The 69,068-nt window shown below is 52.0% G+C and overlaps 3 protein-coding genes and 1 long non-coding RNA gene across 14 annotated transcripts in view; 2 read left to right on the forward strand and 2 right to left on the reverse strand.

Annotated features, from left to right (window-relative positions):
* Positions 1-19,784: 19,784 nt before the first annotated feature.
* Positions 19,785-28,736, reverse strand: COPZ2 (COPI coat complex subunit zeta 2). 2 transcript variants are annotated; one of them, XM_084863123.1, is made up of 9 exons: positions 28,577-28,736; positions 27,779-27,853; positions 25,961-26,042; positions 25,330-25,421; positions 24,860-24,915; positions 24,086-24,163; positions 22,574-22,625; positions 21,981-22,019; positions 19,785-20,116 (listed from the first exon to the last, which is right to left on the reverse strand). In XM_084863123.1, the coding sequence occupies exons 1-9, from the start codon at positions 28,685-28,687 to the stop codon at positions 20,069-20,071; spliced, it is 633 nt and encodes a 210-aa protein (XP_084719249.1). In that variant the 5' UTR covers positions 28,688-28,736; the 3' UTR covers positions 19,785-20,068. The 2 variants fall into 2 exon arrangements, with proteins under 2 accessions (XP_084719249.1, XP_084719250.1); XM_084863124.1 differs by having other exon boundaries at positions 27,779-27,847; positions 28,577-28,731.
* An 11-nt stretch (positions 28,737-28,747) lies between these two features.
* LOC311611212 lies at positions 28,748-41,335 on the forward strand. The gene is made up of 2 exons (XR_014793089.1): positions 28,748-29,001; positions 39,291-41,335. It is a non-coding gene; the product is annotated as an uncharacterized lncRNA (long non-coding RNA).
* Positions 41,336-46,267: 4,932 nt separating this feature from the next.
* Positions 46,268-58,990, forward strand: NFE2L1 (NFE2 like bZIP transcription factor 1). 9 transcript variants are annotated; one of them, XM_084863462.1, is made up of 6 exons: positions 46,268-46,394; positions 47,943-48,961; positions 53,814-54,029; positions 54,409-54,498; positions 54,714-54,872; positions 56,065-58,990. In XM_084863462.1, the coding sequence occupies exons 2-6, from the start codon at positions 48,452-48,454 to the stop codon at positions 57,346-57,348; spliced, it is 2,259 nt and encodes a 752-aa protein (XP_084719588.1). In that variant the 5' UTR covers positions 46,268-46,394; positions 47,943-48,451; the 3' UTR covers positions 57,349-58,990. The 9 variants fall into 9 exon arrangements, with proteins under 9 accessions (XP_084719588.1, XP_084719590.1, XP_084719592.1 ...); XM_084863464.1 differs by having other exon boundaries at positions 53,847-54,029; XM_084863463.1 differs by lacking the exon at positions 46,268-46,394 and adding an exon at positions 46,704-46,839.
* A 5,910-nt stretch (positions 58,991-64,900) lies between these two features.
* The window catches only part of CBX1 (chromobox 1), a 17,625-nt gene continuing 13,457 nt past the window's right edge, over positions 64,901-69,068 (reverse strand). Inside the window, exons 4-6 of one of the 2 annotated variants that reach the window (XM_084863650.1) lie at positions 69,010-69,068; positions 68,826-68,911; positions 64,901-66,432 (exon numbers count right to left, since the gene is read on the reverse strand). The exon at positions 69,010-69,068 is cut by the window's right edge and continues 36 nt beyond it. In XM_084863650.1, the coding sequence (XP_084719776.1) occupies positions 68,833-68,911; positions 69,010-69,068 (138 nt within the window). In that variant the 3' untranslated portion in view covers positions 64,901-66,432; positions 68,826-68,832. The remainder of the gene's footprint in view (positions 66,433-68,825; positions 68,912-69,009) is intronic. The other variant, XM_084863649.1, reaches the window with a different exon arrangement.

Raw genomic sequence — 69,068 nt, forward strand, 5'->3', positions numbered from 1 at the left:
TCATAGGTCAACGTTCAACCACTGAGCCACGCCGGCCGGGCTAGGCTTACTGATTTAGAAATTCCCAACAGAGGAAGGTCCTGCTGGCCGGGGGACCATCCCATTCGCTCCCGGGCTGCCCGCGGCGGAGGCAGCGCAGCCATCGGTGCCGGCCGTCACTTAGCCTTTGTCTTCTGTTTCCAAGAGGTTCCCTTCCTCCCCCCCAGCGAACACTGAGAGCCGGGACGCCCTCCCTGCCCCTGGCCTGCCTCTCGGCTGCACCCCAGCCCCTCGCCTCCGCAGGCCTGGCCCGGCCTGCGTGCTCCGAGGTTATTTTCTCCCACAGAATTCCTTCAGCACCCCAGGGCCAGGCCCCGCGTTAGGTGCTGGGGAAGCAGCAGAGGGTGAAATGGACACTTGGCCTCTGAGCGTACAGCCCGGGAGGGAGTCAGAATTGAACTGCAACATTGTTGGGATGGGGAGATGTTGGAACAGGGGTTCAGGGGTGAGGACTAGAGTCCTGAAGGAATGAGGGGGAGGCTGGGACGGTCCAGAGAGGGGGGAGGAGGGGGGGGGCGAGTAGTCCTGGCAGCAAGAGTAACGTGTGTGGCCGAAACCGGTTTGGCTCAGTGGATAGAGCATCGACCTGCCAACTGGAGGTGTCCTAGGTTCGATTCCAGTCAAGGGCATGCACCTTGATTGCGGGCACATCCCCTGTGGGGGGTGTGCAGGAGGTGGCTGATGGATGTTCCTCTCTTATCGATGTTTCTAGCTCTCTATCCCTCTCCCTTTCTCTCTGTGAAAAAAATCAATAAAATATATTTTAAAAAAGAAGGCCGTGTGTGTGGGGATGACGGTGAGACAGCAGAGGCAGCCACGGTGAAGCCGTGCAAACCCACACAGCCAGGCATTGTGCCTCCGGCCCGGCCTGTCACCCCCGGCCAGCCCCTCCGCTCCCCCTGCCTCCGGGCCCGGGGAGCGGAGCCGGACAAAGAGCGTTTTGTCTGACCAGCTGAGCCCTGCGGAGAGTGACCCGGGCCTCTGCGCGCAGCGGGCGCGGAGCTGGCTTTTGTCACCGTCCGCCCTGCGCCTCACATCCCCCCGCAAGGCCTGTCTCGCGTTTCATTCCTGCCGAGTCCCCTTTCGGCCTCCCTTTTAAAAGCCTGCCGAGCTGCTCTCTCTTTACTTATCTCCCTCTGAAGTGGGAGGGACTCGGGGAAATCTGCGGTCCCCGGGGCCTTCCCCAGTGAAACGCGGGTCAAACCGAGACTCGGAGCTGAAAGCCGATGAGTCTAAATGCCCGCATGTTAGAGCCGCACCGCCTGCCCATCAAGGCCACCGATCCCGTCCTGTCCTATTTGCCTCTGGAGCCGGGGGAGGGCGGGGGGAGGCGGGAAGGCGAGGAGGGGCAGCGTCAGCACAGACGGTGATGCGCCCGCAGAATGGACTCTGCCCAGCGGCTCCTGGAGGGAGGGCCGCGGGGAGGGAGGGGGCAGATGCCGGGAGGCTCACGGGAGCCGTGCCAGCAGATGGGTCTGCCCGAGCCCCTGGCGAAGCCCACTAACCCTTCCCAAGCCGATCGGCGTGAGGGGCCGGAGCCCCCTGTTCCTCCCTGGTCCCCCGAGTGGAGCCGTGGGGGCCACGGAGGAAGTCACCGGTCCTAGCCAGTTTGGGGGGTGGGAGCAGGGAGGTGAGGGAGGGGCAGGCACCGGGCGGGTTTGCCCGCTCGGCCCAGGGGAGCTGAGCCAGCACGGGCGGCGAAGGAGGGCTGCTTTGGCATTCTCCTGCCGTTACCCAGCCTCCCGCCTGCCAGCCTGCTGGTGTGCGGGATGGGGTGGGGGCGGGGGAGGGCAGCCCCCTCCCCAAGGAGCCCGGAGCGGGGCCGGGAGGAGGGGGAGGCCACCGTGGCCTTTGAGGCTGGAGCACCAGCGCCTTCCTCAGCTGCCAGGGAAGAATTTAATTACCAATTAAAGCCCCTCCATCTGTTTCGGGCCTGCCAGCGAGCACTGCCTACCCTTTAATTACATCTCTGACAACAATTTAACTCAATTAGCTGGTAAACACAGAGAATGCGGGCCACCCGGGCCACCCTCTTGTCCCTGCCATCTGTCTGTCTGTCTCGGGCCGTCCCCGCTCGCTCCCAGTCTGTCTGTCCTGGCCCCTGCCTCCCCAGCCTGCTCTAACCCCACCCCTCCCCCATCTCCCTACCCCCCACCCCCCTCCGCTTTCGCTTCTCCTTCTATTTCTCCAGCATCTCTTGTCTGTCTCACACCCATCTTTGTCATTCCACCTTCCGTCTGTCCGTCCCTTTCCCCCTGCCTGCCTGGTTCCATCGGGTGCAGGCCGGTCTCCCGTGGGCCCTTCGCTTCCCTCCCTCCTCCCCGTCTTCTCCGTGTAACTCAGTCCACCGCTTTCGGCGGCGTCTCTCTGCGCCTCCTTCCCGGCTGGTCTCCCTAACCTTCCCCCTCTCTCCTTGTGTTTTGTCCACTTGGCAGAGGACAGCCCGAGGAGTAAGAGTTGCCATAGGTTGAGGGCCTGCCTTGCCCATCGCTGGCTAAGAGCTTTCCGGACATTGTTTTGTTGGATCCTCACAAACACTGTGAAGGAGGTAGAATCTGTCCTATTGTGTGATGACAGGGCATCAGCGACTCACCGAGAGGCTTTACAACTTGCCCAGGGTCACACAACCTGCCCAGGGTCACGCAGCGTGAGATGCGTAGGACTAAGATTCCAGCTCGGGCCGCTCGGGCTGCTCACTCCAGCGCTGAGTGAGGCCGTGGCCCTGTGAGGGGCGAGGCTCTGAGTGTCCGGGGAGAGGCGAACGGTGCCCAGGGAGCACGGGCTGCCCATTAGGGATGACTCCTGAGAACCTAACTCACTGTTTCTGCTGGAGAGAACCTTCCAGATTCTAGTCTGCCTCAGTATCGACCTCATTTCTCAGTTCCTTGGGAAAGTAAAACATGTCTAGGACCCCAAGGAGGATGAGGAGAGGGGGGGGGGCGGGGGAGAGAGAGAGAAACAAGTAGGCTATAATTATCCTAGCAACCTTCTCCTGGAATGGGGGGCAGGTGGTGGGGAGGTAGTGGTGGACAGGGGCGGCCTGATCCGTCTTGTGGACAGTCGGGGACATGATGGAGACCCCAGGTCAGCCAGGCAGTCACATGGCTGCGGCTCAGGCAGCCCCCCGCCCGATAAGACTCATCTGCTTTCTTCCCCCGTCCTTCCGAGGCTGACTAATCCTTCTTCCTGGGATTAAAGCAGAAAAGAACTTGGGGGGAGAGACTATAGCCGAGCAGAGAGGCCTAGTTCTTATCTCTGTTTTTCCCTTCTCTTGGTGTTGAGCTTGGCAGTCCGTGCTCAGAGGTGAGTTGCACTTGGGGTTTGGAACATATTATGCCGAGGACACACACACACATCTCTGCACACGCTGCCGCCTCAGCAGCACCGAGGCTCCTCCAGCGCGGGAACTGTGCCCCGAACGCCAATGCTGGCGGGTCCGAGTCCGCCTAGCGAGGGAGACGGGTACATACCGGACTGTCCCGCGTTACAGATCTCTCCCGGAGAGTCCCATCCTGCAGGCCGAGGCCGGAAGCTCTCAGGAGAGGCCACCCCGGGGCGGATGGGAGGCTGGGAAAGGGGCAGAACCAGAGAAGCAGGGAGAGCTCACAGTGAGGAGGCTCTGCGTCCGGCTTCCCGCCCTGAGAGCATCCTCTTTGGAGTCATTCCAGGGACAGGGGACTAACTCGCTGCCCCGCTCGGTAACCCCTTTCCGTTTCCAGGCTGGGCGAATGTTTAGAGGATTCTTCCTCATGTGACGTCTCCTTGTTTTTGGTGTTTTTTTAAAAAAATATATTTTATTGATTTTTTACAGAGAGGAAGGGAGAGAGATAGAGAGTTAGAAATGTCCATGAGAGAGAAACATTGACCAGCTGCCTCTTGCACACCCCCTACTGGGGATGTGCCCGCAACCAACGTACATGCCCTTGACCGGAATCGAACCTGGGACCTTTCAGTCCGCAGACCGACGCTCTACCGCTGAGCCAAACCGGTTTCTGCTCCTTGTGATTCCCGTCCTGCGGGCCTGTTTCACCGTGCGGAGCAATGCAGGATGCGAGAACCTTCCTCCCCAGGCCCCATGCCAATCCACGGTCTGTAGGAGGCAGCCAGCGGGAACCCTTGCAGATGTAAGCTTCCTGATTTCCTCAGCTGTTCCTCCATGCTCTTATTTCAGAAGTTCTCTCTCCTCCTCCTCTGTGTCCCTGTCATTAGCAATGCTTTTCCTTACAAATACCGCCCCAGGCTTACATGGAATGCTCTCTGTTAAATCCAGCGGCACAGGACAGAGCTCAAATATCACCTCCCTTGTTCTGGAGACTGTATTTTAAAAAATATATATTTTATTGATTGTTTTACAGAGAGAAAGGGAGAGGGACAGAAAGTTAGAAACATCAGTGAGAGAGAGAAACATTGATCAGCTGCCTCCTGCACACCCCCCACTGGGGATGTGCCCGCAACTAAGGTACATGCCCTTGACCGGAATCGAACCCAGGACCCATCAGTCTGCAGGCCGATGCTCTATCCACTGGGCCAAACCGGTTTTGGAGAGACTGTATTTTTATTAACGCAGCTCAGAATCTGCAATTTTTATTTTTTATCTTTTTAATTAAATTATTATCTGGGTACATATCTTACCATTCCCTCCCCCCTCCCAGAATCTGCAGTTTTTAAATGGCAGCCACAGATCACAGTGGTTTCCATAATATCATATGGAGACTGCAATCAACTCAACTGACTGTTTTGGGAATATCCCACCCGTAGGCCATGCCTTCCTCCTCCCTGCTGAATTAACACTTTGGGTGATAAGTATAAAGCATAGTGTCTATATGTCTTACACATTATTATAACATTTTAACCGTTTTAACTATTATTTACTAAAATCAAATAACTGCATGGAGCACATCGTGTTTCACTGTATGTGATTTGTGTCAAGGTTCCCATCCTGGTACCCAGAACATTAACCAGCTCTGTGTCATCCCCAGATGTGATGAGCTAGTCTTCCACATCTTCATCCGATCCCCAAGAAGGAATTGAAGAGCATCGTGCCTCCTGAGTGGGCCATGTTGAAAGAATCCATGTCTAAATGAGCCTCTCTCCTTCCGATGGAGGCGCTAGCTGGTTCGTCTTTTTGATAAATTTCAAACTTAGAGAAGAATAGAAAAAGCAGTCCCAAGAACCCCCTTTACCCAGATTCGCCCTCTGTTTACAGTGACCTCCATGTGCTTCATCCTTCTCTATCCACATGTTTACATGGGCATGTTTCCCCCTGAAATTTAATGCCATGAGATTAAGCTAGAGACATCTCTTTACCTCTAACTACTTCGGTTTGTATTTCCTAAGAACAAAGGCGTTCTCTTGCACAAACAACCTCAACATAATTACCAAAATCCAGAAATTTAACATTGCTGCAAGACTGCTATGTATAATAATTCCCATCAGCTTCCCCTCCCCCCATTAATGCCCTTTCTCGCTACCCTCACCTCCACCTCCCACCGCCCCCAGCCTAGGAGCCAGCCCAGGATCGTGCACGGCATTCCGGCATTCTGTTGTCCATGGTTTCAGTTCAACATTTTGTTAAAAGCAGTTTGGGCACTTTTCTGAAAAATGCCAACGTAAGAAACGAGCCAAACCATCGCGCCGTCCCAGGAGGAAGAGCTGGTAGCTCTGAGCACAGCAAAGCAACATGCTGCAGACTCCGAAGGTACTTCCCACGAAGACTTCACAAATATGTGAAGCAATGGAAGCGTTTGGAAGAAGTGCAGCCCGCCTCCAGCTAAAATGACTTTGGAGGGACGCTCCTCAGAGAAAGGAATGACTGACTCCGAGGGCGTTTGCTTATAAAGGTGCCTCATTAGCCGAAACCGGTTTGGCTCAGTGAATAGAGCGTTGGCCTGCGGACTGAAGGGTCCCGGGTTGGATTCCGGTTAAGGGCACGTACTCTGGTTTCGGGCACATCCCCAGTGGGTGTGTGCAGGAGGCAGCTGGTCGATGTATCTCTCTCATCGATGTTTCTAGCTCTCTATCTCTCTCCCTTCCTCTCTGTAAAAAATCAATAAAACTATATTTAAAAAAGAAAAAAAAAGAAAAAGAAACATTGGCTTGAAATTGTAGAAAAAAGGTTAAAAATATTAAAAAATAAAAATAAAAACAATAAAGGTGCCTCATTACTTGGTAGTAAACTGCACACCATCCTAGCGTTTCAGCTCCCAGAGAATGGGGCCTGTGTTGCTTTCTTAGATCATCTGTTGAAGGCGGGGGCTACTGGCATTAACCCCAGGTTCAGCCCCAAGAAAGGGCTATTTCTGCCTTCCCTGGGATGAACCCTTGACCTCTAAGATCCGCCATGGAGGATGTAGATGGGCAAACAGATGTGCTGGGTCATCAGTTCCCAACAGCTCAGAACACGTGTCAAATAACTGTATGGAGGACGGATAATGTTGACTTCCAGCCACACTCACTCCATAAAGGACACCCAGGAGTGGACGCACGTCAACAAGCATGTGGCAGCAGACTAGACAATCACCTGCTAAACCGAGGCAACTTGGGCTCCAACCAGAACTCAAGTTCACGGTGACCAGTGTTTCTGTAGATTTCCACCCCTGCACCCCGGCTCAAAGCCTTAGCGCTTAATGCCGAATTGTTCTTTTTTCATTTATTTTTTATTTTTTACAGAAAGGAAGGGAGAGGGATAGAGAGTTAGAAACATGGGTAAGAGAGAAACATCGATCAGCTGCCTCCTGTACACCCCCAACTGGGGATGTGCCTGCAACCAAGGTACCTGCCCTTGACCGGAATCAAACCTGGGACCTTTCAGTCCGCAGGCCGACACTCTATCCACTGAGCCAAACTGGTTTCGGCTTAATTGTTCTTTTTCTCCCTCTCTTCCGAACACCCAGTCCGTCGGCACATGCATTCCCGCTGCTCACATTTACTCTTTCCTCTTCCTTCCGGCCCAGGTCCTGCTTTAGGTGCGTCTGTATGCAATGCTCTCCTCAAGCTTCCGTTTCCTCATTAGATCCCAGCCAAATCCCTTCACCCACCAGGAAGCCATCTTCTTAGTCTTTGCTCTTGACATTCACTCCCCTCTCCTCTCCACTCCATCCCTCACTTCCTCAGAGACCTTCCCTCCCTGCCTCCATCGCTCCACGTCCTGCAGCCCCCCAGGCCCCCTCTGAGCTGAGGGCTTGTATGTGGCATGCATACCCCTTACTGGGCACTGGGCACATGTCTCTCTAGGTGATTTGTGACTTCTGCGCATCTACTCTTTCTCCTAAGAAAGACTGTAAGCCCTTCATGGTTTTGTCTCTTCCTGCCTTGCAGGGAATGTAACACCGTGTATACAGCTGGAGCACAATGACTGTTCAGTGCCAGTCATCAGGGAACTGGTTTGGAAAGGGTCTAGGGCTGGTAAATAATTATAGCAGCCAGCATGTATTGCGGCACAGGTAATAACGGTCACACACAGTGTTACACATTTCTTTTAAAATATATCTTATTGATATTTTACAGAGGGAAGAGAGAGGGATAGAGAGTTAGAAACATCAATGAGAGAGAAACATCGATCAGCTGCCTCTTGCACATTCCCTACTAGGGGTGTGCCTGCAACCAAGGTACCTGCTCTTGACCGGAATCGAAGCTGGGGCCCTTCAGTCTGCAGGCCGACGCTCTATCCACTGAGCCAAACTGGTTAGGGCAGACTTGCACATTTTATGTGGATTATCTCACATATCCTCTCCACGGCACAGGAATCCAGGGTCAAGTACGTTCCCTGTGTGACTGATGGGGAGACGGAGGCTCAGAGACGCTCACCTGCCCCTGGTCACCCAGCTAGGAAGTAGAAAATCCAGGATTGAGTCCAGGACTGAACCAAGGTCATCCGATGGCCGGTCCCTGCTCCTCACCACCACAGAGAAGAAAATCCCAGCCCCACGTCTACAAGTAATAACTGCGATGCTGACGATAAATAAAAACCTCCCCAAGAGAGTGAGGCTCTGATTTTCCCGAGCTGCTCTCTCACTGTTTGATAACTTCATTTTTGCAAAACTCCTCAGAAGAATGCATTCGCTCCCTTCCTGTCCCAGAAGACAAAATGAGCTGCAGGGCCGTGTTAGGATTTGGCTGGACTGGAGAGGGCTCCACTCTTCCTTCTCTAGGGTGTCCTGTCCTGGGGTGTCAACCAGGACACCTCTAACCTCAGACCCTCTCCTGGGCTTCTGAGTCCCAGGTACCCCAGAAATGTGTGCTGTCAGCCCTCACCCCATATTCCTGAAAGGCTGGGCGGAGCAGGGTTTGGGGGGGTGGGCAGAAAAGGAGTAGGGTTGCCCTAACCGGTTTGGCTCAATAGATGGAGCATTCGCCTGCGGACTAAAAGCTCCCAGATTCGATTCTGGCCAAGGGCATGTACCTTGGTTGCAGGCACATCCCCAGGAGGGAATGTGCAAGAGGCAGCTGATGGATGTTTCTAACTTTCTATCCCTCTCCCTTCCTCTCTATAAAAAAATCTATAAAATATGTTGAAAAGAAAACCATAGAAAAGGGAAGGAGTAGGGTTGTGTTTTCCCAGCGCTCGGGTCAAGTCTGGGGCCTCAGTGGGACTCCGTTCGCCCAGGACTCAGGACAGGAGGAGACGAAGCGGGAAGCACGAGGTTTGTTGCCACTGTGTCCGCGGCCCACGCGGAGCCAGGCAGCCCCCGTCCCGGCGCGGCCGTCACCAACGGGAGAAAACAATGGGAGGAGAGACAAAGAGCCAGGAGGAGGACGGAGCCAAACGGAGAGATGGGAAAGACGGAGTGGGAGGGGTGAGAGCGGCATCAGGATAAGAGTGGAGGGAAGGGAAAAAGGAGACTTGGAAGCCGCAATCTCTGACCACCTCCCCCCTCCATCCTCACTCCGCGGGGGGAGCTGCTCGGCGCCCGGGGACCCGGGAAGGGCCCTCCGCCCGCACCATCGCCCGGCCCGGCGGCTGCAAACCCGGGAGACGTGCAAACAGTGTGTGCATTCCCCCTCGGTTTCCCCAGGAGCTGCCGGTTTCCTGGGGCCATGCCTTCCCTCGCAGCCCCGAGGGGACCCTCCCCACAGGCTCCCCCCCCCCCCCCCGCCCTCCGGAGGGCTCCGTCTCCCCGATGCGCTCCGCTATCTGTCGGAGCCATCCATCAAGCCTGGCAGGCGGAGGGGGGCATGAAAAAGAGCCTATTTGGCCATTAGCATCCACTCCCGCTTTGTTGTCTCTCTCCTCCCTCCCCTCCCCCGCCCCCCCCCCCCCCTTTGCGGGAGACAAAACCAGACTGACAAGCCGGAGACTCAAACATTAATCAAACTGCGCTCCGGAACAACCTTTCCCTCGCATTAATAAATACATTTGCGGCCCCTCATTGGACAGTTGGCCTAATTTGTTTCTTTTTTGCGGGGTGCGGGGCGCGGGGGGGCGGGGGGAGCGGCCCGGCCCGCGCCCCGGGCTCCCAGCGGCCCCGCGCGGAGCAGATGTTCCGCCGCCGCCGCCGCCACGCCGCGCGCCCGGGAGGCCGCGGTTGCCATGGCGACGGCCGGGCCGCCTGCTGTCGCGGAGCCGCTGTCTCGCCCGCTCAGCGACCACCTCCATCTCCGCCGCCGCCGCGGCTGCCATACGGCCCGGGTTCTAATCAGACCCCCTCCCCTCCCCTCTCCCCCTCCCCGCGGCCCCAGGGAGCCCCCCGGCTCCCACATCCCGGGGCCCAGTGAGAACCGCCCTGCGTCTGGGATGGGGCTGAGCCAGGAGGGGAGAGGCGCCCTGTGCTCAGGAATGGCTGGCCCCGTGTGTGCACCCGAGGCCACCTCTGGTGGTACAGGACCCCGGGGATCCCGCCCCCCGGGCTGTCCCCTGGGGATACCCCTCCGCTCCCGGCTCCGTTGCGTTGAGTCAGGTCGTCTGAGGTCCCTGCGAGGGGAGGCAGGCAACCCTAGCGCCCCCTCCACCGGGGCAGAAGCTCCCATTCTGCACGGATGGAGCTGGGGAGGGTGTGTGGAGCCATCGGGGTCTCCTTCCAGGCTGTGCCCCTGACGCTGAGCCCAGGGGTTCCCAGTCTCAGGGAGGAAAGAAGGCCCGGGTCCGTACTGCAGGGATGCGGGCCTGATGGGAGTCAGGTCCCTGTTCCCCTGACACCGCCCTCCCCATCACACACGCAGGAGGCTTTCCTGCGCCCAGGCCGAGGGGTCTGTCCATCGGCGGCCTCAGATGCACTATGGCAGGCAGCCCGGCGGGCCACGCACCGTGTCCCTCTCCAGGCTTGGTGTGGGCACGGCTGGCAGTGAGATCTTTCTCTTGGGGGCAGGAGGGTTCTTCCCTGGGACACTGAGCCACATTGCAGGATCCCAAAACATAGCCCTCTTCCCAGCCATCCCTGGCCCCAGGAGAAACAGGGGGGTGGGGAACGGGGGAGACTGAGGCCACAGGCAAAAAGAGGGGGCTGGGGTGAGGCCGGCATGGAAGCCGTGCAGAATGAGAGGAGCATGGAGATGTGGATTCCGCATTCCGGGCAAAATCCCAAACCAGGAAGTCGAAGGCAGTTGGGGCAAAAAAGCAATTTTGTTCACAGTGATGAGAAGTGGGAAAGTTCTCAGCAGCCAGAGAGCTTGCTCAGAGGCTCCCACAGCATCCACCTCGCCAGCTCCCTCCCCACGTGTGCCTGCAGGGCCCTGAGCAGCAGCAGCAGCAGCGGAAGAGAATAAATGCTGCTCAGGGTCTCCCTCCACAGTCTGCTAAGAACCTCCATGTCAGAGCCGCCCGGGCCTTTCGGGGGTCTAACCGGACCCCTCATTTTCCCGATGAGGAAGCAGACCCGGCGAGGGACCCGAGCTGGCCCGAGAGCCCAGAACGGGGGAGCCAGGCGTTGCTTTCTGCTGTGGCGGCCGCGGCTGCCCTTCCCTCTCCCCTCCCGGAGGCCACAGCTGGTGGGAAACTGGTCTCCAAGAGGCACAGGCAGAATCCCAACCATCCCAGGCCCCTCCCAGCCGCCGGCACCCTGGCTCCTGACACGGCTCCACCGGAGTGACAGCTCCCCGGCCCCGGCCAGCCCCGCGCCCTGTGGGGGTGGAGGGTGGGGAGAGAGTCTTTGTGAGGCCTCCTTCAGTCGATTGTCGGCAGCTCCGTCTTTGTCTGTCTGTCACTCAGAGGTGAACCGCTGTGGGGAGAGGTCAGGCGGGTTGGTGGCCAGGAAGAAAGGCCTGTCCCTGTCAGTGAGGGGTGGGGAAGGAGGGGGCAGGGAGGTGAGGGGGGCAGGGGGGGGAGGGGGAGGGGCAGAAGCAGCTCCTCAGCTCCCCTAAGGAGCTCCGGGGTTTGCTCGTGTGAGGACCAGGGCAGCAACTGCCCACAACGACCCTTCTCTTCCTGCCAAGGGAGACTTGGGTCCCCATTGGAGAGCTGTCTCAGACCCCCTGGGAGAGGGGTTCCACTGTGCCCCGGGCCACACAACGCCTGTGCTTGCCTGACTCCCTGCCCTGCCTGCCTCCTCTTCCTCAGGCTCCCAGGGCCCCCACTGCGGTCCCACACAGAGCCGCCCCCTGAAAGCCCCTGCTTCCAGGGTGCAGCGTCCCCAGATGGTGCGGTTTCCAGCCCCCCCGTGCTCCCCCTGCACATGAATCTGCCTCCCCAGCCTCAGCTGTTTTCGGGCTTCTCCCTCGCTCTGCCCCCCTTGCACACGGGCTGTCTCCCCGGTTCTGCTGTTTCCAGCCCCCCCCCCCCCCCCCCCCCCCCCCCCGTGCTCCCCCGTACACACATCGGCCTCCCTGGGCCCGGCGGTTTCCAGAACCCCCTGCCCTCTCACTAGGCGGCTCGTCTCCCCAGATTCAGCGGTTTCCAGGCTCCCCTCCTGCGCCCTGCACACGGACGCCTCTCCCAGGTTCTGCTGTTTCCAGGCCCCTCTATTTCCCTTGTACACGGATCAGCCTCCGGCTTATGCTGATCCCAGCTGCCTAAGGGATTTCTGCGGGTTTAGGGAGAGTGGCAGGAAGGAGGGGGTCGGGCAGGAAAGGAGGAGAAAGAATGTGACCGGGAAGCTTCTCCCGTGACCCGGAGCCGCTTGCACACGGCAACCTCTGGGCCTCTGGCTCTGCCAATAGGGCCCTTGAGCCTGCAGACACGCCAAGCCCCTGCTCCCTGCTGCTGCCCAGGGTCTGAGCTTTAAGCTGAGCACCCTCCGGGAAGCCCGGTGGTGAAGTGTGTGGGCACCCGCTGGGCGGCGATGAGCCTTCCCAAGCCCGGCCTCCCCGCCTCTCTCCCTGCTGTTCCCGACGTACGGTCCCAGCCCTCTCTGTCTCGTTCCCACCTGCTGCACCTTCGCGCCTCTCAGTTCATCCAGATACAACACCAAGGAGCCCTGGCTGGTTTGGCTCAGTGGATAGAGCATCGGCCTGCAGACTGAAGGGTCCCAGGTTCGATTCTGGCCAGGGGCACATGCCGAGTTCCCGGGTTGCACGCTCCATCCCTGGCAGGGGGCGTGCAGGAGGCAGCTGATCCATGATTCTCTCTCATCACTGATGTTTCCGTCTCTCTCCCTCTCCCTTCCTCTCTGAAATATATATGTACTTTTAAAAAGAGCTTAAAGGAGCCAAAACTGGTTTGGCTCAGTGGATAGAGCGTTGGCCTGCGGACTGAAAGGTCCTGGGTTCGATTCCGGTCAAGGGCATGTACCCTGGTTGCGGGCACATCCTCAGTAGGGGGTGTGCAGGAGGCAGCTGATCGATGATTCTCTCTCATCGATGTTTCTAACTCTCTATCCCTCTCTCTTCCTCTCTGTAAAAAATCAATAACATATATTTTAAAAAAGAGAGAGAGAGAGAGAGAGAGAGAGAGAGAGAGAGAGAGCTTAAAGGAGACTTCAAATGCACCACCTCTCCCCAGGACTAAGTGGGTACAGAACTGGAGGCCTCACACACATCTTTTTCTCCGTTTTCAGGATGAAGCGGTCTTACTCTCAGGTCCTGGCAATTAACTGCGCCCGGACTAGCATCCGGGCCTGCGTCTCCAGCCTCCGCAAACAGTCCTGGCATCTTTGTTGCAGAAAAGAAGGCTCCCCGCATCCGAACCCTCCTTGGGGGAGGGGGCTGGGAGAGGGGTGCCGTGTTCTGCATCGCTTTCCAGGATTCTTACCTCCTCTGATTCACTTTCATATTGCCCCCAAAGTTTCTGCTAGAATCTGGGTGTGTCTGGTTCTCATCTCCTTCCTCCACTCATTCACTCGCCCGCCCGCCGGCCTAATCCCAGCCGTTTTGTCAGTCACGATGCGCTGTCTTTCCGGCTCCAGTGAACATACCGGGTTCACCGCGAACCAACAGGAAGGCAGGCCCCTGGGGCCCAGGACGGTGTCCTAACAAAGGGGGAGCTTTTTTTTTTCTCCTTTTTTTCCCAAAGTGAAGCCCGCTCCTGGGTTCAGACTCCTGGCCTCCGCTCACTGCTTCCGGTTCCCCACCCGTCAGGTGGGGCAGGTCATACCTGCCTCCCTCACAGCGGCAGGGCGTGCACATACAATTACCTTGTAGAGGACAGAGAATTCGTTTAAAAAAATATATATTTTATTGATTTTTTTACAGAGAGGAAGAGAGAGGGATAGAGAGTTAGAAACATCGATGAGAGAGAATCATCCATCAGCTGCTGCTTGCACACCTCCCACCGGGGCTGTGCCTGCAACCAAGGTACATGCCCTTGACCGGAATCGAACCCGGGACCTTTCAGTCCGCAGGCGGACGCTCTATCCACTGAGTCAAACCAGTTTCGGCCAGAGAATTCTTTTTAAAGAACTTGACAAATGTCAGTTATTTGCATAATCCTGTTAAAAGAAACCTATGCAAGAAGCGATTCTGTATTTTGTATATAAATGCTCTTCCCTTTGTTTGAAAATACATGCAGCCAAATAGGGCCCCTTAAAATAATGTTCTTGTTTTTTTTTTTTATTTAATTATTTTAAGAACACCATTGGAGGCCCTGGCCCGGCGAGGGGAGAGTGTTGTCCCATGGGTCAAGGCTGTGGGTGTGATCCCTAGTCAGGGCACATACAAGGATCAACCAGTGAATAAGTGGAACAACAAAATGATGGGCTTTCTTCTCCCTCCCTTTCTCTCTAGAATCAATCAATCAATCAATCAATCAAGGACACTTTTGGAATTGGTGTACCTAGAAACTATAGCACATACACAGTCGTTAATACTCATAATATGTAGACTTAACATGGATGAATTTTAAGGTATGACAATTATCCTATATAATAAAAGCCTAATATGCTAAGTGTCTGGTTGTCTGATCTACTGTTCAACCAATCAAAGCATAATATGCTAATGATATGTTAAGGCCACTCAAAGACTTCCTATGATGTGCACTGACCACCAGGGGGCAGAGGCTCCGACCTGTAAGTTAGCTTGCTGCTGGGATCCGGCCAATAGAGACTGAGCAAGATGGGCCCAACATGCCCTGCAGCCCTCCTGAGGTCCCTCCCTGGCTGGCCAACCCCCATGTCCCTCCCTGGCCCCTATCTGCACCAGTGGGGTCCCTAGGCTGGCCTGTGCCCTCTTGCACTCCAGACCCCTCGGGGGATATCAAAGAGCTGGTTTTCAGCCAGATCCTGCAGGCCAGGCAGAGGGAACCCACTGGTGCACGAATTTGTGTGCACCAGGCCCCTAGTACCTCCATAAATCTGATTGAAAGCATGCAAAGAAAAATGTGATTTGGGGTTCAAGTCAAGAATCCTGTTGTTTTTTTCTTTTAATTGCCCAGAAATGCACTCCTTGTGATAGGAATTCTATTTATAAATGTTAGATTCTGAAGCTGTGCAGGAAGCATAAGGCACTGGGGCACAGAGAGCTGAACGGGGTCAGGAAACCCTCATTCTTGTCTCAGTTGTCACTTGTGAGCTGTGCAACCCAGGGTTAGTCATTCTTTTGAACTTCAAAGTCTCTGGCTTGTTGTCCCAGAACCAACCAACTTCCTCTTTCTGCCTCAGATTCTAAACCTTGTTCCGTGCCCAAGCCCCTAGGACCCCTTCTCCATTCCAGCTGTCCTGGGGAGTGGGGTCCTATCTTGAGTGTGTCTGGCTTTCTGACTCCATTTCATCAGGGCCCTGCGTTCTCAGCACCATTGTCCTGGGTTCCTGGAGTCTCTCATCTCCTCCTTCCCACCAAGGCGCTCACACCTCTCACCCCCAAGGTTCTGCTCTGTAGTCTAGGGGATGGACTCCGATGCTCAGCACTGGTTCCAATGGACTCCGATGCTCTAGATCTGGTTCCTGCAGGCCTGGTAGCAACTGGGCAAGGAAGGATGGAAGTGGGGCTTGTCTTACAGCGCCATCTTCTGGAAAGACCTGGAAAAGCGGATTCTTGTTGCCCTGCAGAGAACGCTGAGATGTGTTTTGGTCTCAGATTTTTTGGGTTTTGATTTGTTTTGATATCTAATGAAAGCAATTGCACCTGGGCCCTGGCTGGGTAGCTCGGTTGGTTAAAGTGTCATCCCGATATATCAAGGTTGCAGGTTCAACCCCAGGCCAGGAATCAAATCAACCAATGAATGCATAAATAAGTGCAACAACAAATCCATGTTTCTTTCTCTCAAATTGATAAAACACACACACACACACACACACACACACACACACACTCACACAAACAAACAAAACACACACACACAAAAAAAACCCCCACAAAAACCCAATTGTCTTCTGTGGATCATACATTGACCCTCAATTCTTACTCCCCCTCTTTAGTCCACCTTTCCTGTCACTGACAGAGTTCCTTGATCAAAACACAGAGTTGCTATCACGTAACTGCTTGGAAATCTTCAATGGCCCCATTGCCTTCAGAAAGCAAGCCAAGCTCCTTGGCTCTGTGGTTGGAGCGAAAAGCTATTGGCAGTGGAGTCAGACCCGCACGGGTTTAAACCTCACCTCCGTGCCCTGAGGCAAATCACCCAAACTCCTGTGCCCTCAGTTATAAAAACAGGGCGGCCAGCACCTTTGTTAGGTTGTTCTGAGACAACAGTGTTTCTAAGGTGTATGAAGTAGTAAACAGCAAATGGCAGTTATGCTTCCACGTGTCATCCCACACTCCCCTCGATCCGCATACCACCTGCCGAGGGAGAAACCTCAGCACCCCCCAGCGTTCCCACAGAGACACCCACCCGTCCTCCAGCTACGGCTGCCGACCTGCAGCTCCCAGACAGGCTCTCTGCCTCCTTCCTTTGCTTATGTTATCGCTCCCTGTTCGGTGTCTCTTACTCTGACTTCTCTCTGTCAAATACTATGCAATACACCATGTCCTGGGTCACTGTTTGTGATTTCTGCATTCAGGACTTTGTTGTAAGCTTCTTGGGTCAGAAACTGTTTTCCCATTCAGCTTAGGAGTCCCCACTAAGCCCCAGCCAGGTGCCTGGTTCAGAACAGCCAGTTAGTAAAGTCTGTTAGAAGAATTTATTCCAAAAGAAACTTTATTTTACTACTACTTCTATTTTTTAAAAATATATATTATTGATTTTTTACAGAGAGGAAGAGAGAGGGATAGAGAGTTAGAAACATCAATGAGAGAGAATCATCGAGCAGCTGCCTCTTGCACTCCCCCTACTGGGGATGTGCCCGCAACCAAGGACATGCCCTTGACGGGGATCAAACCCAGGACCTTTCAGTGGGCAGGCCGATGCTCTATCCACTGAGCCAAACCGGTTTCAGTTCCTTCCAACCTTTCACCCCCTCCCCACTGCCACGTCTGGACCCAATCACTCGTTAGTCAGTCTCCCTCCCTCCCTGTTTCCCCCTCCCCATCACCCCCCCCTCCTTTCCTGGTTTATGACACTCAAATATTTGAATAAATGAATGAATGAAATAATGAACAAACGAACGAACAAAAGGAACGCACGAATATATTGATAAGTGAATGAGACCCAGCTTGGAGGGGAAGGGAGGTCTGTAGGGTTGTGCCCAGATTGCTTAGGGTAAATTATTCTACTTTGCCTACATCAGGTTCAGGAGTGAAAGGGTTTCTCCTGGGAATTCAAAGGTAAGATTTTTTTTCTCCTCTCTGAAGCGTTTCAAATGGAGATTGAGGGCACGGAAAGTTTGCACTGTGGGCGGGTCTCCTGCTCAGCCTCCCCTCCTCTCCTCCCCCCCCTCCCGCCCAGACCTCCCAGCCCCGCCTTCACCGGAGCCTGCTGCCAGGTAAAGAGCCGTGGCCCTCTCCGCAGGGGGCCATCCATTCCCCGTCTGGATGCCAGCCAATGGGGCCAGCCCTGCTTCCTGCCAGCCAATGACTGGGAGGCAGGGGGCGGGGAGGGCGTGGCCGGCTCCCGGCGGTATAAAGGGAGGTACCACCTCTGTCCCGGGCCCAGGGAAGGTGGGGCCTGCGTCCCCCCTGCACCGGGGCCCCCTCCCCAGCAGCGCCTCGGCGGGCGCCCTCTGGCTGGACCCAGGCTCGGGGGGTGAGGGGTCTCTGAAGCACCCCGATACCAGTTCAGCAGGAGGAGAGGGGTTCCCAGCAGCCCCTTCCCCCACATACACCCCGGAGCCTCTGGGGCGCCCAGGAGATGCAGGGGGCGAGGGATGCAGGACGGCGGGGCGGGGCCCCGGGTGCGAGCGGCCGGGAAGCCAGGCCCCGGCGGCCGCTCTGGCCGGGAACCGCCGGCTGCGCTTCCCGGAACCCGCTCCGGGCAGACGGCGCCGCGCCCCCCGGGGCCCCGGAGCCGCTCGGCGCCCGCGGCCGCGCTAATGAGGCCGCCCGGGCGGAGCCGGTGCCCGGTCACTCCGGGCGGACGGCCAGGCCCGCCGCCCTTCGGCTCCCGGGGCTGGGGCGCCGGGAGGGGGCCGGGCACGTCCCCTCCCCGCCGGTCCGCCCCCTCTTCCCCGCTGCGGGCCTGGGGCGAGGGCACCATTCCGATCGCCTCCCTGCACCGCTGCGTCCCCTCGGCTCCTGCCCCGGAACCCAGGACAGTCCCCGGGCGGGCGAGGAGGCCGGGGGCCCCGGGCAGGGGTGCGAGGACGCCACCTCTCTCTCCAGCAGCTCCCTTCCCTCCCGAGCGCGCTCTGCGGAGACGGCTGCAAACCCTTTCGCCTGCCCGGGCCTCAGTGTGCCCCTCCGCGAAATGGGGCGAGCGCCGCGCAGGCCGCAGGCTTCCGCGAGCCCGTGCGTGGGGCCCGCCGGACCCGCCGGGCCCCGTTCCCGCACAACGGGGACTGCAGGGCCCGGGAGGGCGCGACCCGGGGGCCGGGAAGCGAGTCTGCCCTTCCCGTCCCGGCGGTCTCCCGGAGGCGGCGGACGGAGCCGGGCGCCGGATGAGGCCGCAATTATTTGCCAGAGTATTTCTGGAAAATGTCTCATTTCCCGTCGCTACGCTGGCCCCTGAACTCCGCAGCCTCTAATTGCAGACTCTCTGTTCCCTTCCAGAGCGGCCTTCCTGCAGTATTTACCGGAATGGGTGCTACGCAGCGCTTACAACGTATATGTTTGTATAACTCCGTCTCGATCGCTCTTCTCTAATTACAGAAATAGCCGTACCCATTATGAAAGTCCCATCTTGAGAGGTTTATAATGAAGGGCGTGAAGCCCGCAGAGGCAGCTTCAATTAGCGCCCAGGGTTCGCCGCTTTTTTTTTTTTTTTTTTTTTTCTGTGGCCGCTGCTGGCGGAGGTCCCTGTGCCCGCCGGGCGGGGCCCTCGCAGGGCGGGCCCGGCGTGGGGGTTGTTTGTGCAAAGCTCAGTCCCGGGGCCGGAGCCCCACGAGACCCCGCAGGAGCCGGGTGGGTCCGGCCCCGGGGGTCGGGGTGAGCATGGGGAGCGAGGCCCAGAGGGAGCGCGTTTCCCGCGTTCACCTCCAGGTGGCGCTGCAGGACCGCGGATGCGCGCCCGGGGCGGGGCTCCCCTCGGCCAGGGCGCCCGCGAGGGGCAGGGCCGGGGCGGGGCGTGGGCCGGCGGCTGCCGTGAGCACGGGATCCGGGGAAACAAGTTTTCCGGGGACTGAACGCTAGGCACTCTCGGGGGCTCAGGTCCATAGACGCAGGAGGTATAGGCGTCGCAGAAAGAAAGGGAGAAACGAAGAGGCCTGGGATGGGGAGAGAAAAGAGGAGTCACGCCGCCCAGAAAGCGGTTCTTATCCTTCTCGTTTGCCCCTGGGGTCCCTCCCGCCCTTCTCTCCACCAATTAATTCTTCATCCCCCACCCCTGGGAATGCACTGGGTGCTCTGGACACAAATGCACGGGGGCTTGGGGGCGGGATGCTGCCTGATGCCTCCTCGCCCCCAGCATCCGGGCCCAGCCGTGGCAAGCTTGCAGGGCTCTCGTGCCCAGGGCACATGCCAGTGTAAGAATTCCACGGTGCCAGGCATGCCAAGAAAAACAGGCGTGCTGTTCCTCCATTTGTCCCCAGGAAGCCCCACCCCTTCCCTTCTGGAGGCTGGTCACAGGGACGTGACTCACAGAATCCCCAGCGGACACACCAGGAGTGCGTGTACCATCTTGGGTCTCCTTTCCCCAAATATGTGCCGTTTCTCCTCTTACTCTTTCACCTGCCGAGTCACACCGTCATACTGCCACCTACGGGCCTCGTGGTATTCCTGCCACACCCCCTCGCTGTGTCCAAGTGTCCCCCTCCCCTCGACCTCCCTCTCCCCCATCACACAACCCCAGGGGTATGCCTGGTCACGGGCATCCTAAAGACCAGGAGGCAAAGAAAGGGCAGGAACCCTTCCCGGAACACACACACACACACACACACACACACACACACACACGGCCAAGAGAGGAGACCACAGGCAGGAGACGAAAGCAGGTTTATTAGGGCTCTGGGTTCGGGGCTGCCCGAGGTCTGAGTTCAACTCGGCTGGTTCTCGAGGCCCCAGGAGCAGGCCAGGGCCATGAGAAGCGGTGTCTCGGGGCTAAAGCCATTTTTTTAAAAAATTTTTATTTCAGAGTCTCTGCCCAGAGACCTCAGGAGATGGTTCTGGGAGGGCCTGGGCATACAGAGAGGGCTCTGAGCTTTTGCCAGGATTGGGCGGATTATCTGGGGGCAGGGAGCCTCGCACGCACGCACGGCCTTCATTTCAGTAACGACCATTTAATCTGTTCCTTGGCGGACTGGAGGACCTGGGGGGGGGGGGGGGGGAGGAAGGTTGAGAGAAAGAATTCAGGGGGGATGTCGATGCCTTGATACCGCGGTGAGGGGGAGGGCTACCGCCCACCTCCCCTGTGTCCCTGCAACTCCTGGCCGCTAGGTGGCAGCAGCTCATCTCCACCGGCTTGAGCCGGGGCCGGGCCCGCCAGAGGGAAGAGCAGTCCGGCTGCAGCCGGCTCCCAGCCCAGGCCCAGGCCTGCCCAGCCCTCTGGTTTCTGCCTCTGCAGCGGTGGGTGTGGCGGCAGGCCCTGCCTCTCCCATACCATGTCGTGCTAGCTCCTGCCCACAGTGCCACGTCCAGGCAGACTCCGGGCCCAGGCCTGGCACTTCCTGAGCTCAGACACCTCGGCAGAACCCGAGGTCTGCCCTTGGCTGCAGGCAGTGTGTCCTCCCCACCCCACTCCGCCCACCGCTGATGTGGCACAGCTGGCACACAGCGGCTGGCCAGACACAGCCACAGGACACCTGCCCTCACTGTGCACGCCCACCTGCAGCTGAGGAAACAACCGGAGCCCAGGGCTTACGCAAAGCCGTATCGACGCCAACACACATCCCTCCGGCCACCAGCCCTCACTCCCTTCTGAAGGTTCACCCCACAGCCTGTGTCCCCTCTTCCTGCCCCGTGTCCCTTCCTCTCTCAGGGACAGCGTGGCCCTGGGGGGGGGGGGGTTCTCCTGCTTCTCCCGCCAGAACCCAGCTTTCTCCTCCCCTCACTCCCTGCGGCTTCCTTGTTGTTTACTCAGGAATGCCATGGAAAGTGCCATGTCTTCATTCTTCCTCCCTTTGGGCAAGGTGGAGCGGTGCAGAGTTCTCTGTGCACTCGCTCATCTCGTTCTCACCACACCTCTGTGAGGAGTGGCCTGTCCTCTCTGGGAGGCCCAGAGAGGCTGAGACACTGGCCCCGGGCCGCCCAGGCTCTCGGTGGGAAAGTGGAACACACACGCCTGGGTTCATACATGCTCTGCTCACGCCCCCTAACCTCTCTGGACCGGAACCGGCCACAGGGCTGTCTGTCTTCCTCCCGGGGGAGCCGCCAGGAGGGAGAGGCAGGGTGAGCACCAGGGCAGTGCAGGCAAGTGGGTAGCACACCTAGGGCTCCACACGGATGTTACACACCCGTCCGGGCCCAGCCACCACAGCGGGCGGGAGTTAGTGCCGGGGCAGGAGGCTCCACAGAGTGAGGATTAGTCTGTGCAGAGAGACCTGCGGGGGGGCAGACAGACGGAGGTCAAGCAGTCAGCTGGTTGGCAGGAGGTTGGCACAGCTGGGAAACCCTCAGGCCCCGGGTGCAGGGACCTCCCCCTGTGCCCCACATGCACCCCCGGTTAGGACCATGCAGGGGGCTGGGGGGATGGAGTTTTCCACAGCCAGGTCGCTTAGGGGCTAGGTGGCAAGTGAGGGGGGAGAAAGTTAAATCTTATCAGGGGCTCACGGATCCCTAAACAATGACAGCTCGGACCTTAGCATGGAGGGGTGAGGGTCTGGAGGAAAACTCCCGTTTGCTGTCCTTTCTGGGCGAGGGGGGCCTCAGGGCCCGAGCCCTGGGATTGCTTTGGGGAAACCTGACCCAGCTGCCTCCAGGGTGGGCACTCACCCCAGGGTTTCCGTCTGAAGATGCCAAGCCAGGAGAGCAGGCGGGCTGCCAGCAGGGTGTGATCAGTGATCAATGCCCCACTGGGCACCGCCTCAGAGACTCCAGAAGCCTCCATGCCTCTCCAGCCATGGCTGTCACAGTCTGATCCCTCCCACATCGACTTTTCAGCCTCACAGCCCCGCTGGGCCCCCCAGGAGGCACTCCCCCCCCCCCCCCCGGGCCCAGGCCGATGTGGGGCCTACCTGGGCCACGCTCTGCTCCGTCAGGCCGCCGTCCTCTGCCTGCGGGGAAGCAGGGGCAGAGGGTCAGGCCGGGGCGGGAGCGTTGGGTTTGAGAGGGAGGGTTAGGGTGGGGTGAGGGATGCAGTGTATGGGAATCGGGCACTGCACCCGGATCGCCCCTTAGGGGAAGCCCTGCACCTTGTCCCATGGATGCCAGGCCCCCCAGGCCCTGCCTGTGGTGCATGGGGGGAACGGGAATGAAGGGGAGAAAGATGGGAGGAAAGGTTGAATTCGGGCAGGAAAGACAAACTAGGCAGGGCCATGCTCTGGAGGACCAGTTCCCAATCTCAAGGCCAAGGCAGCCACCAGTGTCTCTTGGAGAGTTTCCTTCCCACCAGGGAGGAGGGGAGGTACTTGGTGATTCTACAGGGGGAGATGCAGTCGATCTCTTTTACCAAACACATCATCCCAGTCCTTGCTTCTGCTAGAGGAGCCTGGGTCCCCGCCCGCCCCCTCCCTGCCCGGGCCCTGGCGGCCCCAGCACAGGGAAGACAGGAGACGGGAGGAGGGGAGCGGCAGCCCAGAGGAGGTGAGGGCCTGCGGGGGACTCTCACCCTAAAGTTCACTTTCTGGATCACTTGCTGGGGGTCGCTCTCCAGAATCACGCTGCACAACGATGAGAGAGAGAGAAACCAGGAGGGAAATCAGTGACAGGAATCTCCCCTCTGCAGCCTCTCGCTGCTCAGCCTCATCCCTCAGTCACCAGATCCTGCAGAATTCCCCTCCGGGGTACCTTCCACTGGTATTTCTCAAACCAGAACTCTCCCTGGCCACGGAGATCCCTAACTCTGGTTCTTTATACTTCAAACCTGCTGGTCAGACACGTGGCCGTCACTGGGCAAACGCTGGGCAACAGAGTGGGTTCAGGCCAGAAAAAACTGGGTGTCACAAGCAGGGGCTGGGACACTCAGAGCTCTGGAAAGTTCACTTCCCCTTCTGGGTCAGGGTTGGGTTCAGGGAAGTTCAGAGAAGAGAGGGAGGTGCCTTGGGGTCTCTACCTTGTTTCACTCTTATTCCATGTCATCTACAAAAGCTACGGGAACTCCATGGGTCTTCCCTAAGCCTTGCCCCCCATTTTGTAATTGTGTGTGTGTGTATGCTTTCCTTAAAGAGGTAATACCAAACTGTACATACTTCTGGTTGCACAAAACCCGGTCTTACTCCATCTCTCTTGGGTCTCAGCAATTAGCACAAGGCTCGTCTCCCAGAGCTCCCTGCCCCCCGGGGCATGTGGTTCAGTGCCATGGAAAGAGCCCAATCTTGAGCCATGCCCATGGTTCTAGATCTTGGCCCTGCTGTGTGACCTTGGGCAAGTCACTAGAATCTCTGAGTCTCTGTTCCCTCATCTCTAAAAAGGACGTAATGATAGAGGTGTGTGGATGTCTTTAAGATCATCAGTTTCTCTTATCCTTTGCTCCTGAGGCAGAATTTCTTTTTCTCCCCAGTTATTACCCATCCCCCAGTGGAAATTCACTAGCCAACCCTTCTCCTGAGGACACTCAGCTTCCCAGAATGGCACGCCAATAGCAGGTGACATTCATTGGAGGAGAACCATGAGCTTGGCCAGCATCACCTTATTTAATCCCCGTGCCCTATGAGGTAGCTCCTTCATCATCCTCATTTGAAAGCTACGGAGAGGGAGGCTCGGGAGAATGAGTACCTGGCCCAGGTCACACGCCTGGGCAGGTCGGAATGGAGCGTTAATGCGGGAGGTGTGGAGGCAGCAGAGCTCTGCCCGAATGAAGTCCTTCGAGGGAGGGGCAAGTGTCCGCTGCCTGCCTTTCCTGGGCCCTGGACAGCAAACCCTTCCACCCAAACCCTGCCTATCGAACAGCCAGCCACAGCTGGGCACCAGGTTCCTTTCTTGTTTGCTTGACTCTGACTGACACTGACCTCAACCTCTGTCCTCATGAGTGGGTGGGGGGATGAGGTCACCGGGAATACGCTGGGGAAAGGAGGGAGAAGGTGGCCAGAGGTGGCCAGCAGTGTATTGGGTACAATCTAGAGCTGATGATCTTTAAAGGCCCCCCCCCCCCTGTGAGTGTCCCTGACCACCCCCTCCTCACCCGCCATCCACAATCTCATCCAGCACCAGGAAGGCTCCATCCATGTTCTCCAGCAGCCAGCGCTTCTCCATGTTCTTCCTGAGGGAGACACCGCTCCTGAGCCTCCCCATGGCCAGGAGGAACCAGGTCCCTGCCCAGGTGAGACAGACCCCCGCCCCCCGCCCCGCCAACCATACCCCACCACACCCCCAACAAGCACTGGGAAGGACAATGTCAGGGCCATGAGGGCATCGCCTGGGCAAGGGATTCCTGAGCAGAGGACAGGCCTGCTGCCTTAAACCCTCCTTGCCCAACCTCCTACACGTGGGGCATTGATGCTGTGCCCACCATGGCACCCCTACTGCATTTCGGAACTATGATAGTTTAGATGCTAGAACTCTACCATACTCAACTATGTTGACTAGGGAATGCATTTATTTTTGGATTTTCTAAGGTCATGCCCACTGGAATAGAGACTGGATAACGGAATTGGGGTTCAGCGAAAACCACCTGAGCCTCAAGTCAGAAAACCTGAGTTTGAGTCCCTGTTGTGATAGAAACCATTTGTAGCCTCTGGCAAATCATTTTGCTTTTCTATGACCTCATTTTCTGGCCATACCTTCATGCTGCCCTGCTCCGGGTGAAACCACGTGGTTAGGGAAAGGGCAGAGGTCTTGGAGGGGGATGCTCCGGCTCCGGTCTTACTCAGGACAAAAGCATGGAGGAGGGGCCCTGTCCTTGTGGTGTGTCAAGGCCTGGGGGATGGGGCCTTGAAGGGCCGAAGATCTCACTCACCTTAACACGTGGTTCAGGGACTCATACAGGCACGTGAGAACAGACATGAGCATCAGCTGAGGTGGGGCAGATACGGGAGGAGGAAAATGAGAGAGCTTCAGGTTGGAAAGGCCGAAAGAAGACCTCGGAGTCTACCTGCACGGGAAACTGTCCCTTTCCAGAGACGACAGGGCTGGAGGCTGCCTGCAGCTTGACCTTGGACATGGGTTGGGAAGCACTAGAGTGGGACGCAGAGTGCATCCTTCTCCAGTGGTGTTCAAAAAAAAAGAAAGCAAAGGTCCTGCAGAGAACACTCCTGGTCCCTAAGGAACCTAAGGGGCATGACGGGGATAGCTGGTCCCAGAAAGAACCATTCCGGCTGCTCACCGACCCCCAGAGTTTAGAAGGAGGGGTACCCAGCTCCTACCCCAGACTCCACGCCATTCCCCCCCAGACAGACCCTCCTTGCCACCCCAACCTCCCGAATTCACCTCGTTCTCCTGGGACGAGCCCACCACGTACAGGAAGAGGTCGATGCTGCTCTTGTAGACGATGGTCATGCCCCCGAAAAACGCAATCTCACCTGGAGGTAGAGGACACTTCCGTTCTGGTCACCTCTGCCTGGCCCCTCCTCCCCAGCTGCAGCTCTGCCCTGCTCCCCCTGGCTCATTCCTCCCTTTCTAGGGAAGCCTCGGAAAGACCAGCACTAGGAGCACTACCATCAGGCTACTCTGTGTCCTTCCCTCCACCCCCCGTTTCTAGGGATTGCCTCATTCCGAGGCGTCAACAAACGCAGGTCAAGGTCGACCTTGCACTCCCGCTCCCACCACGTGCAATGCCTCGGACCCATCCCCGGCTGGTAGGGGGCCCACAACTCAGCTGGCCTCCTCCCCTGAGAGTAAGGTCTAGGTGTGCAGGGGGTAGGAGGTTTGAGAGGGATGGGTGCGGGGGGCGGGGTGAAGGTTCCCCAGACGTAGAGATGAACAGCTGGAAGGAGAGGTAAGAACCTCTGAAGGAAAGGAAATGGCCCTGGGCGTGCAGGCCCGACGGGGACAGATGGGTCCGGATGGAGAGGACAGTGCGTGTCTGAGAGTTCCGGGCGAGGAAGAGGAGGGTACTTACTGTCAGTCCGGTTGGTCTTATTGAAGACATTTTTCTCGAAGGCCATCTGCTCCTTCATGGAGGGGAATGTGTCATCATAATACTACGAGGAAGGGAAGGAGAAAGGGCGATGGCCATTCCACAGAGCCTGGCTCCTCCGGGGATGGGCGGCAGGGAACGGTGGGTGCTGGCTAGGTGCCCATCTCTTCCTTACCTCCCTCCAGGCCTGCCTGCTCACTGTTTTCCTATAGACGCAAATTCTACGCAAAGAACAATAACATGTAGAGGAGTTTGGAGGCCTTATTTATTTTTTATTTTTTGTCCTCTCCTAATACTTGGGAGTCTTTTGTATGGTGAGCAGATGTGCGGTGTGCTGAGGATTGGGGTGATCACTAAATCATGCTCTTTCTACACAGACCTGAGCCTGCAGGAAAGAGGGTAGATCCCGGGGTCCTTCTTCACCACCATAACAACCACAACTGCTTTATGATCCCCATTGCACTGACGGGGAAACTGAGGCGTGAAGAAGTCAGGTGCCGAAACCGGTTTGGCTCAATGGATAGAGCGTCGGCTTGGGGACTGAAAGGTCCCGGGTTCCATTCTGGTCAAGGGCATGTACCTTGGTTGCGGGCACATCCCCAGTAGGGGGTGTGCAAGAGGCAGCTGGTCGATGATTCTCTCATCGATGTTTCTAACTCTCTATCCCTCTCTCTTCCTCTCTGTGAAAAATCAATAAAATATATTTAAAAAAAAAAAAAAAGAAGAAGAAGTAGTCAGGTAACTTCTCACAGTTGTGGGAGCAGATCTGGGACTCAACGCCAAGGATGGCTTGACTTCAGGCAGGTATGAAGACGAAATAGCTGAGGGAAAGTCCCCGGGAACATTGCACAATTCAGTCAATGCTGTGGTGCCTATGTCCCTCCCATGGTTAGTTGTGTTGAGGTAGACATGTATTTGTGGACGAGAGGCCCAGTGCATGAAATTTGTTTACTTGGGGGGCGGGGAGTGTCCCTCAGCCCAGCCTGCACCCTCTTGCAGTCTGGGACCCCTTGCTCCTTACTGCCTGCTCAGCTCGCTACTCTTTAGTCCTGCCGCGGAGCACACTGACCACCAGGGGTCAGCTCCTGCACTGAGCATCTGCCCCCTGGTGGTCAGAGGGCATCATAGCGACCAGTCCAACTGGTCATTCTGGTCCATTCTGGCTTTTAATATATAGATTTTCGTAAGCCACATTCACTGGGATAGATACTGGATAACTGACTGGTTTGTGCAGGGAAAGCCACACTCCTGAGTTCCAAGTCAGAATACGTGAGGTCAGACCGCTGCCCTGCTATGAACCCTTGTGACCGCGGGCAACTCATATAGCTTCTCTAGACCAGATCGCGTTTTCTTCATTTGTGAAAGAGCTGGATTTTGTGGTCTCTGATCCTGTCTGGGTCTAAATTCTTAGACTCCTCCGACTAAATCCTCAGTGTTCACTAAGCTGTAGAACAGTGGAGGCTGCTTGTTTAGAATTTGGGGACTAGGACCCCTGGGTCCCAGGCTCCACACTCCACTGACCCCTGAGTCCATGCCCGGGTCCAGCTGGCCGATGGAAAGGATGGCCAGACGACACTTCAGGGGACGTGATTGGGAACAGGGGCCAGCAGTCTGGCAGGGCAGCAGGATGGTCAGAGGGACCTTTGCAGCGTCTAGCAGGGTCTGAGCTGCGCTGCTCTGAGTCACAGAACCCGCAGCGGGGTCTCTCCTGAGGCAGGAGAGTCCGCTGGGGGGTGGGGACTCCTGTTCTCAGGACAGAAGCATAGTCACCAGGGGCCCTCGGGTGAGGGTGGGAGTTACCTTGGCCAGCAGGCGGTGTCCGTCATTATCTAGGATGAAAACAGCCTTGACGGTGTAGAGGGAAGGTTCCTGCAACTGACACGGGGTGGGGGTGAGGGGTTAGACCCCCCCCCCTTTGGCCCCTGACTCAAGGCAGGTGCCCTGTCATTGGTTTTAGGGGCCCCAGCAGTCTTCTAGGCTCAGGCTCCAGTGACCCCCCAACCTAAAAGGCCCATAGCTGGTTCTGGCCCAATCCTGTCCCCCAGGGCCCACTCGGGGCTGCTCCTCCCCAGGCTGATGCCCCCTGGCGGGCGCTCTGCACCCTGTGCGCAAGGTCCGCCCGGGCCCAAGTTCTGTCATGCACTGACTGCTGCAGAGCCCGAGTCGGAGTGTATCACAGAACCTGGGCCGGGGGGACGGCGGTGCCTCCTCCTTCCGGCTGGCCCTCTCCCTGCGCGCCCCCAGCCTCCCCGGCCGGGCGGGCTCCGGAGCGCACACGGCGGGGGCGCACGAGTCCGGGGGCCCCCATCCCTGCGGAACCTCAGAGCACCCCCACCCCGAGCCGTCCCGTCGCTGCTCCAAACTCATCCAGAACTTCGGGCCCACGCGGACTCCGGACGGGCCTCCGCGGGAGCCCGCGCCCGCGCCCGCAGCAACTTTTCCTCCCGCCCGGCCCCCTCCCGGGCCGCCCAGCGGGGCCACCGCGTTCCCGGCGCCGGGCGTGCAAGTTGGGAGTTAGATCCCCCTCCCCCCCATCCCCTCCTGGGCCCCGATTCCTGCCCCCGGACCCCGGCGCCCGCCCGCCCGCCTGCTCCCTACCCGCGGCTCCGCGGGCTCCCCGGCCCGGGCGGCCGGGGCCGGGGCCCCGATCCCGGCGGCCGCGGCCCCCTCCCCCGGGTGCGGACGTGGCCAGGCCTCGGGCCGCTGCATTCCGCTCGCCGCCCGCCGCGCTGACAGCGCCGCCCGCCGCCCGCCCCGCCCCGCGCCGCCCGGAGCCGCCCGCCCCCTCCCCGCGCGGCGCCGGCCTTTCCTCTCCTCTCCCCGCGGCCCTGCCCTCCCTCCTGCGCCCACACCCAGCGCTCCTGCCCCATCGCTCCCTCCTTCCTCCCTAAAGTCCGAGCCCCCGCCGGTGCCCCGGACCCCCCGCCCCCGCCGTCCCCTCCCTCTGGCTGCGGGCTGGGTTGGCAGGCTAACGGGGCCTGCAGAGAACACAGGCAAAGTCCAGCTTTGTCTCTGAACTGCGGGTAAGTACGTGCGACCAATGCAACCGGGCCCCGGGACAAGTTCCAGCCGTGCGAGCCGCGAGGGCAGCTCTGGAGAGGCCCTCTGCGCAGGGCAGGTCTGCCCACGGCCACTTCCTCCCGGGCCATGGCCAGGACCCTCCGAGGCCTCCCAGGCACAGACAGACACACACACACAGACAGACAAACTTGAAGCCAGACCGATGCCTAGCAGCACGGCTGCTCCATGGCACAGGCTTGGCCTTCCCTCCGGGATACCCAAGGCCAGTGGGAGAGTCACCCGCAGAGCCAACAGCACTGACCCACTTACCCATCACGCCCTCATGCGTATATTTCACCCGTAAACACTTTCACAGACATGACCCGACCCAACCCACACCTGTGAGGTAGGTATTATCACTCCTATGTTAAGGAAGGGAGACTCAGACCTTTTCAAGATTTTTAAAAATATATATATAATAGTTTTATTGAGCCCAGCCCGGGACGGACTCAGTGGTTGAACTTTGACCTATGACCAGGAGGTCACGGTTTGATTCTGGTCAGGGCACATGCCCAGGTTGTAGGCTCGATTCCCAGTGTGGTGTGTGCAGGAGGCAGCCGATCAATGATTCTCTCTCATCATTGATGTTTCTCTTTTCCTCTTTTAAATCAATTTAAAAACACACACACACACATTAAAAAAATATTTTTTTTTATTGATTTCAGAAAGGAAGGGAGGGGGAGAGATTGAAACATCAATGATGAGAGAGAATCCTCGACTGGCTGCCTCCTGCATGCCTCCCACTGCGGATCAAGCCTGCAACCAGGGCACGTGCCTCCCTCCCCCCTTTTTTTAGGACTAGAAGCATTATTTATTTATTTATTATTTTAAAAAATTTAATAAATCTTTATTGTTCAGATTATTACAATTGTTCCTCTTTTTTCCCCCCATAGCTCCACCCCACGGGTTTCCACCCCACTCTCTGCCCTTACCCCCCTCCCCATTGTCCTCATCTATAGGTGTACGATTTTTTGATTTTTTGATTTTTAAATATATATATTTTATTGATTTTTTTTTACAGAGCAGAAGGGAGAGGGATAGAAAGTTAGAAACATCAATGAGAGAGAAACATCGATCAGCTGCCTTCTGAACACCCCCTAATGGGGATGTGCCCTCAACCAAGGTACATGCCCTTGACTGGAATCAAACCTGGGACCCTTCAGCCCACAGGTCAATGCTCCATCCACTGAGCCAAACCAGTCAGGGCTAGGTGTATGATTTTTGTCCAGTCTCTTCCTGCACCCCCACAACCCTTTCCCCCTTAGAATTGTCAGTTCACTCCCTTTCTATGCCCCTGATTCTATTATATTCACCAGTTTATTCTGTTCATCAGATTTTTTTATTCACTTGATTTTTAGATTCACTTGTTGACAGATATGTATTTGTTGTTCATAATTTTTATTTTTACCTTTTTCCTCTTCCTCTTCTTAAAGAATATCTTTCAGCATTTCATATAATACTGGTTTGGTGGTGATGAACTCCTTTAGCTTTTTTTTTTTAAATCTGTGAAGCTCTTTATCTGCCCTTCAATTCTGAATGATAGCTTTGCTGGGTAGAGTAATCTTGGTTGTAGTTCCTTGCTATTCATCACTTTGAATATTTCTTGCCACTCCCGTATGGCCTGCATAGTTTCTGTTGAGAAATCAGCTGACAGTCGAATGGGTGCTCCCTCATAGGTAACTGTTTTTCACTTGCTGCTTTTGATATTCTCTCTTTGTATTTTGCTCTTGGCATTTTAATTATGATGTGTCTTGATGTTGTCCTCTTTAGATTCCTTTTGTTTGGAGTTCTCTGTGCTTCCTGGACTTGTAAGTCTATTTTTTTCACCAGGTGGGGGATGTTTTCGGTCATTATTTCTTCAAATAGGTTTTCACTATCTTTCTCTCTCTCTCTTCTTCTGGCACCCCCATAATTCTGATGTTGGTATGCTTGAAGTTATCCCAGAGGCTCTTTACACTATCTTCATATTTTTGGATTCTTTTTCTTTTTGCTTTTCCGGTTGAGTGTTTTTTGCTTCTTTGTATTTCAAATCTTTACTTGATTCTTGTGATCCTCTAGTATGCTGTTAGATCTCTGTATAATATTTTTTATTTCAGTCAGTGTATGCTTAATTTCTAGTTGGTCCTTTTTCATATCCTCGAGGGTCTTGCTAAATTTATTGGCCTTTTTCTAGAAAATTCTTGAAAAATCTTATAATCATAATTTTGAACTCTATATCCAATTGTTTGCTTCCCTCCACTTCTTTCATTTGTGATTTGTTTCTTTGTCTCTGCATTTTGGCTTCTTCCCTGAGTTGATAGAGTGGTTTTGCATGCTAGGTGTCCTATTGGGCCTAGTGGCTTAGCCTCCCCAGTTATCTGGGGTGGACACTCTTGGTGCACCCCTTTGTAGGCTGTGTGCAATCTTGTTGTAGTTAAGCCTTGATTGTTGTTGGTATCCCTGGAGGAATTGACCTCCAGGCCAATTGGCTGTAGGATCAGCTGTGTCTACGCTGGGAGAACTTCTGTGCTGAAGACACCCTTATGAGAGAAGTCTTGCAAAAGCCTCTGTGCTCAGCTTGGATGGGGCGGAGTCTCAGGGTGGAGCAGACAGCACTGGTTTCCCATTGGCCCTGCCCTAATAGGCCCCTGTGTCTCAGTGTCCCATGGTAATCGCTGCAAGCACCTCTGAGAGAAAGCTGCACTTTCTGCCAAACAATCCAGTTTCTCCAGAATCTCACCCCGAACTGGAGTTCAGAGCAGTCAGGAGCTTTTGTCTCCCTCCTGATTGAGAAAGCCAGCCATGCAATCAGTTGCCAGTCCTCTCCATGAGCATTTCAGTACCTCTGCCTCCTGTAGCTCCTCTAAGTCTCAGTGTGCTTTTCTCTTTCCTTCTAGTTGTAGAATTTCCACTCAGCCAGCCTTCCTGTGGTTCTGGATGATGTCTGTTTTGTCTTTTAGTTGTAGTTTTGAAGTTGTTGTTTGAGGCAGCAGTTTAGGTGTTTACCTATGCCTCCATCTTGGTTTCTCCTCTCAGGGCATGTGCCCTTGACCGTAATCAAACCTGGGACTCTTCAGTCTACAGGCTGATGCTCTATCCACTGAGCCAAACCGGCTAGACTCAAGATCTTAAAGCTAATAAATAGCTCAATGGAGAATGAATCCAAGTTTCTCAACATTTCTTCCCCAATCTTCTCTCCAAGGCCTCTTACGTTGGGCAACAAATGCACTTATTCCAGATGACTGCCAAGTGAATTTCTCCTCTGTGAATACTATAAAGTCTTCTCATTCTTCAAGTCTCAACTTCAGTGTCATCACCACAGAATGGTCTCTCCTGTCACATTCTCTAACTCAGTACCCTACATATTTCTTACATTATCCTTTTCTCGACTTCTAAGTATTATTTTTACTAACTTACTTACATATGTATAGGATCCTTCTCCTCACAAGACTTTGAGAACAGAAATAATATTTCTTTTCTGTCTTGCTCACTGTGGAATCCCTCTCCTCCCTACCCACTCTGGCCCCCAAACTGGGCCTGATTTGCCAGGAAGCATTTGTTGAGTAAGTGAATGAATAGATGAAGTTAGGGATGAGGGAGATCATGTGCATTCGCAAAGTACCTATTTTAAGCAAATAATTAAAATATACTTATCAATGAAACCATGTTTTAGGTGATGTACACATATTTATTGAGTGCTTACTATGTACCAGATACTTTTTAGTCACTGGGCTTCACGTGTCGACAAAATATCCAAAATCTTTGCTCTCGTGGAGTTTATATTCAAATGTCAGTGTGTGTGCACATGTTTCTTTGCAAGTCAGATAATAAACAGATATTATGTAAGTTGCTGGTAAATGCTACAAAGAATAATAGAGCAGGACTAGGGGTCAGGAATGGAAGGATTGGCGGGATCTGGGCAGAGTGCCATTTCCCTTCGTGTCACTGGGGAAAGCCTTCGAGAAGGTGACATTTGAAGAAAGAGCTGAAGGAGGTGACAGAGTAAGCCATGCAAACATCGGATGAAAGCGTCTACCGACAGAATCCAAGATGGCTGCTCGGGTAGGCAACTAGCCGCAGCCGCACACAACAATTTTAATAAAATACAACTAAAATATAAAATGGACATTACCCAGAACTACAGGAAAGTCGACTGACTGGAAATCCTACAACAAGAAGCAAGGAGAAAACCAGAAGGAAGCACGGAGGAGCTGTAAAAGCCTAAGGTACGGAGACACGCGGCGCGCGGAGAGGACGGAGCCGGAGAGGAGGGAGGCCGAGTGCCTGGCGGGCGTTCCCTAGCAGAAAGGAGATAAAACTCCGACTGTGCTGGGCCCCCGACTGCTCTGAACCCCAGTTCTGGGCCAGACCCCGGGGACTCAGGCTCAGCCATAGGGAGCTGGGCTGTAAGTCGGAACCCCGGGGTAGCGGAGAAAGGAGGTCCCGGAGGCGCGCACACTGCCCCCAGAGAAGGGACGGTCGGCTGTGCCGCGGGATTGCCCTGACGGGAAGGAGACTGGGGCTCCAGACTGCTGTGAACGCCACCTCCAACTCCACTTCCAACTGAACTGAACCCCAATACCGGGCTCATTGGGGGAGAGCATAGACTGTTTGGCAGCAGGCGAAAATCGAGGGCACCTTTCTCTCAGAGGCGCCGGCAGCGAGCATTGAAGGACCCGCATAGGGCGGGGCTGACGGAAGCCAAAGCTGCAGGCTCCACCCTGAAATCCCGTCCCATCTGTAACTGCGAAATGCGACAACAAAATAGATCACAAACGAAAGAAATGGAGGACAAAAAGCGTCTGGATATAGAGTTCAAATCTACGCTTATAAGGTTTTTCAAGAATTTCCTAGAAAAGATGGATAAGACCTATGAGGATATGAAAAGAGACCATCAAGAAATGATAAGGGAACAACAAGAAATAAAGAATACATTGTCTGAAATAAAAAATATTCTACAGAGTCCTAAAAACAGAAGGGAAGATCGCAAGAATCAAGTCAAAGATTTGGAACATAAAGAGCCAGAAGACACTCCTCCACAGAAGCTAGAAGGCAAGAGAATCCAGAAAATTGAAGATAATGTAAGAAACCTCTGGGACAACTTCAAGCGAACCAACATCAGAATTATGGGGGTTCCAGAAGATGAGAGAGAGCAAGATATCGAAAACATACTGAAAGAAATAGTGACAGAAAACTTCCCCCACCTGGTGAAAGAATTTGACTTACAAGTCCAGGAAGTGCACAGAACTCCAAACAAAAGGAATCCAAAGAGGACCACACCGAGACACATCATTATTAAAATTCCAAGAGCAAAAGATAAAGAGAGAATATTAAAAGAAGCAAGAGCAAAGAAGGTAGTAACTTATAAAGGAGCACCTATACGATTGTCAGCTGACTTCTCAAAGAAACCATGCAGGCCAGAAGGGAATGGCAAGAAATATACAAGGTGATGAATAGCAAGAACCTACAGCCAAAAATAAGCTACCCAGCAAAGCTATCACTCAGAATCGAAGGCCAGATAAAGAGCTTCACTAATAAAAAAAAGCTAAAGGAGTTCATCACCACCAAACCAGAATTATATGAATTGCTGAAGGGGGTTCTTTCAGAAGAGAAAGTAAACAAAGATAAAAATTATGAACAACAAATACGTAATTATCAACAAGTGAATCTAAAAACCAAGTAAATTTAAAAAATCTGATGAACAATATTAACTGTTGAATATAATAGAATCAGAGGTATGGAAGGGGAGTGAACTGACGATTCTTGGGGAAAAGGGGAGAGGGGGGCGTGGGAAGAGACTGAACATAAACTGTGCACCTATGGATGAGGACAATGGGGAGAGGGGAAAGGGCAGAGGGTGGGGTGGGAACCTGGTGGAGGAGAGCAATGGGGGGGGGGGGGAGGAACATTTGTAATAATATGAAAAATAAAAACTTATTAAAAAAAAAAAAAAAAAAAAAAAAAAAGAAAGCGTCTACCGAACCTCTTTGTATGATGATTTATTGTAGAAGGCACCCCGGAATCTCCCTTGCAGGCTGTCCCGAGTTATCACAGTGAACGTTAACCAACACTGGTGCAATGTGGGAGTGAGGGGGGAGGGCAGTGTTTTATTTGGCTTCCAGATCACCAGGTATCATGTCAATGATCATGCCAGCTTGGTGTGTTATGAAAAAATACTGACTTGATTATTTTTTTAAATATATTTTATTGATTCTTTACAGAGAGGAAGGGAGAGGGATAGAGAGTTAGAAAGATGAGAGAGAAACATCGATCAGCTGCCTCCTGCACATCTCCTATTGGGGATATGCCTGCAACCAAGGTACATGCCCTTGACTAGAATCGAACCTGGGACCTTTCAGTCCGCAGGCCGACGCTCTATCCACTGAGCCAAACCGGTTTTGGCTCCATTGGTTTTTAGATAGAGTGGAGGAGAGGGAGGGAGGGAGGCTGGAGGTTTGAGAGAGAGAGATAATGAGAGAGAGAGAGAGAGAGAGAGAGAGAGAGAGAGAGAGGGAGAGAGAGAGAGAGAGGGAGAGAGAGAGAGATCAATTGGCTGCCTTCCACTCTCGGGGCGTGGGGTTGAATCTGAGACCCTTTGCTAACACTAACCACTGAGCACCCCGGCCAGAGCTAACCCTGTTAAAAACAACAAGAGGCAGGTGATCCAAAGGGGTCCCCTCTGGGCCTTGGCATGTCTCAGAGGTGAGTCCATTCTGTTTCCTTTGACTCAGCCCGCTGCTGCCACAGCTCTGTGTTGTCTGTCCCAGGATTCTGGCATCTGTTCTGTGTGACAAGAAGAAACAGCTCCCTTGGGTGGCAGCTCCCTCTTTCCTGCTATAATGTCAGGAGGGGGAGGCGTGCGTGGAATGTGAGGCCTGGGCGTGTGCGCTTGTGGTATTCTCCAGAGAGAAAATGGAGGCGCCCGTGCTCGGTCTGCAGGCTGGTTTCCAGTTGACCACCCTAAGCGCGGCTCTCCTGTCTTCATTGTATTGGCTTTCTCTGGGAGGATAAGGCTGTAGGGTGGGCAGAGTTGGGACCTAACAGCTGAAACCGGTTTGGCTCAGTGGATAGAGCGCCAGCCTGTGGACTGAAAGGTCCCAGGTTCGATTCCGGTCAAGGGCATGTTCCTTGTTTGCAAGCACATCCCCGGTAGGGGGTGTGCAGGAGGCAGCTGGTCGATGTTTCTCTCTCATCAATGTTTCTAGCTCTCTATCCCTCTCCTTTCCTCTCTGTAAAAAATCAGTAGAATATATTTTAAAAAACAAAACAAACAAACAAACAAACAAACAAAAAACCCCAGAGTTGGGACCTAACAATCAGCTCTATGCCCGAGTGACTTTAGCCATCGGATCTGATTTTTTATTATTTTTTAACTCTCACCTCTTCCCTCCCTGGATTTTTAGAGAGAGGAAGAGAGAGAGACAGAAACAATTGTGTAAGAGAAGATCATCGATGGGTCCCCTCTTGTGCCCACCAAGATTGGGAATTGAACCCAAAACCTTTTGGTGTATGGGCTGATGCTCTAGCAACCAGCCGCCTAGCCAGAGCACATCAGTCTGATGTTTAGACTTCGAGTCTGTAGATTGTCATCTCCACTTAGCGCAGAGCCATGTTTTGAACCCAGCTCTGAGTCCAAAGCCTCTCACGATAGGGCCTCCCTGACAGTGACATGCCACCCTGGGCGCTAGACAAAGAAGTTACCAGCATTGTTAGGGGCATGTGGAGGGGGCGTTTAGGGCTCAGCTTCCTCAGAGGTTATGCCAAGACATGAGTGAGCAATGAGGTGTTCTCATTGGCTGGCTGCTAGGTCAAGGAAGAGAGCATTTGGGGATTGAGAAATAGTACCTCCTTTCCCAGGCGGAGATTCTAGTGTGTGCTCATGCATTAGCACTGTTTCACTGTTGTCCGTTTTTTTTTTTTTTTTTTTTTTTTTTTTTTTTTTTTTTTTTGCTTTTGCTTTGTTAATCTTCACCCAAGGATTTTTTTTCCCATTGATTTTTATTTTTTAAAATATATTTATATCGCCGGGACCGGTTTGGCTCAGTGGATAGAGCGGACTGAAAGGTCCCAGGTTCGATTCCGGGCAAGGGCATGTACCTGGTTGCGGGCACATCCCCAGTAGGGGGTGTGCAAGAGGCAGCTGATCGATGATTCTCTCTTGTCGATGTTTCTAACTCTCTATCTCTCTCTCTTCCTCTCTGTAAAAAATCAATAAAATATATTTTTAAAAATAAAATAAAATAAAATATATTTATATTGATTTCAGAGAGGAAGAGAGAAGGAGAGCAAGGTAGAAACATCAATGATGAGAATCATTGATTGGCTGCCTCCTGCACACCCCCTACTGGGGATCAAGCCCACACCCGGCATGTGCCTTTGGCCGGAATTGAGCCTGAGCCCCCTCAGGTACTGTTGGCCGAACTGAACCAGGACCCTCAGTCCGCAAGCCCATGCTCTATCCACTGAACCAAAGCAGCTAGGTCTGCCCATTGATTTTTAAAGGGAGTAGGAGGGAGGGAGAGAGGGAGAGAAGGAGGGAGGGAAGAAGAAGAAGAAGAAGAAGAAGAAGAAGAAGAAGAAGAGGAGGAGGAGGAGGAGGAGGAGGAGGAGGAGGAGGAGGAGGAGGAGGAGGAAGGAGAAGAAGAGGAGAGCGCGCACAAAAGAGGGACATGGATGTGAGAGAGACACATTGATGGTTGCTTCCCGCACATGCCCCGACCAGGGAGCAAACCTGCAACCCAAGTAAATGCCCTTGACTGGAGCCGAACCGGAGATCCTTCAGTGCTCAGGTCGGCACTAACCACTGAACACACTGGCTAGGCCTGGGCATTGGTGGCTTTTACAAGCCGCCCAGGTGATTCTAGGGTGACAGGTGTGATGGGGTGCACAGGGAGAGGCCGCCAGCAGAGCTTTGCCTGTTTTGGTGGTTTAATGGTAACAGGCTCGCTAATGATGTTTACCAAGTAAGAAAGGCGCCAGATGTCTGGATTAGCTGGAAAACGAATTGATTTCCTTGCAAAACGTGATACCATTTAGTATTGACAGAATGTAATCCTAGAATCTCAGAAGGGTGTAAGGAAATCTTAGGCAGGCATCTAATCCATTCCCCTGGACTAGATGGAAGTTGAAATTGAGAAATATTTATATAGATTAGCAACATTTAAAAACTCTCTTGTTTTTTAGAGAAAGATTGGAGGGGAACACATATATATATGGAGAGAGAGAGAGAGAGAGAGAGAGAGAGAGAGAGAGAGAGAGGGAAATATCGATGTGAGATACATCAATTGGTTGCTTCCACAAGGGGATCAAGCCTGCAACCAAGGTATGTGCCCTTGACCAGAATCAAACTTAAGACCCTTCAGTTTGCGGGCTCTCTTCACCGCGCCAAACTGGCTAGAGCTAAAAACATTTTGAAGGCCGAAACCGGTTTGGCTCAGTGGATAGAGCGTCGGCCTGCGGACTGAAAGTCCCAGGTTTGATTCCGGTCAAGGGCATGTACCTTAGTTGCGGGCACATCCCCAGTGGGGAGTGTGCAGGAGGCAGCTGATCGATGTTTCTAGCTCTCTATCCCTCTCTCTTCCTCTCTGTAAAAAATCAATAAAATATATATTTAAAAAAAAACATTTTTAAGGAAAGGAAAAACCAATGGGCAACCCGAAGCGCAGAAAGCCTGCCTTTCTCCTAAGGGGGAAAGCAGTTCCTGCTGTTCTAGGAGAAATCCAGGCCCCAGCCAGGCCGCCTTCCCAAGTCCCCCTCCAGGGGTTTCCTGGCAGGTGTCATCCTTGCAGGATGACTGGAGGATGGGTGTGCCTGCTGGTGGTAGCAGCAACTTCTGTAGAGCAGCGGTCGGCAAACCTCGGCTCGCAAGCCACATGCGGCTCTTTGGCCCCTTGAGTGGGCTCTTCCACAAAATACCACGTGTGGGTGTGCGCGTACAGTGCGATTGAAACTTCAGCCTGGGTGAGTATAATTTGAAGAATTGGCGTTAGAAGAAGTGGAGGTGTAGGTCGGTCGTTTGACAGGACACGCAGCACGGGGGGAGGGGTGTGAGATTCACGCAGGAGTTGAGTGAGCCAGTGGGTCAGCAGTCATGTGCAGTGGTTAGTGCTAGTCGCATCCGCAAATCAGGCGCAGGTGACAAAAGTACCTACTCGAAGCATAATGTTCCCTGTATTTTTCCTACCAGCTGCAAACCCTGCATTGTCATCGATTTAAGAATTGTGATTATTTTGCGTTGGTGGCTTTATTATTGTAAAATGAAACTTCTTTTTAGGTGCCCTGTTTGACATGGCTACAGAGAAGAAGCAAAGAAAAACGGAAGACGAAAACCGTGAATTTAAAGTTGAATGGACCGAGGCGTTCGCGTTTACTCCAAACTTAAACGGCCTTCCGACCTGTCTTATTTGTCAGGAAACACTGGCGCATAACAAGAAATCCAATGTGGAGAGGCACTTCACAACCAAACACGTGTCATTCAGTGTTAACTATCCTGTCGGCGAGGCAAGGAAGAAGGCAGTTGAGGAACTTCAGAAGAGTCAGGAAAAACCACCTTCCGTATTTAATTACAGGATGCCATCTTCCAACAATGTTAATATCGCAAGTTTCGTGGTTAGTCAAGAGATTGCGAAGAGAGGAAAACCCTATACAGACGGCGAATACATCAAAAGTTGTTTTATAAAGGCATCGGAAGAGCTATTTCGGGATTTTAAGAACAAAGCAGATATTCTGAGAAAAATCAAAGAGTTACCACTGTCTGCTAAGACAGTGAAAGACAGGACAGTCAAAATGTCTTCGAATATAACCGACCAGCAAGTCGAAGATCTTAAACTGGCCTCAGCTTTATCCATAGCGGTGGACGAGTCTTGTCACATCAATGACACAGCGCAAGTGTCCCTTTTTGTACGATTTATCTCACCCACCGGTCCCAAAGAAGAGCTTTTAGGATTACTGCCGCTCAAAGGCCAAACACGTGGAGAGGACATAGCGAACGCTGTCATTGAGTGCATTGAGAAGCATCACATTCCGCTCGATAAAATCGTCTCGGTTTCCACAGACGGGGCAGAAAGTATGACCGGCGTAAGAAATGGGTGTGTTGCCATTTTGAAAGAAAAAATCAGTCACGAGATACTCACTCACCATTGCATCATTCACCAAGAAGCGCTCTGTGCGCAGACATTTCCAGAAGAAATTTGCAAAGTTATGGAACTGGTGATTAACATTATCAAGTCCATCATAACGAAGGCTCTTCACCACCGCCAGTTTCAAGAGTTTTTATTTGAAATGGAGAGTGAGTACGCAGATCTGCTGCTGCATAACAGGGTTCGCTGGTTATCCAGGGGGAACGTTTTGAAACATTTTGCTTTCTTATTAACAGAAATTAAAGCATTTCTCCTGGAGAAGGGGGTTCACTACCCAGAACTATCGGACGATCAGTGGATCCAAAAATTTTATTTCATGGTCGACGTTATGTCTCACCTAAATCAGCTTAATCGTAGACTACAGGGGAAAGGAAACACGATCTTTTCGATGTTGGAAGAAGTGATTTCATTCGAAAACAAACTATCTCTTTTCGCTCAAGATTTTGAAAGAGAAACTTTGATTCACTTTCCAAGCCTGCTGAAACATCGCCAAGAAAGTAATTCCGACATTGACATTTGCTATTTCAAAACAACACTTTTAAATATGAGGGAAGCTTTTCTCCACAGGTTTCAGGAATTCAGAGACAGCAAAGCCACGTTAGCCTTTGTTAAAAAACCTCTCGATGCTTCTGTCACAGAATTAAATTTTTCTCCCTTTAATATCGACATTGGCGACTTTGAGATGCAGTTGCTGGATTTAAAAACCAAAGAATTGTGGAGCTCGAAATTTGAGCGTCTTTGTGCTGACATGGAAATATTGGAGAAAAACAAATGTGAACTCAGTTCACGGCATAGGTGGTCCGCTCTGAAAGACCTGGAGAAGGAAGACATGCTGATTTTTAACACCTGGAACAGTATTCCTGACTCATACCATCAACTGAAGAAACTCGCGTTTGCTGTGCTGTCCTTATTCGGGTCTACATATTTGTGCGAACAATCATTCTCAAGCATGAACCTTATCAAGAGTAGATTGAGAAATCGTCTCATTGATGAGAACCTGGAATCGTACCTAAAATTAAAAACAACAACATACAAACCTGACTTGCCCAAACTTTCCAAGGAGATGCAAGGCCATTGTTCACATTAGTGTTTGTCAGTCATTGTCATGATTTAATTTTATGGATATTTTAAGGTAAATTGTAAGGAATTTAATTTTATCAATAAATAACATCGTTATTAAGTATGATAATCAAGTTTTATTCAACATACCTATGGTTTAGCTAGGACTTAGAACTTTAAGTTACTTTTAGGGAACTTATGAGAAAGGTATGCTGAGATGGTTTGGACAGAGGGGATGAATGAAAGGAGGTAGACGGAACAAGTATACGAGTGTGGATGGGAGAGTTGGAAGGGGTCGACCTCAACGCACGTACCTCAATCAGATTGAGGACGTTTTTAGCAAAGGCCGGCTTAGGAGTACCCTAATTAAGTTAATATTAATGTACCTGCCTATATGATTTAAGTTAAAAAAAAAAATTTGGCTCTCAAAAGAAATTTCAGCCGAAACTGGTTTGGCTCAGTGGACAGAGCGTTGGCCTGCGGGCACATCCCCAGTGGGTAGTGTGGAGGAGGCAGCTGATCGATGATTCTCATCGATGTTTCTAACTCTCTGTCCCTCTCCCTTCCTTTCTGTAAAAAATCAATAAAATATATTAAAAATAAAAATGAAAAAATGGTATTTAAAAAAGAAAGAAAAAAGAAAGAGAAATTTCAATCGTTGTACTGTTGACATTTGGCTCTGTTGAGTAATGAGTGTACCGACCACTGCTATAGAGGAGGCTGGGTCAGCAGAGATGACCAGGAGGAGAGGGGTCTCATAGTTCTCTGTCTCTTGACGGCCCCAAACCCTGTGTATTAGGACTAAGCCTCTCCCTGGCTTCCTGCAGCCTCCCTTCCCTCGGGAGCAGCCTGGAGTCGCAGGGGCAAGGCTTGGTTTCAATGAAGGCTCCGGCCTCTCCCTCGGGAGAAAGCGCATGTGCTCACTCTTTCCAGTGGTCTTTCCGTCTGATTTCATGGATATATCGGGACCGATGACACATGAGCATGGCATCTTTCTTTTGCTTCTTGAGTAAATGTCCTCCAATTCACAGCTGTCCCAGGCAGGGGGTGGGGGTGTGGGAGAGGGACACACCCTGGGTTTTACAAGGTTACTCGGTGGGTCCCGGGAAGGTCTGCACCTGCTCAGACTTGATCGGGAGCTCTAGTCCAGACAAGCGTGGGAGACAGTCTTTCGATCGCTACTCCCTCCCGCGGAGCATTAAATATCCTGGTCCACGCCCCACAGGCCTCACAGCTTGCTCCTGGTTGACACTGTCTCTATCTGTCTATCCAGTCTTCTCCTCAGTCCTTGCAACAGGCCAGCCGTTCTTTGTCTTTCCCTTTCTCTTCCCACCTCTGTGCAATTGCTAAGCAGTAAATTTTTTCTAACTACCAATAGTAGTAACAGAATTTCTGATCCCTCCCTCTCCCCTGTACCATCAAGTAATTTTATAGACCTTTCAACACAGTACTTGAAGTCGGAAGGCAAAAGAACATGAATAGGATTGTAGGAAAAAACAAAAGACCTCGCCCTAGCCGGTTTGGCTCAGTGAATAAAACATAGGCCTCCAGATTGAAGGGACCCAGGTTCGATTCCGGTCAAGGGCATGTACCTTGGTTGCGGGCACATCCCCAGTAGGGAGTGTGCAAGAGGCAGCTGGTCGATGATTCTCTCTCATCGATGTTTCTAACTCTCTATCCCTCTCTCTTCCTCTCTGTAAGAAATCAATAAAATATACTCAAAAAAAGGAGAAAGAAACTGAGTCATTAAAAAGTGACCAAATGAATTTAGGCTTTCAAAGTGATGTGACTGTATCATATGTTCTCTCCCGAGTGTGGGCTTCTCACCAATCAGCGTGGGCTGCCATTCCATTTCGGTGAATATTTCTTATTTGATTTCATGTTAGTTCTATATCTACCATATGCCTTCATTTCTTGTCCTAGGCACCTGGTACTGTGCTCTACAGCTTAAAAGAAACTTGGCGAAATACAAACGGATTTTTCCAATACTCCCCATAAAAGACTGCCCAGTTTTTAAAAATCCTCACCCAAGGATATGTCCATTGATTTTAGAGAAAGGAACAGGGAGAGAGAGAAACATCGATGTGAGAGAGAGATCTATTGGCCACCTCCTGTATGCATCCCAACCCGGGGGATTGAACCCGAAGTCCAGGTATGTGCCCTGACTGGGATTTGAACCCAGAACAATTTGGTATATGGGACAATGCTTCCAACCAACTGAGCCACATGGCCAGGGAGAGTTTTTTGTTTTTGTTTTTTAATAATATATTTTTATTGATTTTCCACAGAGAGGAAGGGAGAGGGATAGTTAGAAACATCGATGAAAGAGAAACATCGACCAGCTGCCTCCTGCTCACCTCCTACTGGGGGTGTGCCCACAGCCAATGTACATGCCCTTGACCGGAATCGAACCCGGGACCTTTCAGTCCGCAGACCGACGCTCTATCCACTGAGCCAAACCGGTTTTGGCCAGGGAGAGGGTTTTTTTTTTTTTAAACTGTGTTTAAAATCTATAATAAAAACGTAATATGCTAATTAGACCAGACGGCTGAACGACCTTCCATACATTCCGGATGACCATCTGGGCGAAGCCAGGGCTGTGAGGGTCAGGGCCTTGGTGCCGAGGCTACTGCAGCCTCGAAGGCTACGCCCCTTGCACAAATTTCGTGCATCGGGCCTGTAGTTGTTCTGTATTTGCTGTGTCAAATGACCACACTCAGTGAGCAGCCTCTTGTTCTACCTTCTCAAAATAGTATGTTAAGCCCTATGTTAGTCTAGCCTTGACATCTTTTAGTTCTATTTTTAAAATATTTCTTCTCACCCTCCGTAGTGTTCTTAGAATTAAGGATCACACCTCCTTTCTCCTCCTTTCTTATCCATTAGTATTAACCTCCATGGCCTTATTTAGGGCTGGTCTCTGATTCCCTTGGCAATATGCCACACCCTTCAGAACCCATCTCCTCCAAGTATTAATTTCTGCTTTTAACAGAAACTTCTAATGACACGCCTGCCTGCTTGAGCTCCTTTAATTATTCAGTGGGTATTTATTGTCTACCAAGTACCACGCACTGTTGTAGGCTTTGAAGACTCAACAGTTAATGCACAAAATTGTAGTCCTCATGGAGTTTATATTCTAGCATGGACCAGAGACACAGAGTAAAAGGAAGAACTAAAACATGTGCTTTTTGGTTTTTAAAAATATACTTTTATTGATTTGAGAGAGAGAGAGAGAGAGAGAGAAACATCAATGAGAATCGGTTGCCTTCTGGGGATGGGGATCGAGTCCTCGCAACTGTGCATGTGCCCAGAACCAGGAATGAGACTGTGACCTCCTAGTGCATAGGTCAATGCTCAACCATGAGCCCTGCCAGCCGGGCTAAAACATGTGCTCTTCGAATCAGTATTTGAAACGGGTAACTAATTGAGGATTCAATGCATGGATGCTGGTGTATATATTTTTATGTGGTGAAAGTGCTTGATAATCTAAGAAACACCCCAAATTAAGCCTCCTAACTCTCCAAACACGTGATGGACGCGATGCTCTGATTTAACAAGTTACCATTGGCTTCCTCCTCAGCTGTACAAGGACCAACAGGTTACTAGGATCTTCCTGGGAGTTAAGAATTTGAGTTGACACCTTTTGGTCCCACAGCTGGGGGACAACTCACTACAAACTCCAGCTCAGTGATTGCCTAACTGTGGTCTTCCAACCACAACCGGCTGCGTTAAAATTACCTAAGTTGTGCCCTGGCCGGTGTTGCTCAGTGGATAGAGCAACGGCCTGCAGACCGAAAGGTCCCAGGTTTCAATTCCGGTCAAGGGCATGTACCTTGGTTGAGGGCACATCCCTAGTAGGAGGTGTGCAGGAGGCAGCTGGTCGATGTTTCTAACTCTCTCCCCCTCTCCCTTCCTCTCTGTAAAAAATAAAATATATATATATATATATATATATATATATATATATATATATATATATTTATTTATTTATTTATTTATATATTTTTTTTAATTACCCAAGTTGTGCCCTGGCCGGTGTGGCTCCGCTGATGGGAGCGTTGTCGTGTGCTCCAAAAGGTCGCTGGCTGGATTCAGGTCAGGGCCCGTGCCATAGGTTGCAGGTCTGATTCTCCCATCGAAGTTTCTCTCTCTCTCTCTACCTCCCACTTCCTCTAAAAACCGGTAAAAACATAACCTTGGGTGAGGACTGAAAGAAAAAGTCCCCCCCAGGGATGCTGGGGACACACACACGTTTGGGAAAATCACACAGGTGTTGGCTAGACGAGATCGGAGGGCACTGGGAACTGAGAAAAGTTCCCGAGAGGCAAGCCTGAGCTCCGTGGGAGGGGGGCGGGGAGCGGACCGGAGAGGAGACGGCACTCTTCCGGGAGTTCGTCTCCCGACCCACATCTTCATGGCCCCCCGCCCTCACACAGCGCCGCCCTCCACCGTCGTGGCCGCCCGCGCCCCGGGCTGTCACCCCCGAGCTGTGGCCCGAGCCTGCGACGGAGGTGCTGCGGTCCCGGGCTGGTGAAAGCCGGCACAGCGGTTTCCGCTGCCAGCACCCAAGATGGCGGCACGAGCGTCGCCGCCACACGAAGCACATGCTCTGGGCTCCGCATCGACCTCAAACATCCCCGCCCTCGGGTCTCCCTGGACTTTTGCAAGTCACCGTGGGAACCCTCAGAGGGGGGACCCCGCGCTGCGGAGGCGGCACGCCCTCCCAGGCCTCGGCCCTTCTCCCCCAGCCGAGGAGAGCGCCGGGAGCGCGCCGCCGGCCGCCCGCTCCGCACCAGCGTGTGCTCCCTCCCGGGGCGGAGGGGGCCGGGATGCCGGGGGCGAGAGGGGCCTTCGCCCCACTTATTGGAGGGCCCACGCCGTGGGGGCGGGCTCACCGTCCATTGGGCCGTGAATCGTGCCCGTCTTGGGAAATCGGAGGGGAAAGGAGGCGGAAGAAACTCAGCCATTGGGCCCTCCCTGCTGTCAATCAACGTGACATCCGGCGATGGCCGGGGTCTCGGCTCGCTGATTGGAGAAACGTGCTGGCCGCGGAGGGCGGGCTTAGAGGCGAGGTGGGAGGAGGAGGCGGGGAGGGAAGCGGAGGCTGGGGAGCTCTGGGCCGGCCGGCGGCGGCGGCGGCGGCGGCGGCGGCAGCGGCGGCTGCGGCAAGGCGGGGGTTCGAGGTGAGGACCTGCTGTGGCAGCAGGGCGGTCGGAGCTCAGCAGCGGGTACCCGGCGTCTTGTTTTCCCTGACGAGAGGCCGTGTGCCGCGCCGCGGGGCCCAGACTTCGGGGCTGAAGGGCGGCGGGGTGGAGCTGAGGGGCAGGAGGCGGGCGCGGGCGGCCGGGCCGGGGTGGTGTCGGGGTCGGGCCCGGGCCGGCAGGGAGGGGCGGCGGGGCGGCGAGGAGAGCCAGGTCCCGGTGGGCCGGGCCGGGGAGGGCCGGGCGCCCGGGAAGGCGTGGTGCGAGGCCGGGCTCCGGCGCGGGGTGGGGCCAGGCGCGGGGCGCGACGGGGCCGGGCCGCGAGGGAGGGTCAAGGCCGGGGAAGCGGCACTTGTTCCCGCGGCCCCGGAGCTGGAAGCGGAGGGAGCGAGAGCGGGCATGGCGACGTGGTCTCCGCCGGACGCGGGTACCCGGGGCAGTGGGACTGGGCTCACACCAGAGGCCTCTGGCCTTCCTCGGTCTTTAATTTAATTGGCTCTAGAGAGGGCTTTAGTAATAAATGGCGTGAGGACAGGAGGGCAGTGTAAGCTGAAACTCTGGGTCGCAATTGTGTTTACTACTAACCAAGCAAGGGGTGTGTGTGTGTGTGTGTGTGTGTGTGTGTGTGGTTGCAGGTGTAGATCCCTCTTCTCCCTTAGGATGAAGTTGGTAGGTGACTCATAACCGTGAAGAGAGGTTCTGTCTTGGTTTAAAAGGTTAATCGCTCAAAAGTAAGAGACCAAAAACCGAAAGTCAGACTTGCTCCCTCCCCACTTGGCTATCTGGGCTGAGAACTTTGCCATATCCTTCTGTTTGGGCTCAGAAGGTCATGAGAATGAAAATAAAACCTGCCCATGCAAATTATGGACCGAATAAGCCTGGCTCAGCTCACCTTCCTCTCTCCACCTCCCCCCCGCCCCCCCCTTTTTTTTTTCTTCTTGTAAATGGGAGAGTGATAGGAAAGGGAAACCAGGTTTCAAAGTTGAAAAAAATAAAAGGCATTATCTTTTCCTGCGAAGTGGTGGCCTGACCGTGTTCCTCGTGTCCTTCTACACTCTCATCCATTAATAACCTCTCCCTCCCCCTTTAGAAGTGGGGAGGGACAGGGATTGCAGGCCGTTTTCTCCAGAGATGGGCAACCAACTTTCCTTTAGGATAGGAAATGGACTTAAGGCTAAAAATAGACGCTGGGTGGTGTGTGCACGGGGCGGAGGGGAGAGGAGGGCCGGTAAGTCAGACAGCACGTAAGACATGTTGTATGCTCTGGGCATTGGCTGCTTCTTCCTAACAAGCCATGTCTCAGGGCATGGCAGGTTTCATCCACAGAAACAGGGATCCTTTGATCCTTTGTGAGCAATACTTCCTTTCACAGTTGTGTCTCTGAAAGGTTTTTGTTCGGGGCGTATAACAACTGACTTATTTTCCCTCTCGTAAAAGTGGCCTTTTAATGTGTTTCCCACCTTCCGCCTTGATCAGGGTGTGGGAATTATATGGAGTCTTACCCTGTTGCTCTTGTGATCCCCATTTCAGGTTTCTCTGGAAACCCTCCTGGTAAGTGTGGAGGAGGCGGGACACTCTGACCCAAGACAAAAGGCCTGTAGCTCCAGCCAAAGGAAATAAACCTTAGGAAGAAAAAAAACACCCACCAGAAACAACAATACCCATCAGCTGTTCCCTGGAGCAGCCCGCAGTGGAGTCTACAGAGCACCGCTCCTGGGCGGGAGGAAGTGACTGTGGATGTGGGGACAGTGAGTCACGTGGCCCGGGGGCCTGGCCGGGGTGAGGAACGGAGGTGCGTGCAGAGGCAGGCGTGGAGAAGGGGAAAGTGAATGTGGCCCGGAGTGTGGCCTGGGCTCCACGGGGTGTGCTGTCCTCTGAGGCCGTGGGGGAGCTCAGCCCCTGTGCCCTGCCAGGGTGGGGTGCGGGTTTGGCATTGAGCGGGGGGTAACTTGCTGGCTGGAGCAGCAGAGCAGTGGCCTTGATTTGACTTTTGGAAGATTTTAAAAACCAAAAAACATAAACGTTGTGGTCCTTCAGCAATGCTTTCTCTGAAGAAATACTTAACGGAAGGACTCCTCCAGTTCACCATTCTGCTGAGTTTGATTGGGGTGCGGGTGGACGTGGATACTTACCTGACCTCTCAGCTCCCCCCACTCCGGGAGATCATCCTGGGGCCCAGTTCCGCCTACACTCAGACCCAGTTCCACAACCTGAGGAACACCTTGGACGGCTATGGTATCCACCCCAAGAGCATAGACCTGGACAATTACTTCACCGCCCGGCGGCTCCTCAGTCAGGTGAGGGCCCTGGACAGGCTCCAGGTGCCCACCACCGAGGTCAGCGCCTGGCTGGTCCACCGGGATCCGGAGGGCTCCGTCTCCGGCAGCCAGCCCAGCTCAGGCCTAGCCCTCGAGAGTTCCAGTGGCCTCCAGGATGTGACAGGCCCAGACAACGGGGTGCGAGAAAGCGAGACGGAGCAGGGATTCAGCGAAGATTTGGAGGATTTGGGGGCTGTAGCCCCTCCAGTCAGTGGAGACTTAACCAAAGAGGTTAGTGGCCACGTGGAGGGGTGGGTGGGAAGGGCCGGGTTGGGGGTGGGGATGGGCTGGTCCTGGAGGACTGTGGTCTATAGCACTAAGTCTTGTGAAGAACCAGAGGTTGGGCTGGGGGTGGGGGGATGGCTCAGGCATTGTTCTTGGATAGGACTGAGCTGAACTGTCTGCCTGGGGTTGGGGCCTGGGAGCATTTCCTGTGTTGAACCATTGACCCACCTCTGAATGTGCCGTCAGGGCAGTGGGAGGTTCCTAGAACATGCCAGTGTGTTTACTGCTTGGATTTCAACATGACTCCTGGAGGCCCTGCGGTGGGGGAGGGAGTCGTGTTGTGATGGGCTTTGATGCCGTGTATATCTGTTGCTAAGACACAAATATTTTGTGGACTCTTGCCTTGTACCTCCCCCCACATCAAAACATACATACATATCCTGAAGTTCTACTCCCTGTGGTCAGTCCTGCTGTTGTTTTAAAGTCCTGATAAGTCCACTGCCCTGGGCCTGAGCCAAGGGGTAGATTTAGATACTAGTTATTCTCGGTGCAGTGCGGACCAAGGCTCCCATCTTCGCTAAAGGCCCGCTGTAGGCATAGGAAGCCAGGCTGGGAGCTAGAAGAGGAAGTGCTTTCTGCTGCCCGAGTCCTCTAGCTTTGAGCTGTCAGATCTTCAGCTCCTGACATGTGGCAGACATACTGTTCCGGGCAGAAAGTGATGTAATTGACTTTAATAATGTGAATGGCTACAACTGCCCCTGTCCCACCAACACAATGATAAGATGGCTTTGAGCTCTATGCTTTGCCCTGGCTTGCCACTCAACCCAAGGAGTTTGAAAAAAAGGCCCCTGAGGAAAAGAGAAGACTGGATTGTACTAGGCTGGGTTTTCCAGACCTGAGTGTTGGGGGGGGGGTGTGTGTGTGTGTGTAAAAAGGGTTACACATGCTGAACTTGCCTCCTTCTGCCCACTAGTCAGACCAGGTTTTTTCTTCTCTCCTGCGGTTGAGCCTGTTCTTGAGCTCAGTTCTTGAGCCAGAGGTCCTAAACGGGGGGAGATTTTGCTCCCCAGGGGACATGTGGCAATGTCTAGAGACACTTGGTTGTCACAACTAGAGGTGCTGTTGACCTTTAGTGGGGAGAGTTTAGGGATGCCGCTAAACTTCCTAAGAAGCACAAGACAGCCCCCAAAGGACAGACTGATCTGGCCCCAAATGTCAGTAGTGCCAGGTTGCTTTACTGTTTAGCTGGCTCATACTGGATCTACTTTGAAAGAGACTAGAATTATCTGAGCATTCGAGACGTGAGCATTCCTACTTTTCAGTGCATTTTTTGTTCATCTTCACCCGAGGATATTTTTCCATTGATTTGTAGAGAAAGTGGAAGGGAGGGCAAGAGACAGAGAAAAGGAAACACCCATGTGAGAGAGACACATCGATCAGTTACCCCTGCAGGTGCCCTGACCAGGGCCTGGGTGGAGCCTGCAACCAAGGTATGTGCCCTGGACCGGAATTAAACCCGGGATACTTCAGTCCCAGGGCCGACTTTCTGTCCACCAGACCACACCGGCTAGGGCTTTCAGTGCATTTTGAAAAATCTTTATTGTTTAAAGTATTACATATGTCCCCTTGACCCCTTAGCTGTGCCCCCAGCCTTCATATTTTTTCTTAGATCCTTACAGCGCCATTGGGAACTTGAACCTCTCTTCTTTCTCTGTCATTTACTTCAAATGGACTCCAGTCTTGGCACAGCGGTCTGAAGTAGGCCTCCAGCCTCGTCTTCCTCCCCTGCCCGCGGAGCTCCCCAAGGGAATGGGTGTATCTGGCTCGCTCTGGGAACCCTGCAGGGGAGCCCTCTGGGATGGATGTTCGGATAGAATGTGGCTGGGGTGGGGTGGGACTTGGACTCTGCTTTCCTCCATTTCTTTTCCTTCTAGAAGGTTGTTTTCTGTGACACCAGGCCTTCGAGACTCCCTTTTGGGGGTTGGCGGTGGGTCAGCATTAGGGGCCCAGGCCGGGTATGGGGGGAGGGAGGGCTATTATGTGTCTAGAACATTTCCTCAGCAACGCAGGGATAAAAATACCCAGGTCCGGAGCATGTGACAGGCATTGCTGGAGCCGGTATTATCCCTGGGTGGCAGTGCTCCCCTGCTGCCCGGCCTGTTCGATGGACAGCCATAGCCCGGGCCCCTGTCAGGGATAGGATTCCCCTCGAGGTTGGCACTCTGCCCAGGGCGGGTGGCCTGTGCACAGCTCTCCCCAGGCTGGCAGCAGAGTGACCAGGAGAGCTCACTGCCCCTGACCTGACTTTCAGCCCAGGGGAGCGGCACTGAGGGTCGGAGTCAGAACAGGGTGCTGATTCTGTCAGGGTTTCTTTCCTTCAGAGATGTGGGCCAGGGTCAGGCAGAGCTAGGGTAACGGGAGTGGGGGACATGTTTGTGGCTCCGACACTTGTCTTCTTCAGCGTCTCCTTCAGCCTTCCGGCGGTGGCTCCCACCTCTCAGTAAGCCTGCTGGCACTGACATGGCTGCACATGTGCAAAGGGCATTCTCCCTTCCTCATCCGGCCCGTTGTAGAGTGACACAGCCCCTGGCGCACATGTGATCTGGATACACTGGGTTCCTGCCCAGCTGGCTGGTCATCCTTGGGCTTGAGGACAACTGGCCGCGGTCCTCCTGAGGAACGGGAAAACTTCCATTTCCAGGGAAGAACTTCAATTCCCGCAGAAGCTTCAGGCGTGTCTGCCCAGTCCTGAGTGGGCTGGGCAAGCTGGATGCGACTGGAAGGAGTGGCACCCCTTCCCCCCAGGGCGCTCACTGCCCCACCCGCGCTGGCGCTCTGGGCTGGGTGGGGCTGCCCGCCCCTGGGTGCGTCTCCTTGAGGGGAGGCGGCGGCCCTGGGATGGGCCGGTTCCTTGCGCAGCTTCCCCAGCTGCCCTGGCGCAGAGATTGGCTCCGGGCTGCAGCTAGGTAACAGGCGGTGGGCGGGGATTGGCTCTCCGCATCTCCAGCGGAGACTTGGGGGAGGAGATTGGCTCTCGTCGCAGCCTAGGTAACGACAGTGGGCGGGGATTGGCTCTTTCCGCAGCCAGCTGCTGACCTGGGGGAGGGGAGTGGCTCTCCGCAGCCTCGGCAGTGACCTGCGGGGGGGAGGAGGAGGGGATTGGCTCCTTGCTGCAGCCTAGGTAACAAGTTTGGGGGGCGTGGGGATGGGAAGAGAGGGAGGAGTGGGAGGATAGGCCTAGGGGGAAGCTCGCTTTCCTCTGCAGCTTGGGCACGGAACATGGGGTGGGAGTCCCGTCTCACTGCAGCCGCTGCGGTGAGCTCAGGGTGGGGGCTGCCGGGCGCCTGAGTGGAACTGGGGTTGTGAGGTGGGAGGGGGCTGCTCAAGGATGGAGGAAGAGGGCTGGGCTGGGCCGCCCAGGCAGCTGTACGGGCGGGGCACCTCCTCAGGCCCCTCGGAGCTAGCACGGGGCCACCCTTCCAGCCTGGTGTGCTCCCTGCAAGCCAAGGGCTCCTCGCAGCCCCCCGTCCGGCTTCCCGGCACCGGCTGCCCTGGGGCTCATCTCGCAGAACATGACCCGCCTGGACCGCAGCTCTCACAGCGGTGGGGGCCCTGCCAAAGGGAGCAGGCCCCTTAACTCTTTGCTGGCTGGTCACCGGGTGGCCCAGCCCCACTCTGCTCCTGGGTCCAGGGCTTCTGTTCAGGTTGGTGTATGTGGGGAGACCGAAAGGAGAGGTACACGTGGTGGGAGGTCTTAGGATCAAAGAGGGTATGGTGGGAAAGGATACCTGATAAGGATTAGGGAGGTGAATCTCATTAAGGATATTGCTTTCTGAAAAGTGCCGGCTTAACCTGAATGGAAGGAAACAGTAGGGTTTCTTTAGCTATAGGTGTCATGTGTGGAAAAGCTCCAAGAGCTATTTACTGGGGTTCTATGCTGGTGGCAGGGGCTGGGGGTGGGGGTGGTCGCAGTTGGTGCAGGAGCCGCCAGGGTAGAGCAGGGTGGGTGTTTTGGTACCTGAGGCAGCAGCCGTGGCCAAGTGGTGATGGAGGCTATGTCCTTGAGTGGTAAGGAGTGAGTCCTGGGGTGTGGTAAGGGCGGAGAGCTCTGCTGTGAGAGGGGGCACCGGGCTGGCCTTGGTAGGGGTGGGGTGCCCAGTGAGGATCAGCTGACTGCTTGAAGCTCTCCTGGGAGCGGCAGCTTGTTGGGATCAGCTGGAGAGTGAGGATTCTGGCAGGGATGGATCTTGAGGTGAGCCTGGGCTTTAAGAGTTGTGGGTGTTCAGCCTTACTCCTGCCTCAGCCGGGGAAGGGGGATGGCTGGAGACAGCCTGTCCTTGTCATTGGTTTCATCAGGTGGTTGCAAATGCAGGGATTTTCCTCTCCAGCCCAGCCCACCCCTTTATGCAAATGAAATGGTACCATAGGCTGATGCAAGTCTGGCCACCATCGAAGCAATTCTGCATGACAATTTGCCCTTGCTTGCTGTGGCCAGCTTCCTACAACCCATGTTTTAAGGGATTCCCATTCCCCAAATGAGAAATGCCCCTTAACTTCCTCCTTCTTACATAGCAGTGAGGTGCCCTGCCTTTCAACTGGGGTGTTTCTGGTGCAGATACTAAGCCCCAGACTGGTACGGTGATGGTACGCTATTGGTTTTTGCTAGGTTTTGGGTTTCTTGGAGGCTGGCGTCTGGGAATGGGTGAATGAAGCCTTGCTGATGCAGAGTGGTGGGGGTAAGAGGCTGGCAGCTCTAGGCCTGGGAGGGAATAATTGGAGCAGTGCTAGGAAGGACCCCTGAGAGGGAGGAAGGGGCTCCTAGATCCAAGAGCTAAAGTCGTGGTGATCTGTCTTTCAGGACATAGATCTGATTGACATACTTTGGCGACAGGATATTGACCTGGGGGCTGGGCGTGAGATTTTTGACTATAGTCATCGCCAGAAAGAACAAGATGTGGATAAGGAACTGCAAGATGGAGTGGAGCAGGAGGACACCTGGCCAGGAGAGGGAGAAGAAGTTCTGGCACCAAACCTGCTAGTGGATGGAGAAACTGGGGAGAGCTTCCCTGCCCAGGTACTCCCACCTCTGCTCACTCCAGGAAACTTCTCTTTAGAGAAGGCAGTTATGTCTTGTGGGATGGACGTGAGTGGGTATTTTGGGTTGGGGTCTCTCACAGCGAGTGAGCTAAGAAAAGAGGAGTGGATGAACAGAGTAGAGGGGCCAGGCTTTGGTAACAAACAGCAGAGGAGGCACCTAGCAGATTCCTACTTGCATCAGGACTCTTACCTTCCCGGTTCTCCCCTGGAGTTTGGGGCTTAGGGTCAGCCATTAGCCTGGAAACAGAGGGAGTGTAGGCCTACAGCCACGCAGGTCTTCCTTCGATGTCCTCTTGAGAAAGCCTGCAGGCAGCCAAAGCCCAGATCAGTCAGACTTACAGTTGCTGTTGCCACAGGTGCCTGGTGGGGAGAACCAGACAGCCCTGTCCTTGGAATTGTGCCTTAGGCTGCTGGAGGCCACCTGCCCCTTTGGGGAGAATGCCGAGGTGAGCAGGACTTCAGGGAGAGCCCACCAAGTCAGCAGAGTAGCCTGCACACAGTGTTCCTGTGGGGCTGCCTGAAAGGCCAACTCCTGGTGCCGGCCACGTCCTGGCTGCTGGGGTGGATCAGGAAGGAACAGACCTCAGGTGGTGGTCTCTGGGAGGAAAGCAGAAGGCTGGTCTTTCCTTTTTTCTTTGTTCAAGACTCTGTTTTGCCCTAGTTTCCAGCAGACATTTCCAGCTTAACAGAAGCAGTGCCCAGTGAGAGTGAGCCCCCAGGTCTTCAGAACAACCTCTTGTCTCCTCTCCTGACGGGGACAGAGTCACCATTTGATTTGGAGCAGCAGTGGCAAGATCTCATGTCCATCATGGAAATGCAGGTAAGACTGTCAGAGCACAAACTCATGGGACTTTGTGCGGGGTGCCAACCCTCTCGGAAGAGAAAGAGTAAAATATCTGTCTGGTCCATAGGAAAGTGAGAGGTAACTGTCTAGGTATCTCCTCGGGGAGATGGGGGGTAAAGTGAGGGGTGGGGTTTGGGTTAAAACCCCAGGGCTTGAGCCTTTTAGAGTGGGTATGCCTTCTTTCCTTCAAGCAGATAATCACTTGGCTAGGTGCTCCCAAGGTTTACCATGCAGTGCTTTACAGCCACCGTAAAAATTATCTCACTTGGCCCTCATAATAATCTAGTCAGCCCTTCATTGTTTTATTTATTTTTAAAATATATTTTTATTGATTTCAGATAGGGAGAGGGGAGAGATAGAAACATCAATGAGAGAGAGTCATTGATCGGCTGCCTCCTGCATCCAGGCATGTGCCCTTGTCCTGAATCGAACCCGAGACCCTTCAGTCCACAGGCTGACATTCTATCCACGGAACCAAACCAGCTAGGGCAGCCCTTTATTATTTTAAAGGTGAGGATATGGAAGCTCAGATGGCTTATGTGATATATTGGTCACACAAAAGTGGTACAGCTGTTTCCTCATTCCAAGGCTTGTTTCTTTGTTTTTGTTTTTTTACTATGTTGATTTTGCAGTGAAGAGGTAGTTAGTGTTAGGTGTTTGCTTACTCTCTCTTCAAGATGGGGAAGTCTGCTGAAACTGGTTTGGCTCAGTGGATAGAGCGTCAGCCTCTGGACTGAAAGGTCCCGGGTTCGATTCCGGTCAAGGGCATGTACCTTGGTTGCGGGCACATCCCCAGTAGGGGTTGTGCAGGAACATGATCAATGTTTCTCTCATCGATGTTTCTAGCTCTCTATCCCTCTCCCTTCCTCTCTGCAAGAAAAATAAATTTTTTTTTTAATTAAAAAAAAAAAAAAAAGATGGGGAAGTCTGGCCCAACATGAGTTGGTCAGTCCTGCATTGGAGTGGGGTCCATAGGGAGGAACCCATCTTTGCCAGGCCTGGTGGACCAACTAGGGCCAGGAGCTGATGCCATGGGCTCTGGTTTCCAGTTTCTTGGTTTTATACCCATGCAGTTGTGCCTCTGTTGAGTGTCTACTCTATAGAAGCCCTCAGCTTCTCCTGGGAGGGTCTGCTCTGAGTAAAAGGTGACCCTCTTCTTCCCTTTCAGGCCATGGAAGTGAACACATCAACAAATGAGATCCTGTACAATAACCCTCCTGGAGACCCACTGAGCACCAACTACAGCCTTGCCCCCAACACTCCCATCAATCAGAATGTCAGCCTGCATCAGGCATCCCTGGGGGGCTGCAGCCAGGACTTCTCCCTTTTCAGCCCTGAGGTGGAGAGCCTGCCTGTGGCCAGCAGCTCCACACTGCTCCCACTGGTCCCTAGCAATTCCACCAGCCTCAACTCCACCTTTGGCTCCACCAACCTGACAGGCCTCTTCTTTCCACCCCAGCTCAATGGCACAGCCAATGACACGGCAGGCCCCGAGCTGCCTGACCCACTGGGGGGTCTGTTAGATGAAGCCATGCTAGATGAGATCAGCCTCATGGACCTGGCCATTGAAGAAGGCTTTAACTCCGTGCAGGCCTCCCAGCTTAAAGAGGAATTTGATTCTGACTCAGGCCTCTCCTTGGACTCTAGCCATAGCCCTTCCTCCCTGAGCAGCTCTGAAGGCAGCTCCTCCTCCTCCTCTTCCTCCTCCTCCTCCTCCTCCTCTGCTTCCTCCTCAGCCTCTTCCTCCTTCTCTGAGGAAGGTGCTGTTGGCTACAGCTCTGACTCTGAAACCCTGGATCTAGAGGAGGTCGAGGGCGCTGTGGGCTACCAGCCTGAGTATTCCAAGTTCTGCCGCATGAGCTACCAGGATCCGTCTCAGCTCTCTTGCCTGCCCTACTTGGAGCACGTGGGCCACAACCACACGTACAACATGGCACCCAGTGCCCTTGACTCTGACAAGCAGATGAGCCGGGATGAGCATCGAGCCCGAGCCATGAAGATCCCCTTCACCAATGACAAGATCATCAATCTGCCTGTGGAGGAATTCAATGAGCTGCTGTCCAAATACCAGCTCAGCGAAGCCCAGCTCAGCCTCATCCGGGATATCCGGCGCCGGGGCAAGAACAAGATGGCAGCGCAGAACTGCCGCAAGCGCAAGCTGGACACCATCCTGAACCTGAAGCGGGACGTGGAGGACCTGCAGCGCGACAAAGCCCGACTGCTGCGGGAGAAGGTAGAGTTCCTCCGGTCCCTGCGGCAAATGAAGCAGAAGGTTCAGAGCCTGTATCAGGAGGTGTTTGGGCGGCTGCGAGATGAGAATGGGCGGCCCTACTCGCCCAGTCAGTATGCTCTCCAGTACGCCGGGGATGGTAGTGTCCTCCTCATTCCCCGCACCCTGGCCGACCAGCAGGCCCGGCGGCAGGAGAGGAAGCCCAAGGACCGGAGAAAGTGAGCCGGGAGGAAGGGGGGCTGACACTCACCAAGATTGAAACTGGAGGAGGGCTGGGCCTGGACCTGGACCTACAGTGGGGGACTCGAATGCCTTGTTATCCAATAGATCTGCTCAGACAGGATGACTGTGGGTCAGTGGACAGGAAGAGGTGAGCACAGGCGCTGTCTGGCTCAGCTTCCCCGCTGGGGAATGTTGAAGTTGCCAGACTGTTTGGGTGGACAGGGTCTTCACCCATCCCCCTTTCCTTTGAGGGGAGAGGGGTGGTGATGGCATTGATGGAGGCTGACAAAGGGGAAGGGACTTGTGAGAGGAGAGAAAAGAAGTAGGAAGTCTCATTCCAGGAAGAAAGGAAGGAAAGAAAAACCAAATAGAAAAAAAAGAGAAACAAAAATCAAAGCGGGAAGAAAAAAAAATGCAGGTTAAGATTGAATCTGGCCAGGATTCCAGGCAACAGGTTTTAGGTGGGACTAGGTCGTTGGTGTGAGTAAACCCCACTTCACTCCAGGGGAGGGCCACTCTGATACCCATGAAGGGGAGCTCTCCGGTAACTGAACGTTTCAACATGGGAGCTACTGGGACCCAACACTAGTTTGAGGTTTGGGGTTAAAGGGTAGTGAAGAGGAGAGTCACAAGGCCCCATGTTGCAGCAGCCCCAACACCAAGCATGCCACTCACTGTCCCGTCACCCCTTCTCCCCTGGTGCCCAGTCACCGAGCTGAGGTTCCCATGACTTCATCAGAGCTTGCATGCAAATGCTGTTCTCTTCCCTGCCACACCAGCTGCCCAGAGCTCTTTTGCACCTGGGTGCTGGCAGTGCCCCCAGCGATGGGCCTACAGCCTTCGGGGGGCTGCTCTGAGGCAGGGGGTGATGTGGAGAAGCCAGGTAGTATTCAGCACAACACTGGGGAGTGACCCCCTCAGACCTCCCACCAACTGGGCTTGTCACTGGAAAAGCCAAAACAATGAAACCCAGCAACAACAAAATACTAGTCCTCTTAGAGGTTCTTGCGCTTTGATTTTTCACTTATAGGGTCTAGAATGCTTGTGTTGAGTAAAAAGGAGATACCCCAATATTCAAAGCTGCTAATGTTCTCTTTGCCATAAAGACTCCGTGTAACTGTGTGAACATTTGGGATTTTTCTCCTCCGTCCTGAGGTCTCTGTCTGCTTTCTTTTGAGTTTCTTCCTAGGAGGATTAGAAGTGCATGAATGGAGGTTTACAGCATCTTCCCTCTGCCCCAGGCTCTTGGCCATAGGCAACTTCTCAGCACCCTGAGCTCAGCAAGGGCTCCTGGGGGACTGCCTGGGGGAAGCAGAGAGGGGAGTGCCAGGGTGGCCACCTGGTTCCAGGACCAGTGTCTGTACTTTTAACTGTGCTACTGCTGCTGCCCCTCCCCCAGTCTGCCTCTGGAGGAGTTTGGACTAGCAGGAGTTAATGGGGGACATACTGGTTCTCCCCACTTTGGGGGAGGGGTAACATTAATTGAGCAGTAGGGCTAGAAGGCATGAGCCTGGGAAGTGCTTTTATAAATTATTTTCCTTGTAGATTTTATTTTTAATTTATCTGTGACCTGCCAGGGAAGGGAGAGAAGAGGTTGTGAGCACATGACAAAAATAAAATAAAATGGATGATTCATTCTCAAGTGCAATTTTTCCCTACCTTGAATTTAAACAGTAAGTAGGCCTCAGGAGGGCTGGCCATTGTGTGACTAAGGCAGAGCTTACTTGGGAAGGTGGATAGACAAGTAATTTAGAAAGGACAGAATAGTCTTAAATACTGTATTAATAACCCTTCCAAGCAGGTGTTAGGTACCTGTTCACAAGGTTTACCAGCTGAGTCCTCTCAGAGGAAGGATTCAGAATCCTTTTGGCTTTTCTCAAAAGGCATGCCAAACGCTTCAGTGTAAAATAGCATGGCCACAGAACTGGAGGAGCAGGAAGCCAGACCCCAGGGTTTTGAGGCATCGGAAAGCCCCAGCCGAGGTAACTGGAAGCTGACACACAAACCCCTCTGCCTTAATATCAAGCCTTTGAAGTGCTGAATGCTGCAAGGTACTGGGTGGTAGCTGGAACTGCCCTATGCCCATCTTGAGGTAGATGCCAAATGCCCAAGTAATGAATACTCAGTGGCAGGCTGAGATTACTGGACAAGATTTATACACTTGATCTTGGCCAAAAAGCTGAGAAGCAGTTCAAGACAAGATTTATGACCAGAAGCCATGATCCTAGTAATAGAACCTGTGATCTTTAATTTCCCTGCACCACTGTGTGAACTGGCTCAGCCTAGTCCTTCAGTGATGCCACTAGAGTTTATCCTGAGGGATGGAATAGAATTCCCGGAACAACATTGATTTCTTAAACTTGTTTCAATGTACAATGGCTTTCCTCTTACCTCTAGCTGGAAAGGACTGGTCATATTAACAAGAGCTCTTCCTGCATGAGGAATTAAGCAGTGTTTGTCAGTCAGATAAAACCAGGATTCTCAAAGTGAAAAAAGGGACAAAATTAAGTTTAAGAAATTCACTACCAAGAAAATACAAATTGTTATGTAGAAGAATAAATTGACAAGTAAAATTAAAAAAGTATATATTTTGTATTCCTTCTAGAAACAAATATGTATTTTGGGTTTAACAATATTAGGCTATAACTTTTATCTTGTTTTGCAACTTCTTTTTTAGCATGAGATACAAAGGTTTTTCAAGTGAAACATTCCTCTTACCCTTTTTACTAGTGTTGCCTCTAGTCTGGGAAAGTATTTTTGTCACCCCCTTTCCCATGTCCCCTTATGGAGATCTACAGCTGTATCTAGGGTCATGTTGATTAGATGGGGCTTCGGGCCAAGTTGGTCAGCACTGCTGTGGGGCTGACCTCTTTTGCTGCTGGCTGGTGGAATGGGTGTTCCAGCTTCAAGGTTTTTTCTGCCAAGATAGGACTCACTTAAGTAAGGCCTGTGAAAAACCTGCTACACTTAAGAAGTTGAGAAGAGATTCTAGGGTTGGCAAAGAGATGAATAGGCCTCAATCCTTAACTACAGACCAAATTTCAGCATGACCTGCTTGGCTAGGGGTAGAAACTTGCTCTGTCTTGACTTCAGCAGTGCTAGGCTTCATTCAAACCATTTCCCCATACATCATAATTCATGTGAGATGGAAACAGACTCACTGTTTTAACATCTGCCCTGCAGATTTCACCAATGAAGATGGGGCTATTTCAGTATCATTAAAAAAAACACAACACAAAACACACACACAAAAACCTGAAAGGGTAAAATAGTGTCTGCAATACCTGGCCCTCCATGGCTGACTTCTCACCTTTTCCAGGGAAAGCTAAACAGCATCTAGTCAAACAGCTGGTGATCGGGGTAGTACTTTCCAAAGAACCTCATCTTCCTCAGGCTGCCCTACTCCCTGCTTTTACAGCCCCAGATTACACCAGGCCTTGCTGCTCTTCAGGTTTAGCAAATAGCTGGAAAAAACAAGTGCCTTGCAGAAAAAAATAACCCCAACACCATCAAGCCTCCTTCCACATCCAGTAGGCACCGACTTAGAGCAACAGCTTTATTTTTTAAATTGATTTTTATGGAGAGAAACACTGACTGTCCCATTTACGCATTCACTGGTTGCTTTCTGCATATGCCCTCACCAGATATCAAGCCTGCAACCTTGGTGCATGTGGAAAAGGCTCCAACCCAACTGAATCACCTGGCCAGAGCCAGAGCAACAGCTTTAGCTCAGACTAAATCAGGAGTTTTAGTGCATCTCCAGCCAGAGTTTGTTTTCTTACTGATGCCATCTATATGCCAGTAAGGTACTAGGTTGGTATCTGCCTCTGGAAGTTGTTTTCCCAGCCAAGTGTAGAAATTCTCTAGCAAAGCCGAGGTGCTTGGCTATCCTAAGTGATTGAACCTTGTTTTCTTACCACCCATTCAGCTAGAGTGAATGGTGAGCCATAGACTTTTTGTCATTTTGTCAGTGTACCACGAACAGCAACCCTTCTTTCACCTTTACTTTCTCACTGAGGGGTTAGTCATTTCCTTGTCTCTATAGTTCTGACTTCATCGTGGGGCATGTGGGAACTCTGGGAATACATGGGAAACTCAACACCCGATTTGATTTCTAGTCCTTGTTCTGCACATCTGCCTAAATTAGCTGATTAACAGAACCTAGTACACCAGGTGTCTCCTGATACGAGTATGGGGCCTTGCTAAAGAGTTGTGTTCAGAATCAGTTGGATAGAAACTCTGTCTTCCTTTTAGAGCACACAAAAATACCAATGGTTCTTTTCCAGTCCAACTTTAACTGCAGACTGGAGATAGACTGCACAGTAAATGTTACTTCATTACAGATATTTCAACCAAGGAAATAAAACCTAGTTCAGTTCACATGGGGAAGGGTGGAGAAAGACCATAGTTGGTGCTCTGCCCTGACCCAGAGCCAGGCCCCAAAGTTCCCCAGCCTGACCACAAACAGTAAACAGGGCAGGACTGGTCAAAGTCAACTAGGATCTAAAAATCCACGTGGGTAAACATGGGTTTGGTAATATCACCACCATGCAAACCAACAAGGTCATAGTGCAGTCAGACCTGCTGCTGAATATTTTAACACAAGCTATTAACATAAAAACTATAGAACTGAATTGTCAGCACTTTGTAAACTTACTGTTGCAACCTTACCTTGGAGTTCTGTCACCTCACTGGACTAAATAAGGGGGGAAAAAGCACCTTAGAAACAGACTACAGTTGACCCTTGAACAATATGTGTTTGAATTGCACAAGTCCACATATATGTAGATTTCCCCCCAATAAATAATGTAAATGTATGTTCTCTTCCTTATGATTTTCTTTATTGTAAGAATACAGTCTATAATACATATAACATACAAAATATGTGTTTTTCAACTGTTTGCTATTGGTAAGGCTTCTGGTCAACAGTAGGCTAATTTAAGTTTTGGGGGGAGTCGGGTTATATGTGGACTTCCAACTGTGTGGGGAGGGGTGTCGGTAACCCAACCATGTTGTTCAAGGGTCATTAACTGTGCTCTGTCCTTGCCACCACAGAGCAGGGCCAACTATGCTTTTCATCCCAACAGGATGGATACTTCAGATTTCATTTGCTTTCAGTCTTCAGCAAGAAGCTCCCAAGGCCAAGGTCAATTAAAAGTCATGCATGTAAGTGAGATAGCAACTTGAACACATTGTTTAGGAAAGCAGTAACTTGGTAAAACCTCAGCGATGAACAGTCAAACAAGGGTAATGTGCAGGTCAGAGACTGATGGTTGTCTGGGGATCTTAAGCTTTTCTATCAAACTTCCTTAACGGTATACCAGAATACCAGGATGCCTCTTACTTGATTGCTTCCTACTGCTACGAGGCAAGGGAAGCCAAAACTCCCTCCTTCAGTAAGCTGAATGCTGGCCTAGTAGTGATACTGGTATTCCAAATTTTAGGAGGGAAAACACTGAGCCTGGACTTAGTTCAGTCCTATCATCTCTAAATTTTTATTTAAAAAAAATATTTTTATTTATTTCAGAGAGAGGGAGAGAGCGAAAGAAACATCAGTGATGAAAGAAAATCATTGATCAGCTGCCTCCTGCATGCCCCAGAGTGGGGATCAAGTCCACAACCTGGGCATGGGCACCGACTGGGAATCGAACCATGACCATAGATCAACGTTCCACCGCTGAGGCATGTGACCAGGCATCAGCTCTAAATTTTTAAACGAGAACATCCTCATGAGACAATCCCACTTGCATATCAGATTAATATGAGCTCAAACAGAACCTAGCTCCATACATAGTTCAGGATCTGGAGCATTACAGAAAATTTGCATTTCAAGTTTCCAGTTCCACCCAATGATGGCAATTTCCTCTCCCATTTTCTCTTTCTGTATGAGGGAAGTAATTACTTTGTAATACAGATTCCCAATGCCACAGACTATAAAGATGTGCTGAGCACACATGGCCAAAACACCGAATGGCCATGGGTTAAAATCAAATTGAGCTGAGTGTGAATGAGTTCTGGTATAGAAGATGGTATTTGAAATTAAATACTTAAAAACTCAACTATTAAAAATTATTTAGAGTTGGTAGTCAAAACTTTCAAATGACACTGAAAAGCTTAAGTAATTATTCCAGAGCACTGTCAGTTGATAAGATGGTCAATATACTGGTCATTTACTGTACCAACTTGAAACTCAACTGAAGACAGTGGAGGAGCAAGGCTGTTGCTGTTTTTGTTTGTTTGTTTTTTCTTTCATTGGCTCTCAGTGTAGGACTCCTTCAATAATGATACTGTCACCATATTAGTAAGCTTGCTCACCTTTTGTAACAGTAACTAAGGCAATAACTTATCTCCTCTTCAAGTCCTGGCAAGAGTCTATGATGATGCAATTTCATTGAAGCCATCCAACACACACATTTTGTACTGCCTGAAGAAATGTTCTCTGAATACTTTGTTTTTAAGATTTGTTGTGCCTATGTATTTTTATTTCTAACATTTTTGCATGCATTTATGGCTTCAATAATCACTTGAGAAAAAATTCTTAAACCTTGAATCTAGAAATGTGATAAAGATAACAAAATTGTGGATATCTATCTCCATTTCAATCTTCATTGTATGTAATATCAATTTTAGATATTCCCTGGAAAGAATGATAAATAGTTTTATAAGAGTTCAGGAATCCAGAAATAACAATGAAATAGGTTACAAAGGTTAAGGCTAAAGATGAGTAGCCCATTCTGGACACAACCAACGTGGAAGGTTAGTTTCAGTGCATCTTACGATGCAGAATGGAACCAGAACACTGCCCATCTCACCCCAACTCTTTTTGAGTTAGTTACCGACTGCTCTGCTGCTGCCAGCTACACGGACACACCCTCACACCTCTGCAAAGGAAAAGCCTCCCAGCTCCATTTTCCGTACATCCCCCCAAACTCCTAAAAGGTATTTTGAAAACAGTATCTACACATCAGTTTACTTGAAACAAATGCTCTGTATTAAGAGCTGAATATTTTACACTGATTTCACCTCAGTGGAAATCCCACTTTCCCCTTTTATAAACGACGAGAGTAAAATCCCATATTGGCTCTAGAATTATAGGCAGAAAACAACATTAAGAAAATAGACGATATTTTAATTCAGTAGTCAAATCCAAGGCTAATTCCTGAACATTCTGGAAAGTTGAATTTAGCTAAGGTCACACAAATCTATGCAATACATGAACCAGGAGCCAAACCTAACTCAAAAACTCATGTTTCCAAACATACCGTAGTTTGGAAGTGTTATCAGGCCACAGAGTGCTAAACAAACAACCTTTGAGCAATAAGACAGACAGAATGATTTGACATTTACAGTCTCTGGAGCAATTATAAATGCCCAATAAATATTTACTCAATTAACATAGCGAGACCACACAAAGATTCCAGCCCAGGCGCCAGATTCCCAGCCTGCAGTGTTAAAGGAATGAAACCATCCAGTGTGGAAGTTGTTTCCAACAGGCTGAACCTACAAGGTAATAAAAGGCAAGGAGGGTTTCTGGCAAGACTTAAGACAAATCAAGGATTATAAATCTATAGTTTTATTAAAACAAAAACTGACAGTGTTGTATGAAGTTTACATTTAAAATGACGTTTTCACAGAAATCTAACACATGCCTAAAAGGATTTTACAATGAAGTTCTAGATGTAGGTCTGAATGATATCAATAACTGATGGAGTTTATGAGTAAAGACAGCATTTTAGGTATCAGTTAATTCTTGGGATTAAAAAATTTTTTTGTGTGTGTTTTAAAGTGAACCACTGCCCCAGTATGAAAGTGAAAGTTTAATCTCCTGAGACCAGGGCTTTTGAAATAATCCAACTCTTGAAGTGATTCAATGAACTTGTGCTGTCAGTGACTGACCACTGCCACCAATGGTTTCAGAGTTCAAAGTTCAAAAAACAGAGAGGCTCCAAGAGCTTTCCCATCCTAAAACATGGGCCCTCTCTTTCCTCTCACACCTCCTATACCATCCTCTTTGCCTCCCACCAAACACCCCAGCCAGGAGCTTGGATGGACAAGCTATTGTAGTATCTATAGCTTCATAATTAGAAAAGAAAGGGTCTTATCAATTTTAAGAATTAGCACCTCTAAGACAGAACGATCTGCCTATATATATATATGCTCCAATAAAAGACTTTCCCTTCTCAACTAATTTCCGTCCTCCCCAACCCCCGGCCCCAAATGGCAGCTTTGGTAACTTATCAACAGGTTTAGTCCTTTGTTGGGAACAGAATTAATCTCAGGCAGGGAACACCTTGGCCTGTAAGTTTCAGGCATTCACAGCTTTTAAACAGTCTCTTAGAGTCCTCAATTAAATTGCCAATTACATTTTTTAAAAAGAAGATATTCTGGACACCAAAACCAAATCATTAGCAGTTTCTTCTTTTCATTGTTTCACCATTTCCACAACCAGGTCCCAAATTTTAATAAAAACAATCCTACTCATCTCTCTTCCTACCCCATCCCTCCCACCCCCAAATAATACAGCAGTAATAGCAAAAAACTACACACATGCTACGCTGTAAAAATGCAGTTAACACTATTGGGAAGAAGGCTGTGGGTTGTGGAGATGCTCTTTGAAGATCTACAGTATCTTTTTGCTCTCACACATACCCGTTCTGCAAGTTTTGTCCTTCATAGAAGGCCCTTTGCTTTTCTCAGCAAAGTGCAGAACGAATTGCCTTGAAACACTTATCCTCCTTCCCCTCCACGTGGATGGGTGTGCAAACTATACAGCATGGAACGGCTTAAAGCACTTGGGCTGCTGTAGGGCACAGAAACGATACTGGCTCTTCAAAGGACATCTTCTCAAGCCACTTCTATGGTGTCAGGACAAGTAGAACTCCTTCCCGCCCCCCTCGAAACCCACAGTCAGATGTGACAGGGGCTGGTACTCAAGAGAGTTAATTCTTGTCATCTTTTTTGTCATCATCCTCTGAGGGATAGGAATGCCACGTCAGCCTTTCCTCATAGAAGGATATGACAACCTGGGGGCACTTGACATTGGCTTCCTTGGCTGGGACCAGGTCAGCCTCATCAGAGTTTTTCCTGCAGAATAAAGCACAGAGAGACTTTGAGACCAGGTGTTCGTGGTCTCCCAACTTGGATAAGAAGCATAAGTTAGAGAAGGGCATTAATACGGCGAAAGCAGCATTTACTGACAGCTTTTTAGTTAAGTGACACTCTTGTAGATATCCCGTTGAAAATCCCCTTTGGATGTCTTTGCAAAAGGTAGGTGATCTAATTCAATCTACCACATCTGATCCTCTGGGAAAGACCAGAAAAAGCACCACTCTCAGATTCTCCGAGAGAAAAGAAAGGCTACTGCACTCTTCCAAAAGCCATATGCCAGCTGCTAGGGGCCCATGGAGAGATCTCGGCTTTGTAATGGGGTTTTATACTATGTTGTATAACACTGAATACCAATCTCACATTGGCCAGAGCCAATGCAGATGAACACTTTGTTGCTAACTCATAATTATACCGTTTAACGTTATCAAATGGCATGCTCACAGATATGCCAGAACTTCCAGGTGCTTTGAAACGGTTCTTCAACATTGGGAAGTAGAAAATGGACTATAACGCAATTCCTATATTCTTCTGAATATTAAAATGTTCTCAGAATGTAAAAAATCACATCTATTCCAAGGGACAAAAGAGTAAACTCTATCTACAGGTCATTGGGAATGCCCCAGATGGAAGTAGTAGTATAGGGCAGGCAGTAGATATCTATCTATCTATCTATCTATCTATCTATCTATCTATCTATCTATCTATCTATCTATAAAAGGCTAATATGCTAAGTGTCACTCTGTTTATCTATCTATAAAAGGCTAATATGCTAAGTGTCACTCTGTTTGACCATTTGACCAGTTGCTATGACACACACTGACCACCAGGGGGCAGATGCTCTGACTGGTAGGTTAGCTTGCAGATGGGGTCCAGCCAATAGGGACTGGGCGAGATAGGCCAGACACACTCTGGAGTCCTCCCCCACAGCGCCCTCTCACAATCCAGGATCCCTTAAGGGATGTTGGAGGCGCGGTTTCAGCCTAAGGGACCCCACTGGTGCACGAGATAGAATCTCTGATGAATCACCACTCAAAAGTTCCAGAAACCCAGCAAGATAGTAAAAAGTTCCACAGCTCCACAGCATTAAGGACTAAGCTGGTAAGGTACATTTCTGAATAATGGAATTGAGAGAAAGGAGTGTAACAGTATGGGAACATGAAGCAGGCTGCCCCTTGTTCAACAATGTCCTCAGAAGTAAGTTCAATCATTTCACTTCATAGGAATATTTGCTATTTTTGGAAATGGACAAGTATCTCCACTCCCCAGAAAAATAACCTCAAAATGAACTTGGTTTTATAATCAAAATCAATCTTAACAAACTGGATTATATTTAGCTATAATCTTTACACACAGCAGTGAGTCAACCAAAGGATTATAATCTTAAGCAACATGAAGACACTACTCTAACTCAGGTCAAATGCAGATAGAGAAAGTATACTCTAGCTGGACTGACTAACTCCTGGAATCAATTCTTTCCCTCCAAATGAAGCACCTTAAAAAATAAACCATTAAAAAAAAAAAAAAAAGCAACACAACACACCTCCCACACATAAAAAAACAAACAAAAAATATTCCTTCTATGGGCTAGCAATCAATCAGCTAAAAGGTTAGATTCAGTAAACAACCAGGCAATGCACAGGAAGAAAACAGGTTTAGCTAGCTATAGGCTTTCTTGGGTGTTAAACTTAGACCTCTCTGGCCACCTTCTAAGGAAGAGCTAGTACAGATGATTTTCAGAGAAGGTTCTAAACTGGCAAAAGGACAAAACACCTATAATGTTGTCTTTATAGGCAAAGGCTTAGAATTATTCACTCCTTATATTTTAAAAACAATGATTGAGATCCACTTGAGGGGGGAAAAGCATAGGTATTTTCAATTAAAAAAAAAAAAAAGGGATGCCTTCCTTTTGGACAAAATAGGTAAATTATCCAAAATTTGGGTTAATTACAGTTCTTAAGATTCTCAAGACACTGTTTCCATTAAGCTGTTTCATAGAGGATTGCTATCATTGGTGTTTATACTTAATGGAGAAAAATGTAGACATGCTCTATGCTCAATATATGACCCCTGCTGGCTGATCTTGGAACTGTACAAATTGGAAAAAAATCTTAACAATTAAGGACAAAGGAAAAACTACAGAAATTCTTTCCTAACCTAGAGAAGATAACAGAATTTCTGAGCCTGGGGCCAAGCTAATTTCTCTTTATTAAGGAGGTGGTAGAAGGGAAGGGTGGTTCAATCACATTTCATATTTTTTTCTTTCACTTAGGAAAGTGAAATGTGAGTCCTTCCCATACCCTCTCCACTCTAGATTTTCTCCCACCTCATAAAAAAATGGCCAAAGATCTGAAAATCCTAAGGACCCCTACCTGTAAATTATGAGTCCAGGTTGACAGTCAGGCCGAGGGTCATTATCGAAGGACTATGCCATCTTAAAGATTTCACACCTGGGTGACTGGAATTTCGAAGATCCAGCTCTTTTCTCTGGCATGGAACAAACGGGAGAGAAAAAAAAAAAAAACCACACACACACACAGAGCTACTGGCACTCACCATTTCATCAGGAACATGAGCTCTCCACTGGAGTCTGTAGCTCCTATAATCCGTTCCGG

Source organism: Pipistrellus hanaki, assembly GCF_964339955.1.
Source record: "Pipistrellus hanaki genome assembly, chromosome: 16".
In the NCBI taxonomy this organism is placed as follows: Eukaryota; Metazoa; Chordata; class Mammalia; order Chiroptera; family Vespertilionidae; genus Pipistrellus; species Pipistrellus hanaki.

Excerpts from the sequence above, each read along its gene's own strand:
- COPZ2 (XM_084863123.1), bottom strand. The coding sequence starts at position 28,687 with ATGCAGCGGCCCGAGGCCTGGCCACGTCCGCACCCGGGGGAGGGGGCC. Across the intron at positions 24,916-25,329 it reads GCTCGTCCCAGGAGAACGAG|CTGATGCTCATGTCTGTTCT; the intron begins GTGAATTCGGGA and ends GCCCCACCTCAG. Across the intron at positions 22,626-24,085 it reads GATGAGATTGTGGATGGCGG|CGTGATTCTGGAGAGCGACC; the intron begins GTGAGGAGGGGG and ends ATCGTTGTGCAG.
- NFE2L1 (XM_084863462.1), top strand. The coding sequence starts at position 48,452 with ATGCTTTCTCTGAAGAAATACTTAACGGAAGGACTCCTCCAGTTCACC. Across the intron at positions 48,962-53,813 it reads GTGGAGACTTAACCAAAGAG|GACATAGATCTGATTGACAT; the intron begins GTTAGTGGCCAC and ends TCTGTCTTTCAG. Across the intron at positions 54,030-54,408 it reads GGGAGAGCTTCCCTGCCCAG|GTGCCTGGTGGGGAGAACCA; the intron begins GTACTCCCACCT and ends CTGTTGCCACAG.